This window comes from Bos grunniens, chromosome 9 (assembly GCF_055505025.1).
Source record: "Bos grunniens cultivar Pamir isolate PY7600 chromosome 9, Bosgru_T2T1.0, whole genome shotgun sequence".
Taxonomy (NCBI): Eukaryota; Metazoa; Chordata; class Mammalia; order Artiodactyla; family Bovidae; genus Bos; species Bos grunniens.
In genome coordinates this window covers 46,293,975-46,366,063 of record NC_141173.1, presented here as the reverse complement: position 1 = coordinate 46,366,063, position 72,089 = coordinate 46,293,975, and the positions used below count along the sequence as shown (strand labels likewise).

Genomic DNA, 72,089 nt, shown 5'->3' with positions numbered 1-72,089 from the left:
TTTCTGTGTTTCTCACAGATGGTATCACATTATATGTCAAATTAACCTCATGACCATGTTTTTATTTTTAATTATGTACATAAACTATATCTTAAGAAAAAAAATACTATTTACTTTAACAGTTATTAGGAGGATTCAGAAATCAAAAATTAATACATGTATACCAGCTAAAACAGTGTCTGCCACATTGGAAGAACTCAATAAAGTATAGCTATTATAGTTTTTGGTAATCATCACTATATGTTGCTGTTATCATTATGATTATTATTCAACTCCCCTTAAAACAGGTCCCTCTTACTTAAAGTTCAAAATTGTGGCAAGTATATCAAATCCAACATGATTGGTGCTATGAACAGAATTGTGTCCACCCAAAAATTTAAATGTTGAAGCCCTCACGCCCAATGTGATAAGGTTTGGAAATAGGCCTTCTAGGAAGTAATTAAGGGTAAATGAGGTCATAAGGATGAGATTCTAATCTGACAAGATCAGGGCCTTGTAAGAAGAGAAAGAGATCTCTCCCTCTCTCCATGTGCGTGAGGAAAGGCCACAAGAGGACATAGCCAACAGCCTGAGCTGACTAATGGAATTGGGTCATGAATGACTCAGTACACCCCACCCTCCTGATTTACAGAACCACCTAGAAATCTCTCTCTCACCTGCATGTCTGGGTGAGAACACCCTTTCCATTTTTCACTGGCTAATTCAAACTCATTCTTCAAGAACACCTTCAAGTGTTCCCTATTCCAGCAAGACTACCTGAGTTCCCACAGTCTAAGTTAGGGGCCCCATGCTCTGTGTGGCAAGTATGCTCTATGTTACAGTTCATCAGGGCACCGATGACCACTAGCACCAGGAGGCATACTGTAGATGCTCCTTAAATATAGACTTATTAAATATGTCATTCAGATGTCAACTTGTCAAGATGACATATTCTTGATCTTCTGCTGATACACTGACATCACAGCAATGCAAAAAGTTTAAATAGAATCTTAGATATACCTATTAGTGAAGTCAGTCTGGCCATCCTTTCACATTGCTTGGCTATTGGTTCCTTTTCATCTGTCTCCACCTTTTACTTGCCCATCCCCACCATCCATAGCTGCAGCATTCCCACCACCAAATTTCTTTCATTTCTAAGACAAAGCATCTTAGCTATCTCTTTCTTTCTCTGGATTTCTAATTCATGCCTTTATAATTTCATGTTCCACTCAAGTGGAATTTTCCCACTCAAATGGAATTTGCTCACTCAAATGGAATTTTCCCAGAGACAGATCTCTCACTATTATGAATTGTTATACATTCTGCCTAGAAAAATAATGATGTGAACCTCACTATAAAGGAATAATGGAGACTGGCAGCTAAATGCAACTTAGCAGGGCCAGCCAAAAGTGATGCTGGCTTTAGTGAAGGCAGAGCCTAGAGAGATTCGATCCTACTGGGTGTTGGAAAACAGAACAGGAACTTTCAAGACACTGGCAAATGTATTCTTCTAAAAGGAGAGTTAATGTGAAACAAACCGGAGAAGAAAGCATGTGAGCAAGAGAGGTGCAAGAGAATCCAACTCTACTGTTAGGGCAGCAGCAAAGGCAAAACCACACCAAACCATTTACCTCTTTCTCAATCAGCTCCTCCACTTGACCCAAAATGTGAAATGCATTGGACAATTTAATGTTACAAACACAACTATAAAATATTATGTTATAGATACAGCTGAAGTATGTTTTTAAATAAGATGAACTAGAGAAATTAACAAGCAATTGGGAGGGGGAGAGGAAGATACAGTTAAAGTGTTTCCATTACAAACTATATTTCTATACAATCAGATCAAGAACAACTGTGATGTCCATACTTTCCTTCCAGTTTTGTATTTTGTGAGCTCCTTTTAAGTATTCTTGTGTTTTTTATTCTTTTTATGGTCTCAGTCACAATATAAGAATAATAAGGGCTTAGTATAGTTATAAGAATAATGGAATGTTTTCAACATTTTAATATCATACACAGTGGTAATCCAATGCATTGTCTATTGTTCTATTTGGAATCAAACTTTCAAATACAGATATAGATACCATTGTGCAACCCATCTTTTGTTTCCCACTCATTTTCATAATAAACTGAGTATAATATTTTCCTTTTTTCCATTTTAAAATAAACATTTTTCCCTGGATAATCTTTTAAACATGTGAGTCAACATATTCTTACAGAAGGAATAACAGCTATGACTCAGGGCCATGGAAGAAGCTTCCCATAATAAATTACAATGATTACAGCTACCAGACGAAGAGCTTCAGCTTCTGTAGCAAATTCTTCCCAGCTCCTTTCATTAATCAGGCTGCTTACTTGGCTTTATCATTAGAGCCAGGCCTTTCAACTTGGTGCCTGAACCAATTAATACATAATTTAAATCAGAAGCATGTTTAAAATTCTATCAGAGTACCATGTAGCGACTGGAGTATATCATCCTGCATTAATTCCATGTTTGTTGTGAAGGTAATTGATTATTGCTGACAATGAGTTTTCTGAAGCAAAAGCTACTTTTTTTCTTATTCAACACTCTTTTCTGCATGCAACAGATAGTATTATCTACAAAGTTTAATGACAGGTATCTGTGGGATGAAAAATATCTTACTAAATTCACATCCACATTGCTTGAATGATTCTTCCTGAGTTTTTCAGTCTGTCACATCAAACTCTCAATGTTGGTAGTAACAGAGAATAAAGTTTGCAACAATTCCAAGACTTACAAAATAGTAAACTAAACCAGGTGGAACTATTACTAATCCCTATTCCCTGACTTCATGAAGAGGTAAAATCTCCTCCACTCATCATTTTTCCCCATGACCTGCAGGTGGATGTGTTCAAAAGATCATCCACATAGACTCCAATGACAAATTACTTGCCAGGAATGAAAGTGAAAACCAAGACTTTGTTCAAAATGTGTCAGGCACTCTCAACTCCTGATAACAGAATCTTTGATCATCCTTATTCTGGTTCTCATTGTAACCAAACTGCCACTAACAGCTACTTAGAACACTAAAGTCATAGTAACATGGTTGCCTCTAACTGGGTATTAGACTTCAGAACAGCATAGGCAAACATCACAATGCAAAGGTGAAGCTGCCAAGAAGATGGGATAGCAAGCAATAGCAAGAACCTTTGATTTTAAAATTCAAGGAATGTATTCATCCTGGACACAATCTAAGCTTGTGCTTCATTGCCCATGAAAAAGCAATGACTTGCTAACATGCATCACAAACATTTCAAACTATACTCTACCACTGAATATTTCCATAGATCTGGCCCCAACAGTCCTTTGCAAAGTAGTTGAAAACATATAAAAATATGTATATATTTTTATATATGCATATATACATATACACACATAAATTTATTCATAAGCCTGTCAAATCTTCAGGAACTTCCTATTTGTAGATAAATTCAATAATAACACTTGGCTATATTTATTTACCTTGAGACTCTGCTTATAAATATCCAAGCTTATAATTTCTTAGACTTTTTAAAGAAAATAACCAATGTACTGACTTTCTTTTATATGTGAAACAGATATAAATGCCTGCACTTTTGCAAACATTTCCAAGCATGTTTTAATTGTGAGAGCACTCAACATAATGAATAGGGGCCAAGAGCACTCCATGTTTTTCTTGGAGGGAATACCTCTGTCAAGAAGCCTCAACAGCAGCCACTATGGAAAACAGTACGGAGGTTTCTCAAAAAATTAAAAATACAGCTACCATATGACCAAGTAGTTCCATTCCTCAGTATTTATCCAGAAATAAACTATTAATTTGAAAAGATTAATATACCCCAATGTTCACAGCAGTATTATTTACAGTAGGAAAGATATGAAAGCGACATAAGTGTCCATCAACAGATGAATGGATAAAGAAGATGTAGCGTATATATACGTGTGTGTGTGTTATGTTAATCACTCAGTCGTGTCCGACTCTTTACGACCCCATGGACTGTAGCTTGCTAGGCTCCTCTTTCCATAGAATTCTCCAGGCTAGAATACTGGAGTGGGTTGCCATTCCCTTCTCCAGGGTATCTTCCCAACCAAGGGATCAAACCCAGGTCTCTCGCATTGCAGGCAGATTCTTTACTGTCTGAGCCACGAGGGAAGCCATATATATATATATATGTGTGTGTGTGTGTGTTAAATATACTGGTGGGCTGCCGTCTATGGAGTCGCACAGAGTCAGACACAACTGAAGCAACTTAGCAACAGTATATATATATATATATATATATATATATATATATATAATGGAATACTACTCAACCATTTGGTGGCTTAGTGGTAAAGAATCTGCCTGTCAATGCAGGAACCACAGGAGATGCGGGTTTGATTCCTGGGTCAGAGAGAGCCCCTGGGGGAGGAAATGGCAACCCACTGCATTATTCTTGCAGGAAGAATCCCATGGACAGAGGAGCCTGGTGGGCTGCAGTCCATGAGGTCACAAAGAATCGGAGACAACTGAGTGACTAAGCACACACGCATGCATTCAACTATTTAAAAAAGAAATTTTGCCAATTTTCAACAACATGGATGGACTTGGAGGGCATTATGTTAAGTGAAATAAGTCAGAGAAAGCTAAATACTGTATGATATCACTTATATGTTGAAGCCAAAAAATAAGGCTAACTGGTGAATACAACAAAAAAAGACTCACAGATGAAGGGAACACACTTGTGATTACCAGTGGGGAGAGGGAAAGGAGGAGAAGCAAAACACACGTAGAGGATTAAGAGGTACAAACTACTATGTGTAACATACTATATATGTATATATAGTAGTAAATAGCAAACTACTATGTATAACATAGTATACTATATATAACATAAATAAGCTACAAGCATTTATTATATAGCACAAGGAATATAGCTAATATTTTATAAAAACTATAAATGAAATGAAAGTAAAGTGTTAGTCACTCAGTCGTGTCCAGCTCTTTGCAAACTCATGAACTGTAGCCTGCCAGGCCCCTCTGTCCATGGGATTTTCTGGGAAAGAATACATTAGTAGGTAGCCATTCCCTTCTCCAGGTGATTTTCCTAACCCAGGAGTCAAACCCAGGCCTCCTGCATTGCAGGCATATTCTTTACTGCCTGAGCCACCAGGTAAAACCTTTAAAAATTGTGAATCACTATTCTGTATACTTGAATCTTATATAATATTGTACATCAACTATACTTCAATTTTAGAAGAGCCACCAAAAATAAAAAAGATTTTAAACAAAATAAAATACTCATATGATACAATAAGGAAAGTAATACAAAGGGGATAAGCTGGGAGACTTCTGGGAAATAATTTTCATACTGTAGAACAAAATATACTAGAGAAAACGATCCTTTCTGCATTTGGAGTTTGTAATGATGCTAGGAGCTGCTGCCTCCCTCTTGAAACAATGTTATCTGAGGACAAGTGCCAACACACAGGGTGACAGGACAGAAAGATGGAAAAACGTGGATTCCTGATGATGTTACTGAGCTTCTCGGTCATCCAACATTGGAATCACTTTACCTCGAAGCTTCCAATTATGTGTGACAATAAATATCTTTATTCTTTAAGCCATCTAGTTTTTTTTTAATCTACTTTATTTATTTTTTTAATTATTATTATTTTTTTTTACTTTACAATATTGTACTGGTTTTGCCATACATCAACATGCATCCGCCACGGGTGTACATGTGTTCCCCATCCTAAGCCATTTAGTTTTAACAAATGTATTTGTAGTTGAAAGTATCGCATCTGATACAACAGCCAAGATTCTTTTGCTCCAAAGACACCACATTTCCAGAGGAGGGGAGGAGGGAAACAACTATACAATATTATAAATGAATAAATAATCAACTAAAAGTACAAAATGAATCAGTCAGAACAATTTCACACTGTACTTTAGAGCTAAGTATCATAATCTAATTGTCTGTGTAATGTCATGGCAATACATTAAAATTCTCTCCTATACTTGCATTGTAACTATCAGAATTAATTCCCAGTACACAGTATTCAGGTTCATGGTGTGTGTTTGTGTGTGTGAGCTCAGTCATGTCTGACTCTGCAACTCTATGGACTGAAGCCTGCTAGGCTCCTCTGTTCATGGAATTCTCAAGACAAGAATACTGGAGTGGGTCACCATTTCCTCCTCCAGGGTATCTTTCTGACCAAGGGATCAAGCCAGCATGTCCTGCATTGCAGGTGGATTCTTTACCACTGAGCTACCAGAGAAGCCAGATTGACAGGGATTTGGTCCTAGATCTGCATCCCCTAGCTATGTAAATTGGACAACATAATCCCACTAAGCTTCAGTTCCTTCATTAGTAGAGTGGGAATAATGATAGCACATATTTCTCTACATTAATGTTGGCATGATGAGCTAATTCATGGACCTGCCTCAGCACTTAGCACATAATAATGACTTAATAGATGTTGACTACAAAAAAAACTGTAATAAGTGTGTAAATATCAATATTACAAAGAAAGATGAGTTTAGATTATTAGCATATTAAAAATATCAACCTGCAAAAGAGAGTGAAAGTGAAAGGCCATCAGCTGTGTCTGACTCTTTGTGACCCCATGAACTATACAGTCCAAGGCACTGTCCCTGCCGGAATACTGGAGTGGGTAGCCTTTCTCTTCTCCAGGGGATCTTCCCAACTAAGGGATCAAACCCAGGTCTCCCGCATTGCAGGCAGATTCTTTACTAGCTGAGCCACAAGGGAAGCCCAAGAATACTGGAGTATCTCTTCTCAAGCGGATCTTCCTGACCCAGTGGATAGAAGAAGCCTATCCCTTCTCCAGTGGATCTTCCCGACCCAGGAATCAAACCAGGGTCTCCTGCAATGGAGGTGGATTCTTTACCAACTGAGCTATGAGGGAAGCCCAGCACAGCTATATAATTTTATACTGCTGATGCTATTTAGAAGTAAGAAAAGTCAAAGAAATTCCAGCAGGATTTTGTGAAAGAAACTTAAATCCAGTTTTCTTCTCAAAAGAGCAAGATCTGACTTAGTTAAATGAGTATTATTCAGATACCAGTATTCCAGCTTTATTTACAGGTAACATGTTCCATTATTTTAAAAAACATATCTAAAACCTATTGTATAAGAAAATTTAGCACATGAGAAAAAGGCAAACTCTGAAGCTTTATTTGCATACATGAATCAAAAAGGTTACATATTAAAAATACTCAGACATTCAAAAGAGGTCTTTCTAGCTCAAGAGGTAACCTTTCACTGCTTATTAGAAACAAAGGTGAAAATCATAGGGACACAAAATTAATTTTAAAAACAAACAGAAGGAAAAAGAAATAAATTTCTAATAATGTAATATACTTGTCAAAATCTACTAAACTGTAGTGTTAGGGAAGGGAGGGAACTGTGGAATAGTCCTTTCAATTGTTAAAGACTTTGCACAGTGATTATAGGATGTTGGCAGTAAATATGTATGTGTCAGCTAATATCTGGGGCTTCCCTGGTAGCTCAGCTGGTAAAGAATCTACCTGCCATGCAGGAGACCTGGATTTCATCCCTGGGTTGGGAAGATACCCTGGAAGAGGGATAGGCTATCCACTCCAGTATTCATTCCCCGTTGGCTCAGATGTAAAGAATTTGCCTGCAATGTGGGAGACCTGGGTTTGATAACTGGGTTGGGAAGATCCCCTGGAGGATGGCATGGCAACCCACTCCAGTATTCTTGCTTGAAGAATCCCCAGGAGGAGCCTGGTGGGCTAGAGTCCATGGGTTCACAAAGAGTCAGACATGACTGAGCAACTAAGCACAGCACAGCACAGCTAATATCTAAGCAGTAAAAAGCAATTAACAAGTTTTAAATTTGGAATTTGATTTAGATTCATCTAAGACTATTTATTTGTTTATTTTTAAAGGGTGTGCACCAACAATACCTTAAATTATTTAAAAAAAAAGTTATTGAACAGCTAGCAGATATCAGGCTATGGACTAGATGTCTAGGCACAATGGATGAATGAAACATGATCCCACCTCAAGTACATCAGAGCCCACTCAGGAAGACATCTATGTTCTGTTCATGGACAAGCTCACAGTGCTATGAAACATATGCAGTGAAACTCAAAGATTTAAGATAATTCCAATTTCATCAATAACGACACCTACAATCAAGGCCAGAATAATTGCTCTACCTAATAGTTTATCAACAAACAGAAATGAGCACTAATGCATGAACTAAGCAATCAGTTCCTGGGCCATTATCTAGCATCCAGGTCTGCGTATATGTCTTCCTCACCAAAACCCTGGGGCCAGTTCCACACATCCATTTAATTTTCCTAGCACCCTTTTTCTAGTTTGTTCCTTGAATGAACATAACATTCTAAAAACTCCTTTGTTTTAGAAACAATAGCCCTGTCATCTTGGTATCCCTCTTCTTAAGTAGCAACCCTGTTATATAAGTTCATTGATTCTGAGTTTCTTCATTTTTAAAATAGGATGATTTCACCAATCTCCTAGGGTGCTCATGAAGATGAAATAAGATAACATATATGAATTTTTCTAACAAATAGGCACTAAATAAATGTTATTTCCATTTGTTTTCCTTCACTCCTCTCCCTTCCTCATTTTATATAAACAAACATGACAAGGATTTTTTCCATTAATATATACAATGAACAATTAACAAAAATGAAGTAACAGGTTGTCATAGTTGTCAGCACAAGAATGGATATATTTGCAAAGCATTTTAAAGATGTTTGTGGTATTTAAGTTACATATTTGAATTTTTTCCCAAAAAGAAAGAAAATCAAAGGGTAATCTTGTTATTTGCCATGCTTAAGATGAAGTTATTGAAAGAAAATAGAGTATAATTTAGAAATGAAATAAATATATTCATACACGATCCATACAAAATTAATCTTCCCCAAGAAATTCCTAGAACATTCCAGGTGATCATACCCAGCATTCCCAGCCACATCAGAGATACTGAACAAGGTCTCCTATACATTATCACATGGAGATATTAATAAAAAATATCATGCAACACATGCACCTTACAGTAAGAACATAGATCATAAAGAAAGGTCCAAAAATAATGAAAAAATATAACCTGAAAATTCATTCAAATTATGCACAAACACTCATGCTTTTATTCCTTCTTTCAAAAGGCTCACAGGATACAATTACCCTTGGCTTCGAAATCACCTCTCTACCTTTTCCAATCATACCATTTTTTCCTACTCTCTGCCCCCCAAAAAACTTTCTGTTGCTTCAGGATGGATTCATTTCTGCTTTCCAGGAAGCACTGACCTCCCCACAACTGTTGATACTTGAGTCTATTCTCCTGAGACAAATGATCCATTAAAGGATTGGCAAAGTCCTAATTCAGGGCTTCCCTGATGGCTCAGACAGTAAAAAATTTGCCTACAAAAAGGGAGAGCTGGGTTCAAATGCTGGGTTGGAAAGATACCCTGGAGAAAGGAATGTCAGCCCACCCCAGTATTCTTGCCTGGAGAATTCCATGGACAGGGGAACCTGGCGAGCTAAAGTCCATGAGGTCACAAAGGTCGTACACGACTAAGCGACTAACAGACACACATACAAGGTCCTAGTTCACATGGTTAAGAAGAAAGGACCCTAACGGTTTCCACAGTCAATTGCTGTCTTTTGTTTTTTCTTTACTGTCCAAGTCCATTTTCTGTCTTCTTCTGAATAGCCTCTGTTCTCCTCCACCTTTCAACATCTATACAGTCTATGCTGTATATCCCTCTTTTGTAATTTATTGCAAAACAAGAGAGACCATTTCAAGTGATAATAAACATTTCTGTTAATAAACAAAGATGTCAAAACATTTTTGACAATCTAAATACCTCTTTCACTATTAATTTAATTAAAAACTCAAATCCTCTTAAATAATGCTGAAATCAAAGACAGCTTGCATGCCCCACTAAAGTCTCAGAACATTGATTTGAACATACACAGTTACCTTCAGTTATACTAACCTGTGACTTTCTTGAAAAAAAAAAAAAATCACTAATCCCAAATCTCTATTAGCATCACCAGCTTCATGCTTGCTTTAGTTTCTTGTGCATAGGAAGAAAACACTTTTAATGATTTGACAGAGGTGCTGTAAGTCATGCATGTCACTGCAGATGGTGAAATGACAATGAGAAGACAATGGCCATACATTAGAAGACAATGGCCAACGAAAGAAGAATCCAATCACAATAAGAAATGGATATTGTGATTCATCTGGAATGCTTCTCAATAAAACAGCTCCCTACTTTTCTATGAGAAGGAATAATAAAATATAAATCACATTATTCACTTACTTGTTCTAATAAAGCTAAAAGGGACCTAATACATTTTTAGAACACTTTGGAGCACTTTTTCTGTTGTACCTTTCCTTCTAAAACATATTGGCAATTGCGATGCTAGCAATCTTGTCACTCAAATTAATAATTATAAGGAAGAAAATAACTTAAAACATAAATTGTCACTGCATTAGCCATTACATTTATATGTCTGTTCAAGCCAGTAATTGCCATAAAAGCCAATCTTATTTTTAAAGGCCAAAATGTAAAGTAATTAAATTGTTATTGTTAACTCTTTTGAATGAGTAGCTTTATTTTATTGCATATTTTTTAAACAGTCTTCAACATTCACTCTTGAATGACATCCTGTTGACAAGGTAGGGAAGGAACAGGTGAGTATTCAGTTGAAGATTTCTGTAACTGAAATGAGCATCTTGCCAGCCAGATTGGGCAACCATAAGGAATAGCATCTGAGAAAACAAGCCAGAGTTGCCCGGGTGTGATACAACTGCACTGGCTTACTTTGGTGAGGAAAAACTTCTGCTTTATTTCTCCTTAATTCAAAAATGAATTCCTTCCTTTAAAAAGTTTTTTGATTTATAAAGTAGGACAGACTAGTTTTACTGCAACAATAACTCTTCAAACTCGCCACAAATTCAAAGTGTATTTTGTTCACCTTAAATTCCATGAATTCCATAACGTTCTTTCTGACTGTCTTTGAAATAAAAGGAAAATAAACATCATAAAACTCATTCCCTTATAAATTCTAAAATTCAGTTCCTAGCTTGAGACTGAATACTGGTTTGCAGAATTATGCACTGGCCCAGCCAGCACATGAGGATACTACGTGGATAAGCAAACACTTCCTCAAGGTGACGTGGAGCTACACAGATGACTTGAGGAGTTACACAGAGGGGTGAGAATGTGTTCTGAAAGTCCTTCACCAGTGTTTCTTTCCACCACTGGGTCCATATTCGAAATATGTAAGAGGACCACATAAACAAGTTGAGACTCACATTGATGTCAAAGAGAATAGGCAAATGAATATCATATCAAGACTATGATAAAACAAGCCTGGGAGAAAATAATTGCAAAAGACACATCTGATAAAGGACTGTTACCCAAAATATACAAAGAACTCTTGACAATAAGAAAACAATACAAGTAAAAACTGCTCAATGACTGTAATATACACCTCATCAAAGAAAATATACTGACCATAAATAAGCATAGAAAAAGATGCTCCATATTATATGTCATCAGGGAAACAATGAAATACTACACACCCATTAGAATAGCCAAAATCCAGAACAGTGACAACACCAAAGGCCAATTAGTATGTGGAACAACAGAAATTTTCATTCACTGCTGGTGAGAATTCACAATGGTCCAGCCACTTTGGAAGACAGTTCGGCAGTTTTTAACAAAACCAAACATATTCTTGCCATATGATCCAAAAATCACGTTCCTTAGTATTTACTCAAATGAGTTGAAAACTCACATCCACACAAGAAACCTCCATATAGATGTTTATAGTAGCCTTATTTATAATTGCCAAAACTTGGAAACAACCCAAAATGTCCTTTGGTGGGTGATAGATAAACAAACTATGGTACATCCAGACAATGAAATGTTTTTCAGTGTTAAAAAAGAAATAAACTATCAAGCCATGAAAAGACATGGAGGAAACTTAAAAGCACGTTACTAAGCAAAGAAGCAAATCTGAAAATTGCTACACACTATATCATTCAAACAATATGACATTCTGGAAAAGACAAAACTATGACAGTCAAAAGAACACTGGTTGCCAGGGTTTGCAAGGGGGTCGGCGGGGGAGAAGGTATGAATAGAAGAAACAGAATTTTTAGGGTGACAAAAATACTCTGTATTATTCTCTAATGATGCATATGTCATTATCCATTTGTCCAAAACCATGAAATGTTCAACACCAAAAGTGAATCCTAATGTAAACTATGGACTTTGATTATGATGTATGGATTTAGGTTCATCAAGTATAATAAATATACCACTCTGATGGGGGATGTTGATAATGGGAGAGGCTATGTATCTGTAGTGGGGGAGGGGATACAGGAGAAATCTTTGTACTTCTTCTCAATTTAGCTGGGCATCTAAAATTCTTCCTAAAACATGAAGTCTTTTAAAAATCACACAGGAGTTAAGAAAATATGAAAATCTATTTTTGAGGTTATTATTACTGTGAGTAATTATAGCAAAGAAACATGTATCTAGCCCTCTGTTTGATCATTTTTCTCTCTGCATTAAATTATTTAAATGAACATTGTTTCTAGCATAATTTTTTAAACTTTGACTCAAAAATCAATGTATTTGACAGCTCTTAAACTTCATATGCCATCAGCACACTGAAACCTCAGATGGCCAAGACATCTTCTATTTACTTATTTTACTTACTGTGATCATACTGTATTCTGTAGAAAATTGTCACCCTCTATTGTATTAGCACAGTAACAACCTTTTCTTGCATTCCAAGGGCAGGTAAGTCACAATAAATAATGTCAACCTTAATTTTATGGCATTTTACACTAAAGCACAGGGAAACCAAGTGTCAAATGCTTTGCTTCACTTTCTTCTATTTTCATTAATAGGCACAGAGGTTCTTGAGAGCTAGAGAAAATTCTATACACCATCTACAGTCCACTCCTTTAGTTCACAGAAACAGAAACTGAGGCACAAAGAGAACAAATGACTTGTCCTAGGTTACTCTTGTCATTATGGCAGAAGCAAGCACAGACCCTAACTCCAAGCTACTAAGGTAGAATGTTTTATTTCCTATCACCCTTATTTATTTGGCTTTTGACATAATGGGATAAAGGTGATCTTATGGATGAGGAAAGCCTATATTTCAATTAGTAATTTTAGGGTCTTAGAACCTTCCCTGTTGAAAGAGATACTGTTAAAAAAAAAAAAGAAAGAAAAGAAAAAATCCATGTGAGAGGAAGCCAAAGTGTAGTTCATTCCAAAGACTGACACCTATTCTAATACAAGAAGACTCTAGTCATGTGTCTGTGTCACTCCAAGGGAACTTGTGGTAACTAACAGAAAAGCTATTCAAGATGGTTTGACAAATGAAAGGGGAATTTATGGCTTTTGTAACTGAAAAGCCCAAGCTTACTTTCAGGCATGGATGAGTCTGGTGGTTAAAACAATGTGATCAGGCACTTTTCTTTATTCCTCCTACTGCAGTTCAGGTAAAAAAAAAAAAAAAAAAATGGTTATTTTGTATGAAACAAAAATAAGAAGTTTCTAAAAGAAAGGAAGGAGAAGGTCGATTGGGACCCAATGACACAGTGGTGAGTCTCCTGTGTTTTTTCTTTTTGCCCTGTATATGCTAGACTAGGAGATGAATAAGCTAGAATATCAGAAACACCAATGGTCCCCACCAAAACTGTTCTCAGCCAAAAATCAAAAAAAGGGAGGCTTAGTAAGACAGGGAACAACCCTACTTCAGCATAGAGTATGGAAAAAATGGAAAAAAATGTCAACTCCACCCACAGCCCTATTAGCAAGACTGAGTGGGAACTTTTCTTCCAACCTTACCAGGCTTAACAATGTGTTCAACACCCTTATCAATGTGGTTTTAGAATGGATAGGGAGCTGGGACTTCTGTCTCCATTGGGCAATAACAAGGTCCCTCCTCCATGGTGTCATAGGAGGCCACATGGGGAGCCTGGACTTCCATCCCACCTGATGGTAAGAAGGTAATTCTCCAGCAGTACTGAGTCTCCACCTCACAATTTCAATAGAAGCCAAATGGAGAGAGCTATTGAGGCACACCTCATCCTCCCAGCTAAGGTGATGCCAATGTTGGTCTGTGTAGAATCTGAACTTCTATACCAACCAGATGGTCATGAAGAATCCTAATTCCTCCTCCTCTCCCAAAGTGTCAAGAAAAACCAAGTGGAGAGCCTACACTTTCACCTCACCTGGCAGTAATGAGGCAGTGACTCCTTTCCCCACTGGCATGTTGTCAGAGGAGGCCTTCTAAAATACAAGATTTAAACAGAGTCTCTAGAGTCTCAAAATATAATATCCAAAATGTCTAAGATACAATAAAAAAAGAAAATCACTCATCACACCATGAATCAGGAAAACCTCAATTTGAATGAGAAAAAGCAATCAATCAATGTCAACACTTGATGGAATTTAAGGATTATAAAATAGTCATCATAAAAATGTTTCAATGAGCAATTACACACACACTTGAAACAAATGATAAGATAGAAACTTTCAGCAAAGAAGTAAAAATTGTCAACAAAAAAAGAGTATATAATAAGGAAGAACCTAAAAGAAATTTTAGAACTGAAAAATACATCAACCAAAATTTGAAAATTCAATGGATAAGCTCCACAGCAGAATGGAGATTCTAAACAACAGAGAGAAAAGAAACTGACAAAGATGAGCAGAGCCCAGAAAACTATGAGACTATAACAAAAACAAGAAAAAATGGAGTACCAGGAAGAGAGGAGAATGATACTTCCAAGCACTGAGGATCTTCTGAACTTAATATACACTGATGTCATTAAAACAAAACACGAGGTTATAAACACATTTTTATGAAGAAATGGGCTCTTTATTCAACATCTCACTTAAAGCACAATAACAAAGTTCCATGCATATTCTGGGCCAGATTCCCTGGTAGTTCAGGTGTTAAAAGAGTCTGCCTGCAGTGCTGGAGAGCCAGACTCAATCCCTGGGTTGGGAAGATCCTCTGGAGAAGGAAATGGCAAACCACTCCACTATTCTCGCCTGGAAAATCCCATGGATGGAGGAACCTGACAGGCCACAGTCCATGGGGTCGCAAAGAGTTGGACACAACTGAGCAACTTCATTTCACTTCACTTCACTTCTGGATTTTTGGAGGCACATTAGAAAATCTATGAGGTAATTTCATGTTTATGCATGCAGAAACTATAATTCAAAGATATATATTATTTATTACATTTACTTTTTTAATTTGCTTTATTAACCACCTAGATCAAAGAACACTAAAAATTCCAGAATAGAACTAGGTTCAATGTGACCTGTTTTGAGGGAAAATATGAAGGAAGATCTACGAGGCTGATCTTCATCCCATGTTGGAAGGGGTCTACGTTAAGATTTAAGTGTAGGTTCGATGCACGATACTGGATGCTTGGGGCTGGTGCACTGGGACGACCCAGAGGGATGGTATGGGGAGGGAGGAGGGAAGAGGGCTCAGGATGGGGAACACATGTATACCTGTGGCAGATTCATTTCCATATTTGGCAAAACCAATACAATATTGTAAAGTTTAAAAATAAAATAAAATTTAAAAAAAAAGCATGCCACAACACACACACACACACAAAAAAGATTTAAGTGTACCTAAGAAAAGACCTGATGACCAGTCTCCTGAGAGGTCATAAGTTTTAGAAAATTTACTATGATTCTACTTCAGCTTTATCAGCTGTACAGAGGTGACAAGATTCATCCAAATGACTCATGCTTCTCAAACTTATAAGTAAATTATACCACCTACTTTCAGGCATACAGTGAAGACATTTCTTTCTATTGGCCAGAGTGCTTATGGCCTCTATCCATAATATTTCATTCCTGGTATCAGCAAATCTGGGGTGGGTGGGGTGAGGAGAACTGTTTTAAAAACTGACATGTGTGCACAGAATCATAACACTGTGACTCTGTTAAATACTTTTTATTTGCCCCTTTGCCCTCCTGATATAGAGTGACCTCTAAGAATTATCTCAATAAATGATGGAACTTCTGACTTCTAGCTGGGGAGCCCAAGAAGGAAATCAGAAGGAGGGAGGAGACTGAGGTTAGAGCATTTATTCCCTTGTTCCCTCTCCTGAGGTGGCCTCTCTCTAAATAGGGCCCTCAAATGAAAGTCACTGCATTTCTCAAGCAACTTGATACATAGAATTTCTCCTTCCAGGTTCTGACTACCTCTTACCCAGGGAGTGGTGAAAATTTTACTGCGAACTCTGGGCATTAGTACCATCTCTTGAAATTCCTGACATCCTACTCACACCTTTATAATAGTCTCTTAGAAAATGTACCCATGAATCATTCTTTTCCACTGGGACTCTGACTGACATACCACACAAGGAGATGGCTAATCTCCAAAGACATATGGCCCCTGTAAGACCACAACCCCTTAACAGAACACCCCTCTTGTATGCATGCTCACCTTGTTCTCTGTCCTTCTATCCCTGCCTATCCTTAGGATACTGTTGAGCAGACATGTCAACTTCTGGGTCTTCAGTTCAGTTCAGTTCAGTCACTCCATCCTATCCAACTCTTTGAGACCCCATAGACTGCAGCACACCAGGCTTCCCTGCTCCTCACCAACTCCCAGAGTTTACTCAAACTTATGTCAATTGAGTCAGTGATGCCATCCAACCATCTCATCCTCTGTTGTCCCCTTCTCTTCCCACCTTCAATCTTTCCCAGCATCTGGGTCTTTTGCAATGAGTCAGTTCTTCGCATCCGGTGGCCAAAGTACTGGAGTTTCAACTTCAGCATCAGTCCTTCCAATGAATATTTAGGACTGATTTCCTTTAGGATGGGCTGGTTGGATCTACTTGCAGTCCAAGGAACTCTCAAGAGTCTTCTCCAACACCCCAGTCCAAAAGCATCAATTCTTTGGTGATCGGCTTTCTTTACAGTCCAACTCTCACATCCATACATGACTACAGGAAAAACCATAGCTTTGACTAGATGGACCTTTGTGGGCAAAATAATGTCTCTGCTTTTTAATACACTGTCTAGGCTGGTCATAACTTTTATTCTGGGTCTTGGGATCTCCCTTTTCTATGAGCTTTGCTGACTTTGCTCTCCCAAACTGGATGTGTTCCCAGGGTCTTCCTCCAGACAGGGTGCAATGATTACTCTTCTTGTGATGCAAGTAGAGGATTTTTTTTTTTTAACCTTGCCCTGTGACATGCAGGATTTTAGTTCCCCAACAGGGGGTTGAACCCATGCCCCCATACATTAGGAACACAGAGTCTTAAACACAGAACGTTAGGAAAGTCCCAACAATTACCCTTCTAATAATGAATCATAGTCATTTTCTTTCAGGCTTCCCTCTCTGATATTTACCATTTCACTATGTGTGAGGTGCTTCTAAACTCTTCAGTCAAATAACTAAACCTCTTAGTTTACTATCATAGACAAAAAACTATTTTCATATTTTGTGTGAACTTTACCACTTCAACACTAAAATACTAATCTTAATTTTCTTATTTTAAAATTTAAAGGAAAGATATTGACTTCCTTGGTGGCTCAGATGGTAAAGAGTCCAGCTGCAATGCAGGAGACTGGAGTTCAATCCCTGGGTCAGGCAGATCCCCTGGAGAAGGAAATGGCAAAACACTCCAGTATTCTTGCCTGGAGAATTCCACAGACAGTGGAGCCTAGCGGGCTACAATCCAAAGAGTCGCCAAGAGTCGGACATGACTGAGCAAGTTTTAGTTACTGTTTCCTTATATACTAAAAACAACTTAAAACCTGAAAAATTCATATTCTAATTAAAATTAAATGTAATAAAATTTTCCCTACTGAGGAAAAAACAAGCCAAAAAAATATTGACAATTGAGATAGCTAAAGATTAGAAATATCTCTCATTTACAAGTACGGATTTTCACAAAGCTGTAAGGTCTAAGGTCTCCTATGTTACCAAAAGAAGAATTCCACCTAAGCCCATAATTTCAGTTGTCACTCAGTAAGTTACAATGTTCTTTTCAGAAAAGCTTAGACCCAATGCACAGAGCTTCTTCAGACATGTACACAGAGTACAACTGGAAATTTTAGAATGCATATAGTTGAGTTTTTCCTACAAAGACATAATTCTGTATTTTTTTAAAGTACACACATTTCTATGTGAAATATCAAATTCTAATCACAAGTCAAGAACCTAGCCCTTTAATAAAATCTGCTTATTCAACATTTGCTTTTTTTTATACAGTGAGAAGGACCACTTTTTCTCACCCCTAAGACATTTCTGAGTTATAGCTTTTCTTACAGAGCTTCAGAGGAAGCAGCCCCTTAATATCTTTCAGTAAACCATGACCTCAGGATGCTCCTCATTTTTCTCCATCCTTGACTTTCTTTCAGGAACATTCAGCCTTTTTCTGGTCTATGCCTTGCATCTGCTTGGTTCCAAACGTCCTCTTCAACATGCAGAAATGTAACAGCCAAACATTAATTAGCAATCTAGCACTTTAGCAGCAGCAGCAGCAATTAAGTGACCTAAATGTGTACAACTGATCTTATACATAGAGCCCAACTTGTTTATACACCATAATTGCAAAATAATTTACTACAAAAGCAAAAATAGGAAAGCTTCCATCCAGTTTTCAGTACTAGAAATATTTACCACTTCAACCACTTTTTCTTTTCTTTTTCTTATTTTTTTTAAGCCACAGCTAGATATTAGTGACATTTAGGGGAAAAAAAAAAACAATCCTTATTGAACAAGGCAGTTATGTTACCCTACAGTTTACAACATTAAGATTTATTTTTGCTTGAGGCGAAGTTAAGATTAAAGAGATGAAGTTGCTTACACCATGCAGGCTCATAAAACTCTAAGCCATTACTATGACCTTAATATGGAACTTAGGATTCAAGACATCAATATTGCTTTATAATAGTCTCATATTCATTTAAGATTCAGTTGTAGTTTGTCATAGTTCAACTTCCCATTTTCATCTAAACTACCTTGAACTTTGGTTGCACAAAATAATTTTTTATTTCTTTACTAACTGTATACTTGAAAAATTCACAGAATTGAAAGGTGAAAGACAATGAACTGTTTAAAATATCAAAAAAAAAAAAAAAGAAGTCCACCTCATTCCTAGTTTGTAATCTTGTTTGGTACCTTCGCAGTGAGTAAAGAGATTGCTGTGTGTACTTATGTCAGACAATATGATAACATAAAGATATCATGAAAAATTACTTGGTAACATTTTAAAACTATATCATTCTTTTCTCAAAGGTGTTTAATTTCAGATGTTCACCTATTTATTCAAAAATCACAGCTCTGCCATATAGCATGCAAAGTAAGGATAATTTCCTAACCACTTAAAGGTTCAGTTTTTTAATCTGTAAAATGGGTCTTTGTGATGACTAAATAAATGAAATAGTATATGTAAAGTGTTTAATATAGAGACTTCCCCCGTGGTCCAGTGGCTAAGGCTCTGCACTCCCAGTGCTAGGTGCCCACATGCCACAACTAAAGATCTCACATGCCCCAATTAAGACCCAGCACGGCCAAATAAGTAAATGTTTTTTAAAATAATAATAATAACTATTTAATGGTTGCTTAATTCAGAAGCAAGTGTTAAAGCCTCACTGGGGAGCAGTCCAGGAATTTAAAACACCACAGAACTATAATCCCTTGGGGCTTCCCAGGTGGCGCTAGTGGTAAAGAACCTGCTTGCCAATACAGGAGACAGAGACACAGATTTGATCCCTAGGTGGGCAAGATCCCCTAGAGGAGACCATGGCAACCCACTCCAGTATTCTTGCCTGGAGAATCCCATTGACAGAGGAGCCTGGCAGGCTACAGTCTATACGGTCACAAAGAGTGGGACATGACTGAAGCAACTTGGCACATTTGCATATAACCCTTTACCATATCATTAAAATTCAGTTAAAATATTGCACATATTTTCTGATTTTGAAGATTTCCTTGCACTTTCTGCCCTCTAGAGGTTGCTGCAGAGACCGTGCCCCAAAGCCTCTGGCTGTGTATTGAATCTATGCCTCTGTGATTGGAATGAGTCATGTTGATCTCCTTTAACAGTCTTCAGATAATGCTAGTTGATAGTAAGTTTTACACTGATTTATTTTTTTTGAGAAAAAAATGATAATCTTAAGCATTGCAAGCATTTTGCATCATTCCCAACCAAAAAGCAACAGTAAAACAGCGTAGAGACAGAAGGAATCAGGACAGGAAGTGAGGAAACCTCAGTTTCACGCAGAGAGCTGTCTCCAGGTGACATCTGGCCAGTCATTTAACCTCTCAAGACTGCTAGTTTTTCATCTATTACTTGAAGGACTCAGACTAGATGACTACTCAGCTATCATTGTATGATACCAGACAGAAAGAACCTTTAGAAAACAAATCAAGTGGAACAACAGCTATGATGGAAGGCAATCTATCCTAGTACTGAAAGAGCGAATCTGAAGTTGGAGAGGTTTCAGGACTCAGCTGGATGAACTTAAGAGAATCACTTATCTTCATCTCACAGGTTAGTAAGGCGGATTCAATAGATCATTTATATAAGCACTTAGCAGGATGCATGGTCCATGTAACTAAATCAATAACAGTTATTAATAGTTTGCATTTATAACATTCAGTTTAGAATCTGCACAGTATGCCAGATTCTTATATTTTAAGTGTTATAATAATTTAAGAGGTGACCTGATCCACAATTTATCCAAATCCTAGGGGAGGAAAGAAGAGAGTAAAGATCCAAAGACTGAGGCCTGAGATACTGCCTTAGGCAGCAGCTGAGAAGATTAGAAATGATGTATGCAAAGCCCTCATCTACAGACACTCATTAAATGCTGGCTCTTATTGCACTGATGGATATTGGAAAATGTTGAGTAATCAAAAGCCTGTTGTCTTGGTTCAATGTAAATAATTATATTTATAATGTATACACTATCACACTCGAAAATTTTCTTTCTGGGTTTAGATTTTATACTCAGTTACTTGGAGGAAATAGAAATTCAATGTAAAACACAGATAACACAAAACTATTAGAGGGCAAAATAGTACACTGCCAAAAAAAGAAAAGTTATATATTTGATTCTTTAAATCATCCCCCAGAGTAACTTAATTCAAATATTTTTGGACTTATACATGAATTGAAAACTTGCACAGGAAAGTATATGTGAAAAAAAAATACTGTAAAGAGGAGTTAGAGTAAAGATTTATTAAGCCTGAAAAAATAGCAAAGAAACAGTTACATTTTTCATTAGAAATATTGAAAGATAGCCAATTTCTGTTTCCTGGATTTAATACTTGTGGTTTCCCCAACACAGCTATTTCACATTTGTTGTGGAAGCAATTTTTTCAGCTTTTGGTAGTATACCAGGATTGAAATAATAAGCTAACTTTGCAATGCAGGTTAAGGTCCTCACATATAAGAAACATACTTTCTATGATGATAATCATACTCTCTGCTCTCACTTTTAAAAATCAGCTACAAATATTACCTACAAAGTAATCCCCTGCTGTAACACTTTTATGTTCCTTTGACTTCGTACTACCTTCAAAATCAAAATTGAATTTCATGTCTAGATGGTCAACATGATGTTTCTAGAAATTGCTTTTCCATTGTTTCCCACATGTAAGGTCCCACTAACATTCAGCCTTCCCCCATCCGCTTCCCTCTTTATTTTCCCCTCCCTAGAAATTTTTTCCTCTTTACATTCTTCCCTTTTGTCTATTCATCTCAAAAACTGCTTCCTTAAAAATCTTCTCACCTTTCACCTGCTATAAAAATTTCCAAGCTCTAAACTTTCCTTTTCCAAATATAATTCATGAAAAATAGTATTTTCTATAAACTTTCTTGAATGTGCTCCCATAGTTCACCATGATTTAAAAGAAAAAAAAAAAATGAGGGAAGTAGATGGTTTTAAGTTAACCCTCTATTTGTATCTGTGTTATGGGTAACGGCTACCTCACTTTAGCATTAAGTCAATATATGCAATTATGTAATAACCCCTAGTCGCAGCTTGTCAATAAATATTTACTGAGCCAGGCCCTGTTTTAGGCACTGGTGATCCAGCACTAGATAAGTCTCTACTCTCTCAGAATTCATATTCTAGTGAAGAGAAAGAGACAAACACAACATCATCAGAAAGAGCTAAAAGGATCATTTTAGGCAGTACTGTACATGCTTCAAAACATTTGTGAAAATTGTTCTGACAATCACCATTTCTCTAGGGTCCTTGATATATTCTAAAAGAATAACATCCGAAATGTGCAGATCATAGATACTTTATTTACACATAGTACATTCAGACTTCTCACCAAAGATCTTAACCAGCTGTAACATCATAGTCAATTATAGAATTTTGTAGCAGCATAAATCCTGTGAAGGATACGCTGTGTGATTTTTCCTTTTTTTTCTTTGCCCTTCACTCAACCCAAGATGCACTTTTCTCTTGCCTAAAACCTAAAAGTTAATGGGTGAAACCTTGGCCACTGTCACCAACTTTGAGTTGCAAACCAGGCAAGAGTAGCTACACATGCAGTTGAGATGACTTGGTAGGTTCTTTTAGGAGAACCTACCATCAACAGTCCTCAGAACTTTCTATAATTACCTTTGCTCCTTGGCTTTGATTTCTGTCAAACGATAACAAAAACCTAAGAGAAGGGTGCCACTTTGCATTTCAGTTTATTTTCTCAAAGTATCGTATTTCAGTGGAAAAAAATTGAGAACTATTTCAGGAATACTAACTATAGTACAAATAAAACAGGCATATTTTTTAAAAACTTAAATGCAAACAAGCTTTATACATCTTATGTAAAAAATTTTGTGTGAAGAGGTTTTACTACAGTCAACTCTATATTTCCATGGGCTCTGCATCTGCCAATTCAACCAACCATGGACCAGGTACAACGTTTATCATCCCTGGTTGGTTGAAACCGTGAATGCAAAACTGATGGATTTGGGGGGTCAACTATGGAACTTAAGCATCAGCAAATTCTGGTATCTGCAGTGATCTAATCCCCTTGAGGACAGAGGGGGACAACTGTTTATATAATAAAAAGCTCAATATCTAAAAGTAAACAGTTTTGTATTTTCTGCAGCATGAAATGAAATAAAGGATATGATAGATATTAAAAGGAAATTCAGTAGCTAAAAATTGCCAATTGTATAACTGAATAAAATTTTGCCTTATATAAATACGCAAACAGATAAACTAAATTCAATAAAAATAATCACTTTCTTCAAAGTTATACAATCCTAATGAAAACAAAAAGCATAAATATTTTTGATTAAATATTTAGAGCTTCTAGCTCCTCTTACACCTATCTTTATTTTTCCTAAAATTTCAGGAAGAAATTCATTTCTAAGAGACCTAAATTCCACCAGGGCCCTCTGGCAAAATTCAATTCTAATTATGGTTCATAATTTTTAAGAACATTATTTTTTAAGAGAACAGGTAGAGTCTTCTGATCTGAACAAAACCATTTGTACCTCTGAGATGTATAATTTATTTGCATTCAGCAGGATAATTAACCTCTAAGGGTGCCCGTATTTTCCTTAAAACTATAGGAAATTATCTTTTTTTTTTAATAGTAAATGGACCTTCCAGGTAAGGATTTTATACAGCATGTTTTGGTGTGAGATTCCATCTTACCCCTTTTTGGCTTTTATATTAGGTGTGTCATTATGCCCTACAGCAATCATATGAAGTAGTTGTTAAACCCAAGATAAGAAAACTGAAGACAGAGACCAGGTAAAGTACCGAAGATTACAGTTTTCAGATAGGGTCAAGACCTCAACTTCTTGTCTTAATCCCAAGTCTTTTCCACTCTGTCTCTGAGAAAATCTTAGGTGGTACCATGGGATGATCTGAAGACTGGGGCCATGGAAATGATATAAAGCAAATGACAGAAATACACAAGAAGAAGGAAGATGAATGAGGACTCTATGCAGAATCTCCCATAGGAATCCCTAGTGAAGAGCCAGAGTCACAATTAATAACTAAAATCCACATACAAGACTGTGGTCACAAGATAATAGCAGAGGTATTCATGGTCTATTTTCAGTTCAGAGGGCATGCTGTCCAAGTTTGGCACTCATAAAGACTAAATAATGAAAAATAATTACTTATGCACCAATGTCTTTTTTAATGAGCTGCTTCCCTCCAAAATAAAATGTATTGTTTTTAAAAAAAAAGTTTTAAAGTACCTATCTTAAGTCACACTGTACTAAAAATGAAATTAAGTACCTATTTTAAGTCATACTTTCAGGCTTATTACCATGGTGTAAAACAAAAATGTATTTTGATTTATATTTCAGAAACTAAAAAAATTAAATGTTGAGACCAAAAAAAAAAAGAGAAGAAGGGAGGTTGGAAGCAGTTGACCAAAGGCATTTACATCTGCCTCCTTGGGTAGAAAACGGGAAACCTAACCAGGGCAAGGTCTCCCCAACAGCAGATTTACATTCTTCTGCCTCTGTGAAGTACAACTTAGCAGGGTTTTTTGTTTGTTATATTTAAGATAAGAGGTGAGTTTAAGGTTCCAATAGTTTTCTTTTTTGATGCCCTTGAAGACATCAAAATAAGAAATATATAATTTTGTCAGCTCATTCAATTTGAAAAAAATATGTACAAGAATGATATCAAACATAGTGTCACTTTTGTAAAAACAAAAATTAATATTTGAAATGATGTTATTTTCCAGAAATATGATAGTCATAAGATTTTGTCAAAAGTATTGTTGAGAATCCTTAGGAATAATTACCACTAAATGGAAAGACCACTGAATTCTTTTAAATATATCTTTTTGCTTGTTTATTTCTCACTTGTTATTTCTATGTTTACTTTTTATTATGGGAAGTTTATAGAAAGCATACACCAAAGAAGAAAGAATGTAGGCATCAACTATTCTGTTGCACCAAATTATTAACTCCTGCTGCTGCTGCTACTAAGTCACCTCAGTCGTGTCCGACTCTGTGCGACCCCATAGACGGCAGCTCAGCAGGCTCCCCTGTCCCTGGGATTCTCCAGGCAAGAACACTGGAGTGGGTTGCCATTTTATCTATATCACAATCAGTGCTTCAAACTCCAGATTATTATAAGAAATCTCAGACATAATATCATATTATCTATAAATCTTGCAGTCTGTACTTTTAAAATTTTTTACCCAATGTCATTACACCTTAAAATTCATAATAATTATTTAATATCCTAAAACATTTGGTTACTTTTCAAATTTCTCCAATTGACTCATATTTTTTAAATGTGTTTTAATTAAGAGCCCAGTAAATTCTATACAGCGCTTCCCTGGTGACTCAGTGGTAAAGAATCTGCCTGCAAAGGCAGGAGATGCTAGAGATTTGGGTTCGACCCCTGGGTTGGGAAGATCCCCTAGAGTAGGAAATGGAAACTCACTCCAATATTCTTGCCTGGGAAACTCTATAGATAGAGGGGCCTGGTGGTCTACAGTTCATGGGGTCGCAAAGAGTTGGACACCATTTAGCACACATGCATGCCAAATGCTATACATGGAGATAAGTCAACAGGTCTCTTACATCTTTTAATCTAGGTTTCCACTCTTTTTCCTTCTCAAAATTTGTTTGTTAAACAAACCACAGAATTCTCTATAGTTTAGACCTTGCTGATTGCTTTTCCACAGTATTGTTTCTTATGTTCCTTGACCCCTATATTTCTTGCAAAATTGTAATTAAAAAGGACTTTGTTGTTGTTTCACATACTCCATATTTACTGCTAAGAAATTCTACCCTTTGTGTTTGCTTTCCCACTTGTCCATAGAAATGGTTCATCTTTCTCATTGGACTTGTTCATTCATTTATGGAGCAACACTTAGTATCTGCTGCACACACTCCAGAGACAAATGCTCAGTTGCAAAGATGACTATGCCACCAAAAAGAAGTGCTCATGATCTAGACCTATGCTTACAAAGAACACCACATGTTGACCAAAACCTCCTTTGATAAATACCAGGTAAAATAATTTAACTTTTTAGCAGTGGCTGAGTTGTCTCAACAAGTACTTTCTCTTAATAGGGCCTTACTTCAACCCTACAAGAGAGAAATATTCTATCCTCACCATCCTTCCACAGGTAAGGAAACTGAGATTTAGAGAAGTTCCAAAATTTTGCTCAGTTATATCACAAGTCAGTAGTGGGACAGACAACTGAACGTTGACTGCCTAGATTCTGTGTCCTTGAATACAACCAGGAGGTGATACTCTCCTGCAGGTCCATGCTAACTGCCCCAGACTCTAAATCAATAGAAAAACTGAGCAATCCTCTGGCTAACTAGTAAGGCTTCATAGGCAATTTCTTCTCATGCAATCATTGTCCTCGATTTAACTGTGATGAGTGGTGACCAACAATGTGTTTATACCTAGACCCTGAATAAAGGGTGCATCCATGTTGTGAGATGTAAGGAGCACAGACTTTGTAACCATCCCAGGAGAGTCTGACCTTGTGATTTGACAATATGATACATTTCACTGTAAGATTTTTGACTCCCAGTATTCCTTTTCATATTTCTATCTCCTCCTCTTCAGAAACCATATGCATTTAATTTGCATAAGCCAAGTATATGGAATTCAAATGCTAAGACCAAAGGAAGCCATGAATACTAGATTCTATCAAGAATGTGTGGAGAGCCAGGTTGCTGTTGCTAAGCTGCTAAGTCACTTCAGTCGTGTCTGACTCTGTGCAACCCCATAGATGGCAGCCCACCAGGCTCCCCCGTCCCTGGGATTCTCCAGGCAAGAACACTGGAGTGGGTTGCCATTTCCTTCTCCAGTGTGAAAGTGAAAAGTGAAAATGAAGTCACTCAGTTGTGTCCAACCCTCAGCGACCCCATGGACTGCAGCCCACCAGGCTCCTCCATCCATGGGATTTTCCAGGCAAGAGTACTGGAGTGGGGTGCCATTGGAGAGCCAGGTTGCTGTGCCTTAAAGGGCAAGGCTGTGCTTAAAGTGTACAGAGCTCCAGGAAAATATTTTTGGTGGTGCTTCTGCCTATATAAAAGTCTTGTTTAAAAAAATACATTACAAAATTCATAGGCCCATGTGAGGTATAATGATGTATCAATAAAGATTTATAAAAAGTATAGAAAAGAGGTACTTATGTATTTGTTTATTGCCTAATCAAATGAATTCAAAGATTTATCTTTACAATGTCAATCCTGGAGGAGAAGCTCTACTTCCCCCAACTCCCCACACACACCAAAGGCAACACTGGCAACGTGTCATCTAGTCTGAGTAAGAAAAGAAACAAATGAGGTTTGACCAGGGAATGAGGTCACTTGGGACCCAAGACTCTGCAGACTTCTATTCTAATTACCCACTTCACATGAGATGGTGGTTGACACTTTTACTTGAAGAGAACTGAAGAAAGTCAACCTAGGAACTTCTCCCAAAGTTGGATCAGTGCTGACACACACTCAATTGTATCTGCCATAAAACTTCAAGCAATTATTTAACTATTCTGAATTTCAATGTCCTCATTTCTAAAATGGGGCTAAAACATCTGTACCCAAGAACTGCATAAGGATTTAATAAGTTAATATAGGATACATGTCTTTATTATATGAGGCACTAAGTAAATGTTAAAAAATTATTATAAATATTTACTTTTGTTCTAGCTCTGTGAAAAATACCATTGGTAGCTTGATAGGGATTGCATTGAATCTATAGATTACTTTGGGTAGTATACTCATTTTCACTATATTGATTCTTCTAATCCATGAACATGGTATATTTCTCCATCTATTAGTTTCCTCTTTGATTTATTTCACCAGTGTTCTATAGTTTTCTATATATAGGTCTTTTGTTTCTTTAGGTATATATATTCCTAAGTATTTTATTCTTTTCATTGCAATGGTGAATGGAATTGTTTCCTTAATTTCTTTCTATTTTCTCATTATCAGTGTATAGGAATGCAAGTGATTTCTGTGTGTTGATTTTATATCCTGCAACTTTACTATATTCATTGATTAGCTCTAGTAATTTTCTTGTGGAGTCTTTAGGGTTTTCTATGTAGAGGATCATGTCATCTGTAAACAATGAGAGTTTTACTTCTTCTTTTCCAATCTGGATTCCTTTTGTTTCTTTTTCTGCTCTGATTGCTGTGGCCAAAACTTCCAAAACTATGTTGAAAAGTAGTGGTGAAAAGTGGGCACCCTTGTCTTGTTCCTAACTTTAGGGGAAATGCTTTCAATGTTTCACCATTGAAAATAATGTTTGCTGTGGGTTTGTCATATATAGCTTTTATTATGTTGGGGTATGTTCCTTCTATTCCTGCTTTCTGCAGAGTTTTTATCATAAATGGATGTTGAATTTTGTCAAAGGCTTTCTCTGCATCTATTGAGATAATCATATGGCTTTTATTTTTCAATTTGCTAATGTGGTGTATTACATTGATTGATTTGTGGATGTTGAAGAATCCTTGCATCCCTGGGATAAAGCCCACTTGAGCAATCTTGAGAAAGAAGAATGGAAATGGAGGAATCACCCTGCCTGACTTCAGGCTCTACTACAAAGCCACAGTCATCAAGACAGTATGATACTGGCACAAACACAGAAATATAGATCAATGGAACAAAATAGAAAGCCCAGAGATAAATCCACACACCTATGGACACCTTATCTTTGACAAAGGAGGCAAGAATATACAATGGATTAAAGACAATCTCTTTAACAAGTGGTGCTGGGAAAACTGGTCAACCACTTGTAAAAGAATGAAACTAGAACTCTTTCTAACACCATACACAAAAATAAACTCAAAATGAATTAAAGATCTAAACATAAGACCAGAAACTATAAAACTGGATGCTTGGGGCTGGTGCACTGGGACGACCCAGAGGGATGGTATGGGGAGGGAGGTGGGAGGAGGGTTCAGGATGGGGAACACATGTATACCTGTGGCAGATTCATTTCAATATTTGGCAAAACCAATACAATATTGTAAAGTTTAAAAATAAAATGAAATTTAAAAATAAATAAATTATTAAAAAAAAAAAAAACTCCTAGAGGAGAACATAGGCAAAACACTCTCTGACATAAATCACAGCAGGATCCTCTATGACCCACCTCCCAGAATATTGGAAATAAAAGCAAAAATAAACAAATGGGACCTAATTAAAATTAAAAGCTTCTGCACAACAAAGGAAACTCTAAGCAAGGTGAAAAGACAGCCTTCAGAATGGGAGAAAATAATAGCAAATGAAGCAACTGACAAACAACTAATCTCAAAAATATACAAGCAACTCCTACAGCTCAATTCCAGAAAAATAAATGACCCAATCAAAAAATAAGCCAAAGAACTAAACAGACATTTCTCCAAAGAAGACATACAGATGGCTAACAAACACATGAAAAGATGCTCAACATCACTCATTATCAGAGAAATGCAAATCAAAACCACAATGAGGTACCATTTCATGCCAGTCAGAATGGCTGTGATCCAAAAGTCTACAAGCAATAAATGCTGGAGAGGGTGTGGAGAAAAGGGAACCCTCTTACACTGTTGGTGGGAATGCAAACTAGTACAGCCACTATGGAGAACAGTGTGGAGATTTCTTAAAAAACTGGAAATAGAACTGCCTTATGACCCAGCAATCCCACTGCTGGGCATACACACTGAGGAAACCAGAATTGAAAGAGACACGTGTACCCCAGTGTTCATCGCAGCACTGTTTATAATAGCCAGGACATGGAAGCAACCTAGATGTCCATCAGCAGATGAATGGATAAGAAAGCTGTGGTACATATACACAATGGAGTATTACTCAGCCATTAAAAAGAATACATTTGAATCAGTTCTAATGAGGTGGATGAAACTGGTGCCTATTATACAGAGTGAAGCCAGCCAGAAAGAAAAACAGTATACTAACGCATATATATGGAATTTAGAAAGATGGTTAACCCTGTATGCAAGACAGCAAAAGAGATACAGATGTATAGAACAGTCTTTTGGACTCTGTGGGAGAGCGAGAGGGTGGGATGATTTGGGAGAATGGCATTGAAACATGTATAATATCATATATGAAACGAATTGCCAGTCCAGGTTTGATGCATGATACAGGATGCTTGGGGCTGATTTTCTGGGATGACCCAGAGGGATGGTACAGGAAGGGAGGTGGGGCGGGGTTCAGCACGGGGAACACGTGTACACCTGTGGTGAATTCATATTGATGTATGGCAAAACCAGTACAATATTGTAAAGTAATTAGCCTACAATTAAAATAAATAAATTTAGATTTAAAAAAAAGAAAAAAAATAAACATTTACTTTTAATTATTTAATAACCTCAGATAGGACATTAAGTATAAGAAGTAGCAAAGGAAATAGAAGAGGGACTTCCCTTGTGATCCAGTGGTTAAGATTCCATGCTTCCAATGCAGGAGGCACAGATTTGATCCCTGTTCAGGGAACTAATATTCCACATGCTGCAAGGTTTGGCCAAAAAAAAGAAAACCTATTATTAAAAAGAAGTAGAAGAAAAGCAATTTCTCTGATACCCAGAAATCTGTCATTTAACTGGATCAATAATAACATGTAGATATGAAAAATCCCTAAGAATCACTTAAGTATGCATCTATTGAGAAGCATGAATAGAGGTGAATTAAAGAGACAGAGAAAGGCATGAAGAAGTTATTGCACTTAATCAGAGAAGGCATCCTGGAACAAGAGACCTTTTGAGTCCAGGCATATTAACAAAGTGAGGAACAAGAAGAGTAGAGAGAAGGAAGAACCCTTGCAGAGAAAACCTATGACCCACAGAGACCAGTGGGCACGGCTTTCTTAACAAAAAATGAGATCCTCAACACTATCAACACAGGTTTGGTTGTCCTTTTCTACTTTAATGATTGTCAGAAGCAAACTCAGAGAACATGTCAACATGCTGAAGGCTATTTCATAAGTTATAAATAAAAACAACAAGGACCTTGGCTAACACTAATCGTTCAAAAACAAAGCCCTGCTGGCTTTCATACTTGAGGAAGAAAAGTGTGAATTTCCTAACTCGATCAGGATACAAATACGTCCATACTAAGTTTACAAAAGGTTGGAGTCCCAGGTGAAAATTATGCCCAAACAACCAACGCAGGTGTGAATATCAGCTAAATCGGTTACTTGGCACCATGAAAACTGTTCAGCAATTTCAGGCTGTAAAAATGGGGACATTTGGGCTCCTGTAAATGGGAAATCAGGGCTTTGAAGTAAGGAAGATAATGCCCAGGTAGCCAGCAGTTCTCTTTCCACATGGCTCACAGAAATTAGTCGGCCTCTAAGCACACAGTAGTAGTTCTGACAACTCAGCAGGAGGAATTCCTGAATTCATTCCTTCCCCAGGGGCATTGGTCCCTGGCTACCTAGGCGTGTCGCACAATGGTGCCCTGGTAAATGTTTTAACAATATGAAGAGCCTTGATCTGAAGTAAATATTCCCTCCAAATTCAATTTCAAGCCACCAATACACCATCAATGAGCACAGATGGGGAGAGATGAGCACTCTGGGCTGCTGCTGCTGCTGCTAAGTCACTTCAGTCGTGTCCAACTCTGTGCAACCCCATAGACAGCAGCCCACCAGGCTCCCCCGTCCCTGGGATTCTCCAGGCAAGAACACTGGAGTGGGTTGCCATTTCCTTCCCCAATGTATGAAAGTGAAAAGTGAAAGTGAAGTCGCTCAGTCGTGTCCGACTCTTAGCGACCCCATTGACTGCAGCCTTCCAGCCTCCTCCATCCGTGGGATTTTCCAGGCAAGAGTGCTGGAGTGGGGTGCCATTGCTATGGGGGAACAATTGCCAGTGACTCAAAAACTCTGACTTAGTCTCTCAACTCTCCCACTCAGTGGACTGACTTCTTGCTGCTGCACTCTCCTCTCTCCACCCATGCTTTCTTCTTACTCCTTTATTTTTGTGAACTTTTCTGCTAGTAGCTATATGTCTCCTTCTTCAAGCTCTCTAAGATAGAGAAGGGGTCTGATGAAATCAGCCATTCCCTAACTAGCAGGGAATGTTCCACACAAGTTATCTTTAACCCAGTCAGCTATCATTGTGTCAGTGGCTGATGCCTCTTCCAAATCAGGAGTTTGTCCTGGAGTGTGCAAGATCTTTTTAGAAGGGAGTGGTCTAATCTGGTAGGCACCATGAATGGACTATCCAGTACTTTACAGCATAAGCAATTAAGCACCTGATTTGTGTTTGTGTTGGACCAAGCATTTTGGTATCCTTTGGAAATGTCATCTTGACTCCATTTCTGATGGCTTGCCCAATTTAACACTGATCAATGTCACTCCAGAGGTGGAAGCCCAGTGGTGAACTGCCAACAAATCTGAATGGGAGATCCAAGACCTAGGTCCAGTCAATAATTACTGGGTGTTCTTCTGTGACCTTGGACAATCTCATTTAAACATTCTGACTCTAAATGTCCGCATTTGTAAATGAGAAAACTCTTCCTACCACAGCAAATCCTAGAGGATGTTTTACTGGACTGAAGAGGAGAAGAATTTTTCCTCTTGTGTCAACTTGGAACAAAAAAAAAGTGTTTCCCTACAAAAAAATTTGGTAATTCTTGAAACAAACAGACAAGAAAAAGTATCTTTGGTAAATTGTACAGTCATAAAAATTAATTAAGAATTATTTTAAGAAGTGTTGAAGCTACTGGAATCATATTTGTTTAATCTGCTACTGGGAGCTAAGTCATGAATGGCTCTTACTACTATAAAAGATACAATAAAATATGTAGCATCATTGCTGCTGAAGAGAAGAATAGAGAAATAATTTCATCCTAACCTGCTCTCCTATTTTTCCTCCTATTTTTTTATTTACTGTAACTCACACATATATGATCTGAATTAGAATAAGCAGGAAAACGTCATATGAAGAAGTGTTTGTATTAGTAGCACTATTATTAATTATATTAAATATAATTAATTAAATGCTATTAATCAATATATTATTAAATATGATTAATATTTAAACATATTAAATGTTCTTATATAATTATTATTAAATATTATTAACTATTGTTTAATATTTAATTATTAAATATTAAGTAGATTGTTAAATATATTATATATTACAATATATGGTTGGTGTATATTATATTAATATATTATATATTATTATTATACTATTATTAAATAGATTATATTATTATTATATTAACCTCCAAAGCTATTTTCTTGTCCTTATGAATGTTTTGGATATAATTGAGTAGATAATAAAGGAGTCTTTAAATATTTAAAGGTATTTGAGATGTTGGTTTTCAGTACAAAAAAGTATTAATTTCAAATCTTTCTATTCCTATGTTGGTTTTCAATACAAAAAAGTGTTAATTTCAAATCTTTCTATTCCTATTGAAGGTATAAATCTAATTGAAATGAGGGCTGGATAGGGAGACAAATACAACAATGTTGTAGAATGTAATCAAACTTAAAAACTTTTATGTGGCAAAGGGAACCATAAACAAAATGAAAAGACAACCTATGGATTAGATAAAATATTTGCAAATGATGCCACCAATAAGGAGTTAATCTCCAAAATATACAAACAGTTTATACAACCCCTTAATACAAAACATAACTCAATCCAAAAGTGGATAGAAGACCTAGACATTTCTCCAAAGAAGGCATATAGGTGGCCAATATGTACATGAAAAATGCTCAACATCACTAAATATTAGAGAAAAAATCAAAACCACAATGAGGTATTCACCTCACACCAGTCAAAATGAGCATAATCAAAAAGTCTACAAATAATAATGCTGTAGAGGGTATAGAGAAAAGGGAACCCCTCCCACACTGTTGGTGGGAATGTAAATTGGTATAGCAACAATGGAGAACAGAATGAAGGTTCCTTGAAAAAGCAAAAGTAGAGCTACCACTTGATCTAGCAATCCCATCCCTCAGTATGTATCTGGAGAAGACAAAACCACTAATTCAAAAAGATACATACACCTCAATGTTCACAGCAGTATTATCTATGAGAGCCAAGACATGGAAACACCCCAGGTAATCATTAACAGATGTTGGACTTAGGAAGATGTGGTATATGTATACAATGGAGTATTACTCAGCTATAAAAAAGAATGAAATATTGCTCTTTTCAGCTACACAGATGGACCTAGAAAATATCATGCTTAGCAAAATAAGTCAGACAGAGAAAGATAAATACTATATGATATCACTTATACAGGAATATCAGAGAAGGCAATGGCACCCCACTCCAGTACTCTTGCCTGGAAAATCCCATGGACGGAGGAGCCTGGTGGGCTGCAGTCCATGGGACCGCTAGGAGTCAGACACGACTGAGCGACTTCACTTTCACTTTTCACTTTCAAGCATTGGAGAAGGAAATGGCAACCCACTCCAGTATTCTTGCCTGGAGAATCCCAGGGACCGGGGAGCCTGTTGGGCTGCTGTCTATGGGGTCTCACAGAGTCGGACACGACTGAAGTGACTTAGCAGCAGCAGCAGCATACAGGAATATAAAACAATACAAATGAATCTATATACAAAACAGGCTCACAGACATAGAAAATAAACTTAGGGTTCTCTGGTGGCTCAGATGGTAAAGAATCCACCTGCAGTGCAGGAGACCTGGGTTCGATCCCTGGGTTGGGAAGATCCCCTGGAGAAGGGAACAGCTACCCACTCTAGTATTCGGACCTGGAGAATTCCGTGGACTGAATAGTCCATGGGGTTGCAAAGATTCAGACACAACTGCGTGACTTTCACTTTCACTTTTCAAAAGAGAAAAGGAGTGGGGGAAGGACAAATCAGGAGTATAAGATTAACAGATACAAACTACCGTACATAAAATAGATATGCAACAAGGATTTACTGTTTGGTACAGGGAATTATATTCACTATCTTCTAATAACCTGTAATGGAATATAATCTGTGAAAATAAATGAATCACAAAATATGATAAATGAATCACAAAATATTATAAATCAACTATACTTCAATTTAAAAGAACAATAAGAGAGAGACCACATCTCTCTAAAAGAAGTTTAGCTGCTATTTGTCATTGTTGTTGTAGAATTAGAAGCAAGTTTGACCAGAGACTCCAGAAAAGGCATGCAGATGAGAAAGAAGGAAAGCTGTGATGATGATGAAGAAAAAGCACTTTGGAGTCAGAGGATTCTGCTTCCCACCAGACATGTGATTGTGGAAAATCTATTTCAGCTTTCTGTAACTCCATTTTCTGATCTGTAGCATAGGGATTAAAATGTAGGGAGTAAATCATACGATGAGCACAGATGCCATGACTACACTGCCTAGTTTATAGTATGAACTCAGCCAATGTCAATTTTCTTCCATTTTGCCCCTCTTATCAAAGAAGAGAAAAGCTTTCTCATCTACAAAGAAGTAAAACAAGGGTCAGCATATATAATTAGGAGTCTAAAGGATCCCACCACCAGTTTTTATAAATAAATTTTGTTGGAACACAAATATGTATAAATATTTATGTTTGTGTATATATATATATATATATATACACACACACACACACACATACATACATACACACACACACACATACACACACACATATATCTTGTTGTTGTTCAGTCACTAAGTCACGTCTGACTCTTTGTGACCCCATAGACTGCAGCACACCAGGCTCCTCTTTCCTCCACTATGTCCTGGACTTTGCTCAAATTCGTGTCCACTGTATCAGTGATGCTATCTAACCATCTCATCCTCTGTCATATCTTTTTCCTTTTGCCCTCAACCATTCCCAGCATCAGGGTCTTTTCCTATGCTGCTAAGTCACTTCAGTCGTGTCCCACCAGGCTCCCCCATCCCTGGGATTCTCCAGGCAAGAACACTGGAGCAGGTTGCCATTTCCTTCTCCAATGCATGAAAGTGAAAAGTAAAAGTGAAGTCGCTCAGTCGTGCCCTACTCTTAGCGACCCCATGGACTGCAGCCTACCAGGCTCCTCCATCCATGGGATTTTCCAGGCAAGAGTACTGGAGTGGGGTGCCATTGCCTTCTCCAATACACACAAATATATATATATATATAAAACAGTGTTAATAATAAAAGTGCTTTCATGTTATAATTACTTGTAGTCACTTTAAGTCAGATCAGATCAGATCAGTCGCTCAGTCGCATCCGACTCTTTGCGACCCCATGAATTGCAGCACGCCAGGCCTCCCTGTCCATCACCAACTCCCAGAGTTCACTGAGACTCACGTCCATCGAGTCAGTGATGCCATCCAGCCATCTCATCCTCTGTCAGATGAGAGTAAATCAACAATGTTCTGATACCAACAACAGCTATAGTCAAAGGTGGAAGTCATAGTTAACTTGATCATCTAACAGTCTGTGTCAGATAGCCACTGACTGAGTCAGGGACACAACAGGAAATGGAATGTTGGGGAAAAAAATCAGGAAGATTATTTATTAAAATATTAACATTAAAATTTGTAACTGGGTAGGAAATGAGAGAACCACCAGAGATAACACAGAAACCCAGAACAGCAGAAGAGTTGTCACTACACCTGGGCCTGAAGAGATTAGGGAAAAATGAAATTGCAAGCACCCAGGAAGAGGAAGAATTGCCCAGGACAGTGCTGTTAACAGAAAGAGAATTAGTTGTTGTTGTTGTTTTTATTGGAGTATAGTTGCATTACAATGTTGTGTTCATTTCTGCTGTACAGCAAAGTGAATCAGTCCATTTCAGTTCAGTCACTCAGTCATGTCCAACTCTCTGCTACCCCATGAACTGCAGCACGCCAGGCCTCCCTGTCCATCACCAACTCCAGGACATTGCCCAAATTCATGTCCATCAAGTCGGTGATGCCATCCAACCATCTCATCCACTTTCATCCCCCTCTCCTCCTGCCTTCAATCTTTTCCAGCATCAGGGTCTTTTCCAATAAGTCAGTTCTTCGCATCAGTTGGCCAAAGGATTGGAGTTTCAGCTTCAGCATCAGTCCTTCCAATCAGCATCAGTCCTTCCAATGAACACCCAGGACTGATCTCCTTTAGGATGGACTGGTTGGATCTCCTTGCAGTCCAAGGGACTCTCAAGAGTCTTCTCCAACACCACAGTTCAAAAGCATGAATTCTTTGGTGCTCAGCTTTCTTTATGGTCCAAATCTCACGTCCATACATGACTACTGGAAAAACCATAGCTTTGTCTAGACAGACATTTGTCAGCAAAATAATGTCTCTGCTTTTTAATATGCTGTCTAGGTTGGTCATAGCTTTTCTTCCAAGTAGCAAGCGTCTTTTAATTTCATGGCTGTAGTCACCATCTGCAGTGATTTTGGAGCCCAAGAAAATAAAGTCTGTCACTGTTTCCATTGTTTCCCCATCTATTTGCCATGAACTGATTGAACTGGATGCCAAGATTTTTGTTTTTCAAATGTTAAGTTTTAAGCCAGCTTTTTCACTTTCCTCTTTCACTTTCATCAAGAGGTTCTTCAGTTTCTCTTTGCTTTCTACCGTAAAAGTGGTGTCATCTACATATCTGAGGTTATTGATATTTCTCCCAGAAATCTTGATTCTAGCTTGTGCTTCATCCAGCCCGGCATTTCTTAGGATGTACTCTGCATAGAAGGTAAATAAGCAGGGTGATAAGTTGCAGCCTTAACGTACTCCTTTCCCAATTTGGAACCAGTCTGTTGTTTCAAGTCCAGTTCTAACTGTTGCTTCTTGACCTGCATACAGATGTCTCAGGAAGCAGGTCAGGTGGTCTGGTATTCCCATCACTTTAAAAATTTTCCACAGTTTCTTCTGGTCCATACAGTCAAAGGCTTTGGCATAGTCAATGGAGCAGAAGTAATGTTTTTCTGGAACTCTCTTGCTTTTTCTATGATCCAACGGACGTTGGTAATTTGATCTCTGGTTCCTCTGCCTTTGCTAAATACAGCCTGAACATCTAGAAGTTCTTGGTTCACAAACTGTTGAAGCCTGGCTTGGAGAATTTTGAGCATTACTTTGCTAGCATGTGCTGCTGCTGCTGCTAAGTCGCTTCAGTCATGTCCAACTCTGTGCGAACCCATAGACAGCAGCCCACCAGGCTACACTGTCCCTGGGATTCTCTAGGCAAGAACACTGGAGTGGGTTGCCATTTCCTTCTCCAATGCATGAAAGTGAAAAGTGAAAGTAAAGTCGCTCAGTTGTATCCGACTCTTCATGACTCCATGGACAGCAGCCTACCAGGCTCCTCTGTCCATGGTATTCTTCAGGCAAGAGTACTGGAGTGGGTTGCCATTGCCTTCTCCATTGCTAGCATGCGAGATGAGTGCCAATTGTGCAGTAATTTGAACATTTTTGACATTGCCTTTCTTTGGGATTGGAATGAAAACTGACCTTTTCCTGTCCTGTGGCTGAGTTTTCCAAATTTGCTGGCATACAGAGTGCAGCACTTTCACAGCATCATCATCTTTTAGGACTTGAAATAGCTCAACTGGAATTCCATCACATCCACTAGCTTGGTTCATAGTGATGCTTCCTAAGGCCCACCTGACTTCAGACTCCAGGATGTCTGGCTCTAGGTGAATGATCACACTCTCGTGGTTATCTGGGTCATTGAGATCTTTTTTGCATAGTTTTTCTTTGTATTCTTACCACCTTTTCTTAATATCTTCTGCTTCTCTTAGGTCTATACCTTTTCTGTCCTTTTTGTGCCCATCTTTGCATGAAATGTTCCCTTGCTATCTCTAATTTTCTTGAGGATCTCTAGTCTTTCCCATTCTATTGTTTTCCTCTATTTCTTTGCATTGATCACTGAGGAAGGCTTTCTTATCTCTCTTTACTATTCTTTGGAACCCTGCATTCAGATGGACATATCTGTCCTTTCCTCCTTTGCCTTTAGCGTCTCAGCTATTTGTAAGGCCTCCTCAGACAACCACTTTGTCTTTTTGCATTTCTTTTTCTTGGGGATGGTTTTGATCACACCCTCCTGTACAATGTCATGAACCTCTATCCATAGTTCTTCAGGCACTCTTTCTATCAGCTCTAATCCCTTGAATCTATTTGTTACTTCCACTGTATAATCATAAGGGATTTGATTTAGGTCATATCTGAATGGTCTAGTGGTTTTCCCTACTTTGTTCAATTTAAGTCTGAATTTTGCAGTTGAGTTCATGATCTGAGCTACAGTCAGCTCCCGGTCTTGCTTTTGTTGACTGTATAGAGCTTCTACATCTTCAACTGCAAAGAATATAATCAATCTGATTTCAGTATTGACCATCTGGTAATGTCCAAGTGTAGAGTTATTTCTTGTGTTGAATCAACTATCAGTTCAGTCACTCAGTCGTGTCCGACTCTTTGTGACCCCATGAATTGCAGCACGCCAGGCCTCCCTGTCCATCACCAATTCCTGGAGTTCACGCAAACTCACGTCCATCGAGTCAGTGATGCCATCCAGCCATCTCATCTTCTGTCATCCCCTTCTCCTCCTGCCCCCAATCCCCCCCAGCATCAGAGTCTTTTCCAATGAGTCAACTCTTTGCATGAGGTGGCCTAAGTACTGGAGTTTCAGCTTTAGCATCAGTCCTTCCAAAGAACACCCAGGACTGATCTCCTTTAGAATGGACTGGTTGGATCTCCTTGCAGTCCATGGGACTCTCAAGAATCTTCTCCAACACCACAGTTCAAAAGCATCCATTCTTTGGCACTCAGCTTTCTTCACAGTCCAACTCTCACATCCATACATGACTACTGGAAAAACCATAGCCTTGACTAGACGGACCTTTGTTGCCAAAGTAATGTCTCTGCTTTTGAATATGCTATCTAGGTTGGTCATAACTTTCCTTCCAAGGAGTAAGTGTCTTTTAATTTCATAGCTGCAGTCACCATCTGCAGTGATTTTGGAGCCCAGAAAAATGAAGTCTGACACTGTTTCCACTGTTTCCCCATGTATTTCCCATGAAGTGATGGGACCAGATGCCATGATCTTCGTTTTTTGAATGCTGAGCTTTAAGCCAACTTTTTCACTCTCCTCTTTCACTTTCATCAAGAGGCTTTTTAGTTCCTCTTCACTTTCTGCCATAAGGGTGGTATCATCTGCATATATGAGGTTACTGATATTTCTCTCGGCAATCTTGATTCCAGCTTGTGCTTCTTCTAGCCCAGCGTTTTTCATGATGTACTCTGCATATAAGTTAAATTAGCAGGGTGACAATATACAGCCTTGATGTACTCCTTTTCCTATTTGGAACCAGTCTGTTGTTCCATGTCCAATTCTAACTGTTGCTTCCTGACCTGCATATGGGTTTCTCAAGAGGCAGGTCAGGTGGTCTGGTATTCCCATCTCTTTCAGAATTTTCCACAGTTTATTGTGATCCACACACTCAAAGGCTTTGGCATAGTCAATAAAGCAGAAATAGATGCTTTTCTGGAACTCTCTTGCTTTTTCAGTGATCCAGCGGATGTTGACAATTTGATCTCTGGTTCCTCTGCCTTTTCTAAAACCAGCTTGAACATCAGGAAGTTCATGGTTCACATATTGCTGAAGCCTGGCTTGGAGAATTTTGAGCATTACTTTACTAGCATGTGAGATGAGTGCAATTGTGCGGTAGTTTGAGCATTCTTTGGCATTGCCTTTCTTTGGGATTGGAATGAAAACTGATCTTTTCCAGTCCTGTGGCCACTGCTGAGTTTTCCAAATTTGCTGGCATATTGAGTGCAGCACTTTCACAGCATCATCTTTCAGGATTTGAAATAGCTCAACTGGAATTCCATCACCTCCACTAGCAGATATACATATATCTCCTCTGTTGTGGACATTTTTCCCATTTAGGTCACCACAGAGCATTGAGTAGTTTCCTGTGCTATATAGTCCATTCTCATTAGTTAGCTATTTTATACATGGAAAGAAAAAAGCAAAAGTGAAAATGGGCTTCCCTGGTGACTCAGACAGTAAATAATCTGCCTGCAATGTGGGAGACCTTGGTTTGACCCCTGCATCAGGAAGATCCCCTGGAGAAAGAAATCCTAACCCACTTCAGTATTCTTGCCTGGAGAATTCCATGGAGAGAAGAGCTTGGCGGGCTACGGTCCATGGGGTCGCAAAGAGTAGGACATGACTGAGCAAGTAATACTTTCTTTTCTTTCATAGTTATGTATATAGGTGCATAGTCAGTCACTCAGTCACGTCCAGCTCCTTGCAACTCTTTGTGGACTGTAGCCTGCCAGGCTCTTCTGTCCATAGGATTTCCCAGGGAAGAATACTGGAGTGGTTTCTTTCTCCAAGGGATCTTCCTGACCCAGGGATTGAAACCACATCTTCTGTGTCTCCTGCAATGAAGGCTAATTCTTCATCCATCAGGGATTCTGTAGTGTATATATGTCAAATCCAATCTCTCAATCAATTCCACCCCTCTGTTTCCCCCTTGGTATCTGAATATTTGTTCTGTAAGTCTGTGCCTCTACATGAAGAGGCAAAGAAATGTATTTGAAAATCAGACAATGTATGGCAATACCACTACAATATTGTAAAATAATTAGCCTCCAATTAAAATAAATAACTTTATATTAAAAAAAGAAAATCAAGACAAAAAATAGATAATGGAAGCAAATTTGCAGATAATCTAACTATTGGCTTCAGCAGACAAGGATGTGGAAATGACTAAACAGGTTAATCTTTTTAGGGTTTGTCGAGCCTTTTTGCATCTCTTAATCTTTCTGGAATTTTTTTCAGCCATCATCATTTTGAATAGTACCTCTGCTCCATTGTTGCCTCTGGATCTCTGTTAAGATAATAGATCATAATACTATTGTTCTACCCAATCTATCTAGCATAATCTGAATTTGATTTTTTAATTTTGTTTGTATTTATTTCTATTCCATTAGAATGCATACTTCTTTTGAGAGGGTAACAGGCAGGAAGGCCAGGGGTCTCCAAATAGAGGAAATAGCCTGCAAGTGTCAGACATTTTTATCTCTCTTAAGCGGCAGGAGGAAACAAACTAGCAATATTTTTTCCTTCTCTATACAAATTTAAAGGGAGGTTTCTCTTAAAATACTGTGTTGCCATAATGACACCCGGTTTCGCCTGAAGTTAGCTATTCTCGAGTCTAGAGATAACCAATGCCTTTTTCTTATGGAAATGTTTGTCTTAAGCTATGCTAATGTACTATGCCTTTACCCCAAACTCTGTCTCCAAGTCAGTTCCACCTCTTGGCCCAGAACCTACTTGACAAACCAGTATGGATATTGTTCCCCTAATCTATGTAAATGAAACTATTTGTATGGTGGTCTGCCCTTCTTCAAGATTCAAGTTAATCATTTTATGGCCCAAGATAAACCATTTGGTGCCGAGATTATCCCAAAATGCATCTTATGGGTGAGGGGCCTGGTGCCATTCTGAATTTTAAGACATTCCTTTCTTTCATTAACAGACTGCTAGTGACTATATAACATCCAGCTAAAGACTAGCAGGGGGGTACTCTTTCTGCCCCCTTCTGATGCCTATGTCAGAAGCTTTCTCTATCTCCTTTATACTTTAATAAAACTTTATTACACAAAAGCTCTGAGCGATCAAGCCTCGTCTCTGGCCCCGGATTGAATTCTTCTCCTCCGGGGGCCAAGAATCCTGGTGTATTCGCGTGATTCAACAACAACCTTTCACTTTTAAGACACGGAAAAAAAGAAAGAGAAAAGACACACAAATATAATTAATTTTTTTTCTAATAGCCACATTCTTAAAAATTAGACAAGTGAAATAAATTTCAATAATATTAATATTTTATTTAATCCAATATGTCATTTCAACATTAATCAATAAAGATATTATTAATGTGGTATTTTACATTCTTATATTCAGAAGTCTTCAAAGTCTTCAAAGAAGATGTATTTTACATCCACCACATTTGGACTTCCACATTTCAAGTTCTTAATAACCATAGGAGGTTAGTGACTTTTGTACTGAACAGCACAGGGCTGGAGCATAAACTGCCTTGACTGCTTGGGGAGGGGTGGAAGTAACGGGGACATTGGCCAAACCTAACCAGAAGCAGGCAAGCACAAGTCCATGCAGCTCAGGAAGTCTGAATGGAATCACTTTTATTATCTTTAGCCATCATGTTGACTGACAGATATTCCCAAGATCAGAAATGCAGAGGCATGGATGTAGCAAAGTTTGTTAATTGAATATATCAACTATTAATGTTATCTTATCCTAACTGTACCTATCTGTGTGACAAGCATTCCTGGAAGTGCCAGGAATGAGGAGATAGGGGTAAGAATATGCCAAGGAGGCAATATTCCATGAAACCAATTACTTGGGATGATCTGGGCAAGAATATGTTGATACCGGTATTCACTCAACATATTAAGTATCCTCCATGGATACACCAGGCAACATACCTAGTTAGTGACATTCATCAACATTAAATGAAAAGGAAAATACTTTAGCCTACTAAAATATGTTGTCAAAAGAGGATGTAAAAGAAAAGGAGAAAGCCCACGAAGGTTGTTCCCTAAGCAAATTTCTTATTTTGTTTTAAGTCAGATCAGTGCTGTGATTATACGAAATATTTATTAACCTCTGTAATTTACAAGTAAGCTATCATGTTAGCATCAAAGGTAGTACATAGATATATGGAAAGGATGGACTTGGATTCAAAATATCTGAATCTCCTCTAATAATAACAGACTATGTAAAGTTGAACATAGTCTATCAAAGTCTCAGTCACCTCATCTATAAATTGAAAATATCAGAATATATAGCTTCATATATAGTATGTATCCAATAATTTAATGTATTTAACAATTTAATAAGTATCTATTATATACAAGATACTGTACTAGGTGCTATGTGTACTCAAATGAGCAAGATCTGATTCTTTTCCTGAGTTTAGCAGGATATACAGACATATTAACCTAAGTCTGCTCAAATGGGTCACTTATTAATTTCATTTGTCTATAGAGTACATTAAATTTCTTCCCTTTAATCTATTTTTCTTTTTAATCTTTATACCTCTGACTGTTTTATTTTGTCTTACTTCATTGTCTAAGATCTCCAGTATAAGCTAAATAGAAGTAAAAATAGTAATTTCTTTGTCTTGATCTCAACCTAAACAGAACTCATTCTAAAATCTCACCATTAAGTAAACATACTGTAGGTATTTGATATATAAGCTTTAGCAGGTTAAGGTAGTTCCTTCTGATTCTTAGTTAGTCAAAAATTTTTTCCATAGATGAATTTTAAATTTTGCCAACTGCTATTTCTGCAGCTATTGTCAAGAACTGTAAAGAGTGTGAGATTTCACTTTCTTGTGTTCTGTCGCTCAGTCGTTTCCAACTCTTTGCGACTCTATGGACTGTAGCCTACCAGGCTCCTCTGTCCATGGAATTTTCTAGGCAAGAATACAGGATCAGGTTGCCATTTCCTTCTTTAGGGGATTCTTCCCAACCCAGGGATTAAACCCACGTCTCTTGCATCTCTTGGATTGGCAGGAGGATTCTTTATCATTGTGCCACCTGAGAGCCTTAGTTGTAGATCAACAAGTTAGCCTGCCACAATTTCACAGATGCTGGCAGAAGACATGAGACTCAGGTCAGGGTCAAAAGACCGTTTTAGCCATGGCACAGCAGCAGCATGAATATCAGCATATTTGTGTCAGGTTCTCTTGGCTCCAGACCTCCAGATCTGTTGTTGGGAAAACCACAAATGGGTCCAATTAGATACCTGTACAGGTAGTAGGTTGCATTCCAAGGAAGGAACCCTGAGCTCAGGGAACCCAAATCTGAAGAGGCTTTCTCTCTGCTCTGAAGGGAGACATTATTGCCATCATACTGGAAAATAAGTATGCCTGCTTTTTGCTCCAGAAAGAAACATGGTCTCTATTCTCCAAGATTGTTCACTTTACAAACATGTTTAAAAGCCCCAAACAAAAGTCAGTCATTGTCTGTTTGCAAGATGCACAGAAACAGGAGGATTGTGTTCTAGCAATTTTTAAAATATGGTGCATAATTATATCAATTCATATTTTAGAGTTGAAAAACCTCACCTTCCTTGGATAAATCCTACTTTATCATGGTACAATTATTATACACTTCTGGATTAGTGATTTTTTTTAATTTTGTGTGTGTGTTTCATCTATGATTAAAAAACAATTGTATCTATAATTTATATTTCTTTTATTGTCTTTGTTCAGTTTTGGCTTCAAAGATATGTTGTTGTTTAGTCACTAAGTCATGTCTGACTCTTTTGCGATTCCATGGACTTCAGCCTGACAGGCTCTTTTGTCCATGGAATTTCTCAGGCAAGAATATTAGAGTGGGCTGCCATTTCCTTCTCCAGAGTATTTTCCCAACCCAGGGATCCAATCTTGTCTTTTGTGTTCGCAGGTGGATTCTTTACCACTGGGCCACCAGGGAGCTCCATCAAAGACATACAAGTCTTATAAAAATGAGTTAGGTGCTTCCCCCAGAGCAAATGATTACAGAGACAGGGAAAGCGTGAGAGCAATTGAGACAAAAGTTTGGTATCTAATAACCTAATCTCAGAAGTGACCAATCATCACTTTAACAATATCCAGTTGGTTAGAGATCAATTCTGATACAATGTGTGGGGGGAATTGGAAAAAAAAAAAAAAAAGAGTTAGGTAAATTTTTCTCTTCCTATAGTCACTGAATAAGTATATACAAAAAAGTTTCCATTACTTGAAGATTAGAATTAAAATTAGCTCAGAAAACCATCTGGACTTCCTGTCTTCAGGGGAAAAGAAATTGGATTATTAATTACACTACTTTGGTAGTTATCCATTTAATTCTCCTTATGTTGATTTTGGCAATTTTCTTCTCAAAAATGAACTATTTCCTTTAATTTTTCAAACATATATGCATAAAGCCATTCATAGTATTCATTTATGATTTTTAAATCCATACTATTTGTGCATATATAGTCTCTTTACTATATCCATATATCATCTATTGATATATGTTTCTTCTATATTCTATCTAAAAAAATCCCAAATATTTCTTTGCTTCTTTTTTCTTTATTATTGATCAGTCTTTCTAGGAGTTTGTTATAGAATTATTTCAAATTACTAGTTTTGAATTATGTCAATCTTCTCTGTGGTTGGAGTTTTTTTACTTCACTTATTTTTCTCTCAATCTTTATTATTTCTTTAAATAGTTTTTATGTTCATTTATTGTATTTTTATTTTTCTAATTTCTGGGATGGAACATGAATCATACATTTTCAGAATTTCTTCTTTTTAATAAATTTATCTGTAAAGACTGCTTTTTAGCTGCATCCCACACATTTTTATATATCACAGTTTTATTCTTATGCAACTTTTATATTATTTTCTTCTTTTTTACCCTAAAGTTATTTAAGTTCATTACTGGAAATGATGGATATATAGATACATAGAGGTATATACAATGCATATAGAGAGTTAGAGATATATATAATGAGATTATTAATTTTACTTTTCATTGCTTCCATAACCTTACTTGTTTTTATATTTTTATATTCTTGTTCTATCAGCTTCACTATGATTGAGGATTTATTGGTTATTTCCTTTAGTTCTTGCTTTATAATTTGAGAGTGCTTTCTCATATACAAACATATACATTGATTTTTGTAATGGTAAATTATTTCTTTTTAAGATTATTTGATAGTATTTCTCTTTACATATATACATATATTTTTTTTTCTTACTTTAAACTGTACCTCATTTGAGGACCTCAGCTTATTTTAATTTATATTTGCACATTAGATCTTTTTGACATCCCTGCAATTTCACCCTTTCAGTTTTATTTTGCTTTTGCTATTTCTCTTGCAGGGTAAAGCTGATTGCATTTCATAACCAACCTGATAATCCAACTTCTAAACAGATGAGTTTAATCAATGAACATGTTTTGTGATTATGGCATTACTGGTGTATTGGATTTACTTCCATGATCTGATTTTCTTTTCTTTTTTATTTTCTTTTCATTGTATTGTTTCATGGTCGTTTCTTCACTGACTTGCTTCCTGTTAAATTTTTATACCTGTGTTTTTTCCTTCTGTTCAGTTAAAAGCTGTAGATTGCATTGCTATTATTTTGGTGATTCACTTTAGAATATTGAGATTCAAACAACTAAAAATTTTCTAACAAGATCTTGAATTATGTAGCATTTCTATCCAACTCATAATTAAAACAATGAGTACAGCACCCTAGGAACACTTGAACAGCTCCACATCTTATTATTTTTATATAGAGCTTCACTTTTATCTTTTTTAAGCAAAGGCAGAATTTTTTGTAATTAATAATTAATTAAATTTGCTGACATTTTTCATTAATTTCAATGTTCATTCTCATTTTCCATGCTCCACATCTTTTCTCCATGTTCATTTTTTCTTGCCAAAGAAAACATTCAGTGGATGTGAATAAGAAATTCTCTTACTTTCTGTGTCTCAAATGCTCTTTATTTTCCATCACTTCTGCATGATTTTTGTGTATACAATCCTAAATTTACTTAGATTTCTCTGCATTTTAAAGGCAAAATCCATTCTCTCTGGCATAAATTGTTGCAGAGCAAAATGTTGCTGTCTGTCATTGTTGTTAATCTGAAGTTAATTTATTTGCCCTAATAACTTTAAGGATTTTCCTTTATTCTTAATGACTTAGTTCCATTATATGTCTAAAAGTGAATTTATCTTGATTCACACATTTTATACTTGGAGTGTGTGAGTGATAATCTTACATTCTAGAAATTTTATTAACAATTATCTTTCACATATTTATTCTTCAATATTTCCTTCATTCTCTCTCTTTTTTTTTCTTGTAACTCAGATAAATATTAGAGCTTCTCAATTAATCATTCACATTTCTTAACTGCTCTTCCATATTTGTTCTGTGTACTGAATGATGGATCAGCACTGCAGTTCTACCTTTAAATTTATTATTCTGTCTTTGTGTCCCTTCTAGAGTCTGTCCAATATATTGCACTTTTATTTCATGAACTCATGAACTTCCAAATGTTCAAGCTGTATTTAGAAAAGGCAGAGGAACCAGAGATCAAATTGCCAACATCTGCTGGATCATTGAAAAAGCAAGAGAGTTCCAGAAAAACATCTATTTCTGCTTTATTGACTATGTCAAAGCCTTTGACTGTGTGGATCACAATAAACTGTGGAATATTCTGAAAGAGATGGGAATACCAGACCACCTGACCTGCCTCTTGAGAAACCCATATGTAGGTCAGGAAGCAACAGTTAGAACTGGACATGGAACAACAGACTGGTTCCAAATAGGAAAAGGAGTACATCAAGGCTGTATATTGTCACCCTGCTAATTTAACTTATATGCAGAGTACATCATGAAAAACGCTGGGCTAGAAGAAGCACAAGCTGGAATCAAGATTGCCAAGAGAAATATCAGTAACCTCATATATGCAGATGATACCACCCTTATGGCAGAAAGTGAAGAGGAACTAAAAAGCCTCTTGATGAAAGTGAAAGAGGAGAGTGAAAAAGTTGGCTTAAAGCTCAGCATTCAAAAAACGAAGATCATGGCATCTGGTCCCATCACTTCATGGGAAATACATGGGGAAACAGTGGAAACAGTGTCAGACTTCATTTTTCTGGGCTCCAAAATCACTGCAGATGGTGACTGCAGCCATGAAATTAAAAGACACTTACTCCTTGGAAGGAAAGTTACGACCAACCTAGATAGCATATTCAAAAGCAGAGACATTACTTTGGCAACAAAGGTCCGTCTAGTCAAGGCTATGGTTTTTCCTGTGGTCATGTATGGATGTGAGAGTTGGACTGTGAAGAAAGCTGAGCGCCAAAGAATTGATGCTTTTGAACTGTGGTGTTGGAGAAGATTCTTGAGAGTCCCATGGACTGCAAGGAGATCCAACCAGTCCATTCTAAAGGAGATCAGTCCTGGGTGTTCTTTGGAAGGACTGATGCTAAAGCTGAAACTCCAGTACTTTGGCTACCTCATGCGAAGAGTTGACTCATTGGAAAAGACTCTGATGCTGGGAGGGGTTGGGGGCAGGAGGAGAAGGGGATGACAGAGGATGAGATGGCTGGATGGCATCACTGACTTGATGGACGTGAGTCTGAGTGAATTCCAGGAATTGGTGATGGACAGGGAGGCCTGGCGTGCTGCAGTTCATGGGGTCGCAAAGAATCGGACACGACTGAGCGACTGAACTGAACTGACTGATATTTTTATTTCCAAGACATTTGATTGGATCTACCAGGACATTATTTTATTGCACTCTAGTTTTGTCTCACACTGTTCTGTTAATAATCATTTCAAAGTCTTTATCAAGCTTTTCTAAAATTAATCAGAACATGAGTTTATACTCTGTTCATTTGTTTCTTGCTCATTTTTATTTAGGCTCTCTTTCTTACATTTTTTTTTCATGATTTTGGGTATTTTGGTTCATTGTCTAATTTCTAGTAGAAGATCATTTTTATTTTACTTCCCTTTCTTCCTTCCATATTTCTGAATGCCTAATAGATTTAACTGCAATAGCATACTCCCAGCCATATAGAGCTAGTCCTTCCGATGACAGTGATGTGATGCTAATACATAGTTTACTTCCTTCAGAACACCTTTTGTGAGATCCAAAGCTAGATTAGGTGCCACTTCAATGCTCTTCCTCTTGGATACTATAATACAATTGCTATTTACTCTTTTTTAACTCTATATTTTATTCAGGGTAATGTTGTTTAACATTGTGATAGTTTCAGATTAATAGCAAAATAATTCAGTTATATATATACACACACACATATATCTATTCTATTTCCAATTCTTTTCCCACTTAGGCTGTTACATAATATTGAGCAAAGTTCCCTGTGCTGTACGGTAGATCCTTGTTGGCTATCCATTTTATTTTATTTATTTTTTTTTCTAATTTTATTTTATTTTCAAACTTTACACAATTGTATTAGTTCCGCCAAACATCAAAATGAATCCGCCACAGGTACACATGTGCTCCCCATCCTGAACCCTCCTCCCTCCTCCCTCCCCATACCATCCCTCTGGGTCGTCCCAGTGCACTAGCCCCAAGCATCCAGCAGTGTGTATATGTCAATGCTATTCACTCTTGATTTCTCCCACAGAAGACTATATACTCTGTAAGGACAAGGACCCTGGCCATAAGGATCACTGTTATATAACTCAACATCAAAAACCATGCCGGAAAGTAACACTTATTAAATAACTGCTGAATTAAATGTTTGAATCACTGTGTAACATGTCTGATGGTATTGCCATTGTACCATTTTCTCAAGACCCATGGGTTAATTTTGGAACTCGATGTGATTAGGACTTTCCTAGATGGTAGATGCTTGCCTCTGAACAGTAATTTAGTAAGCACTTGGCTTCCAGTTTAATCATTACTTTTTCTTTCTGAGTTATTTTCACACTGAATGGACCTGATGGGCCAGGAGCTATGAAACCTGGCAGGAGAAGAGGATAATACCTTCTACTCTGCATGTTGTTCCCTGATCCTAGTCATTACAATTCCCTCTTTGGAACCCAAAGATGAGGGGTTTCATTCCACAAAGATCTTTTCACTTATTTCTGAACAGAAACTAACCAAAATTAGCTCCAAGTCATTACTGGGCTGTCAAAATGGAAGTGCCTCCAGCATACTTCCTGTCAATACTACCTGAAAATCCTATTAATAGAATCATTTAAGCCTGCTGCAAGTAGCTGCTGCTGCTAAGTCGCTTCAGTCGTGTCCGACTCTGTGCGACCCCGTAGATGGCAGCCCACCAGGCTCCCCCATCCCTGGGAGGAAGCATATTATTTCATTGTATCTCTCTGGCTTATTGAGGATCTTATTGAAATCCTTTGTTAAAACATGTGACACTGTCTCTTGATGTTTACAAAATAATTTAATTTTATTTGCATCTATTGTTTTGTTTATAAGACCTCTGGTATTTATGACAAATAAACATATAGATGTTTCCTTTTTACTCATTTGTTGTTGTTCAGTCATGTCTGACTCTTCGCAACCCTGTGGACTGCAGCACGCCAGTCTTCACTGTTCTTCACTTATCTTCGAGTTTGCTCAAACTCATGTCCATTGAGTCAATGATGCCATCCAACCATCTCATCCTCTGTTGACCCCTTCTCCTCATAGAAAAGTTGTTTTTGTTCTGTTTTTGCTTTCTGTCAGTTTTAGTATTATTTTTATCAATATTTATGCTAACATTGTTTTTTTTTTAAAAAAAAAAAAAAGCTTAATTTTTATCAAATATGTTTCTTTGGTAAAGACAAGTCATAATTTAAATTTTTTTTAATTTTATTTTATTTTTAAACTTTACATAATTGTATTAGTTTTGCCAAATATCAAAATGAATCCACAGAATACTCAGTGAAACACAATTAGCAAGCCCCAAAGTCTATATGCTTCTAAGAAAACACTGGAAAAAAAATTGACCTGTTTCTGCTTTTCTTTATACAATGGGGAAAATATAATTTTTTGTCTCTGAGGCATTTGATTATTTTCCTAAATCTATCATGTTTCTGCATAGAAAGTTCATAGAAATTATTTCTTCCAAATATTACAGTCATCTTTACTGTACATATTTCCTTCCATGTAGAAACTAGCTTAGTATATAATTTATGTTCTTATACTTTAATATAGGTATATATATTCTGTGGTTCCAATTTCTCACTGATGGGTTTTTTCTAGTTACATATTTTCATAATAAAATCTAGTCATGGTCTATACTGATTTGCTACATATTAGATTGATGAGAGAAAAATATGATCAGAGAAAGAAGGTAAATATATTTTTATTAATTTCTCTTAAAAGATGCTCCTTTATGCAGTTGCACTCAGGGAGTTACTGAGATGGTAAAGAATATGCCTTTAATGCAGGAGACCCAGGTTTCATTCCTGGGTTGGGAAGATCCCCTGGAGAAGGGAATGGCTACCTACTTCAGTATTCTTGCCTGGAGAATCCCCACAGACAGAGGAGCCTGGCAGGCTACAGTCCTTTGGGTTGTAGAGTCGGACATGACTGAGTGACCATCACTTTCACTTTTTCATTTTATGCAATTGCACTCAGGGAGTCAGTAAAGTTCATATTTTTAATAAAATCATGTTAAAAACTTATAATGACAACATGAATGTTTGTTGCATCCATGAAGCATTCAAAATCAGAAGTTATAAATTTAGATCTGAAGACTGTAAGAAATAATGTATATTAAACTAAAGTATATCATTGATTAAAGTATAGCTAATGTTTAAATGTTGAAGGATATAAAAAAGGAAGAGTTAGATATGAAAAAAGCATGAATTCGTATCTCATATTATTACCCAACTACCTAGGTAATAATAGATTGACTAGAAACCAAGGAAATAATTTAAATATCAATTCTTAGATTTCTAAGTGTGATTCTATGATGATAAACACATTATTATTATCACTTAAAGTAATTTGTTTCTACACAAATAATGAATGCCTACTATGTGTATAGTGAAAAAGGCACTATTTTTTGCCTCAAAGCATTCAGAGTAATGCAAAGATAAATTCCAATAATAGATACATTTTATGAATAAATTCTTAATTCTGCACACTAAAAGCTGTGAGTGCTTCCATAATTTATAATTACAAACAAGTGAGCATTTATGTTAATAAACAAAAACCTCCAATCCAATTAGACATTAATGTAAAACCTGCCATCCCATTTACCAATGTGTACTGCTGCTCCTGCTGCTGCTAAGTCGCTTCAGTCATGTACGACTCTGTGTGACCCCATAGATGGCAGCCCACCAGGCTCCGCCATCCCTGGGATTCTCCAGGCAAGAACACTAGAGTGGGTTGCCATTTCCTTCTCCAATGCATGAAAGTGGAAAGTGAAAGTGAAGTCGCTTAGTCGTGTCCAACTCTTTGTGACCGCAAGGACTGCAGCCCACCAGGTTCCTCTGTCCATGGGATTTTCCAGGCAAGAGTACTGGAGTGGGTTGCCACTGCCTTCTCTGCTGATGTATACTAGAAGACTACAATTAACTGTTGAGTGCCACAAACACACCTTCATAGGAAGAGTACAACTAACTTAAGTGCCACAACATAAATACTCTGTAAAATAAGTGTTATGAAATGCTTATAAAAATTTAGTGAGAAGAAATGAACAAATTATGAGCCTTTGTTTATTCCACATTAATATAATTTACTGGCTTCATAACTAATAAAATATAGAAAATCTTCTGGGTCTGATATCTCCCCATTCCAAGCAGGTCTCCTAAATTATGTCTCTCATATTTCAAAATTTTAAATACTGAATCATCACCCACTCCAAAGAAGTTCAAGTAGGATAGTAATATTAATGACTACCATGATCCTCTTATGCAGGCAAAACATTAGCTGACAACTTCATAAGTAGAATGGATGTGCACCATGGTCTTCCCTCAAAAGAAGTCTATACCAATGACAAGAATGGAAAATGGAATAGGAAGCATCACCAGATGCCCACTTCCATGCAAGCAAAAGATGGGACAAAACTTGCAGCATGGCTGTTTCTGCCCTCATTATAGCCAAATTCCCTCATGGACTCTCTAGTTCATTGAAAATGGCTTGATATTCTTTGTGTTGCATACAAAATATTCCTAGCACAAGGAACCTTCATCTTACATCTAAAGTTTAAGAGTCCTCCTCTCTAGTATAATCCAACCACCAGATGCATAATCTCAAATATTTCTCAACAAGAGAGAAATATGTTTCTCTCTTGCTAATGTCAAGTTTAGCAACTACATCCTAAGATATATTTGCTGCTGCTGCTGCTAAGTCGCTTCAGTCGTGTCCGACTCTGTGCGACCTCATAGACGGCAGCCCATCAGGCTCCTCCATCCCTGGGATTCTCCGGGCAAGAACACTGGAGTGGGTTGCCATTAGGTCACTTAAAAACCACCCACCAATCTTAGAAACCTCAGTTTCTAGGTGATAGCCTTTACCCTCTACCTCTCTTGTGGAATAATCCACACCTAGTTGCTATCATTCTGTAAATTATAGACTAAATGATCACCTAACCACAATCACAAGGTGGTACAAGGCTGTCTATTGTCATTCTGTTTATTCAACTTATACACTGAGCACATCATGCAAAATGCCAGGCTGGATGAGTTACAAACTGGAATGAAGATGGCTAGAAGAAATATCAACAACCTAAGATATGCAGATGATACCACTCTAATGGTAGAAAGCAAAGAGAAACTGAAGAGCCTCCAGATGCGGGTGAAGGATAAGAGTGAAAAAGCCAGCTTTTTCAATTTAAAACTAAATATTAAAAAAACTAAGATCATGGCATCCAGTCCCATCACTTCATGGCAAGTAGAAGGGGGAAAGGTGGAAAAAGTGACAGATTTCCTCTTCCTGGGCTCTAAAATCACTGTGGATAGTGACTGCAGCCATGAAATTAGAAAGCAATTGCTCTTTGGCAGGAAAGCTATGACAAACCTAGACAGGGTGTTAAAAATCAGACATCACTTATAGTCAAGGCTATGGTCTTTCCAATCATCATGTACAGATGTGAGAACTGGACATAAAGTAGGCAAAGTGCTGAAAACTTGATGCTTTCAAACTGTGGTACTGGAGAAGACTATTGAGAGTCCCATGGACAGCAAGGAGATCAAATCAGTCAATCTTAAAGGAAATCAACCTGAATATTCTTTGGAAGGACTGATGCTGAAGCTGAAGCTCCAATACTTTGGCCACCTGATACAAAGAGCTGACTCGTTAGAAAAGACCCTGATGCTGGGAAAGATTTAAGGCAGAAAGAGAAGGAGGCAACATAGGATAAGAAGAATGGATGGCATCACCAATTCAATGGACATGATCTTGGACAAACTCTGGGAGATGGTGAGGGACAGGGATAGCATGCTGCAGTCCATGGGGTTGCAAAGAGTTGGACATGACTTGGTGACTGAAAAACAACAAAACCACCATCACCACAATGAATACACAATTGTGAAAGAATACTAATGAGCTGGCCACAGAATCTTTTATTAAAAAGGGGGAAAGGAAAGAAAAGAAAGAGGCAGAATGGGCAGGAGTGGGGTGTGATAATTGTTTAATTTCCAAATACCCATGCAATGAAAAAGGAAAAGATGCCAAGGGTAAAGGAAGCTATCTCTTTCATCACTCCAACTGAACATGAGGTTGGGGAGAGAACTTAGATTTTCCTCTTCTGCAATCAGCTCTATGTTCCTCCCACCTTCTGCCAGTGTCTCACCAGACCTAGGTTTGTGGGATAAGCCAACTTTCCTTCTCAATGGAACTGAGCGCTCAGTGGCTCATCCAAGACTGCAGTATTTTTTGTTTGTTTTGGGCAAAAAACAGGAAGCATTGTTTTTCCTTATCAAGATTAAATAAACTCGCCAACAACACAGTCCTTGTCTCCATGCAGTTCCATAATAGCATAAGAAGCCCACAGATGCCCAGGTAACTACCTCTGGTTCAAGTTTAGTGGGATCATTATAAAATTTGTTGATAATGTGCACCATGAGTTGGCTGGTCCTGGATGCCCAAGAGGAGAAGTTTCCCATCCTCTGGTCTAGATTCATACAACTAACTAATCACTTGTCTGCACACAAGTCCTGCCAGTGTTACCTCTTCATTCTCTTTCAAACCAATGCCCTCTGGCCCCTCCAATGCTATAGCTCTAGTTCAGCTCTTCACCACTTCTCCCCAGGGTTATTCATGACAGCCCTGACCACGCCCTTATCACACAGCCCTGTGAGTGACATTTTATGAAAACTAAGATCATGGCATCTGGTCCCATCACTTCATAGGAAATAGATGGGGAAACAGTGGAAACCAAGTCAGACTTTATTTTGAGGGGCTCCAAAATCAGTGTCAGACTTTATTTTTGGTTTGAAAGAGAATTAAGAGGTAACACTGGCAGGACTTGTATGCAGACAAGTGATTAATTAGTTGTATGAATCTAGACCAGAGGATGGGAAACTTCTTCTCTTGGGCATCCAGGACCAGCCAACTCATGGTGCACATTATCAACAAATTTTATAATGATCCCACTAAACTTGAACCAGGTAGTTACCTGGGCATTTTTTGGGGGGCTCCAAAATCACTGAAGATGGTGACTGCAGATGGTGGCTTACTCCTTGGAAGGAAGGTTAAGACCAACATAGATAGCATATTCAAAAGCAGAGACATTACTTTGCCAACAAAGGTCCGTCTAGTCAAGGCTATGGTTTTTCCTGTGGTCATGTATGGATGTGAGAGTCGGACTGTGAAGAAAGCTGAGCGCCATAGAATTGATGCTTTTGAACTGTGGTGTTGGAGAAGACTTTTGAGAGTCCCATGGACTGCAAGGAGATCCAATCAGTCCATTCTAAAGGAGATCAGTCCTGGGTGTTCATTGCAAGGAATGATGCTAAAGCTGAAACTCCAATACTTTGGCTACCTCATGCAAAGAGTTGACTCATTGGAAAAGACTCTGATGTTGGGAGGGGTTGGGGGCAGGAGGAGAAGGGAACGACAGAGGATGAGATGGCTGGATGGCATCACTGACTCGATGGACGTGAGTCTGAGTGAACTCCGGTGATGGACAGGGAGGCCTGGCGTGCTGTGATTCATGGGGTCGCAAAGAGTTGGACACAACTGAGCTACTGAACTAAACAGTATTTTATAAGTTCCCTGGAGGTAGGCATTGAGTCTTATATGACTTTTTCTAGCTGCATATTATAAACTGTTAGACACATATTAATCAAAAATGTTTGTAGAATGAATGCATCTCTCAGCTTTTCTCCCGCTTACCAGTCTCATCTTTCTACTCTAGCTTCTCCAATGCTACCACAATAATCTTCCTAAAACATAAACCTGATCACTCATGCATCTGATGAAAACCCCTTTATGATACCTAAAAGCATTCAGAATAACAATTAGGTGTTCATATCTACCACTAGTCCTGTCTCTGTCTTCTTGCCCTGGGGGAAATCTCATTATGCTCCATCCCTACCAAAGCATTTCCCCACATACCACACTCTCTCAGACCTACCTCCAAGACTTCACTCATTCAGACAGTCTCTTCTGCCTTATATGGCCTTGCTATCTTGATTCCCTGAACTAATAGTGTCTTTACCCTTCAGCATTCAGGTCAAGTGTCAGTCTCTCCAGGAATCATGCCCTAACTCTTCAATCTGGATTAGATGCCTCTCTAGGCTTTCAAAACATTCCAGGCATACTTTTAGACAAACATTTATCATGCTAAATGGTAACTCTCTCTTGATTTATGTATCACCCCACTTAGACTGAAAACTCCTTAAAGGTCTGAGTGTATCTTATTCATGTTTGAATGCAACTGCCTAGCACAGTATTTGGGTATATCAGTTGTTCCATAAATTGACAAATGAATAACAAGAATGATCTGTCATTTCCAAACCCACTGTTACATTTGATTAATACTTTAGTCCCATGAAATTAAATATACAGATTTCAAAATCCCTGTTATACAGATAAGAAAATAGAAAGGGCGTCTTCCACATGATTATACCATTAGTAAATCAAGGATCTATATTTCAAATCTAGGCCCCTCTGGCTTCAAATGCAATCCTCATAATGTCAATATTTAAGGATGCCTTAGCATCTCATTGCCACAGAAATTCAGCAACCTCATGGACCAAATTGCCTGCAACTCATTCCACACTCCATGAAGTACTTGGCTATTAACCTTAATATACCTGAATCATTCTGAACTTTTTCTTCACTCATCCCTGGTCAGCACTACATTGGCTCTTGTCTGTGTAAGTGGTTAACTCAGAGGGTTACAGCACAGTGCCAAGGACAGCAGGAGTAAAAGGTTAGGACTTGTCTATGAAGCTAGGTTGGATTAATTCATCCAACACTTCACACACTTTCTTAACTCACACCAACTTCCTAGCAAACAATGTATCCTTTGCCAACAGAGACTGGTTGAGATAATGTGAATTGATCCTGACAGATCCAGAAATTGATTCACTAAGTCATGCATTCTAAAGCAAATAAGAACCTGAAGCAATTCTAGAAGCCAATTACTCTGCTCTTCTAAGAGTGCCTTACCAAGCAAAAGAGAGAGAGAGAATTTCCTCCAGATTTTGAAAATATTTACCTATTGGACTTCTTACATCAGTGCATTACTACTGCAAAGATGGTTAACATCACCACACTTTTAAGTCCTCAATATTGCCTATCCACACCATTTTTTTCCTCTTTGCTTATGTTTTTTGTAAATTGGAGGGAGTCTATACACTGCCTTTACTTACTGATTCAAAGAAAATTTCAGAACATTTTCCAAAAGAAACTATAGTAACAATAGCTCCTACTCATAAAGTATGTACTCATTATCTAGCACTGTGATGGGAGCTAAATATGTGTTGACATTTACAAACTCAAACTAAAGAAGTATTATTTATCTACTTTTACAGACAGAACAACTGATGTGATGAGAACATATAAAGCTTTCCAAATATCTCAAGTGTGCTAAATAAAAGATCTTAGACTTTGAGTAGGTATATCTGATTCCAAAGACTGTGCTTTATGCCACTGTACCATGATGACACATAGTAGATACTCAATAAATATTTTTGTGTAAATGAACCAGCTGTGACTGAACCTGTTATTACCTTAAGATGTTGACACTATTCCTAAAAATGAAGCCACTGACATTGTACCAGACATGACTGTCCAAAATACTTTGTTAAGGAACATACGTCAGGCTTTCATCATATTACTTTCACCTCAGTGGCCAGTACAACCCTGAATGTTCAGTTATGCTATTAGTTTTATACCTAATCAATCTTTTTTATTAAAATCCAGTGAAGCAGACAACTGAGATAATTACTGCAGAATCATCTTAATTAAAAATTTTCGCTTCTAATTAAGAGTCGTTGTTTATCTCATCAGAAAACAGTTAGGATTCATGACAGGGTTACTCTTTCATTAATGTTTTAGCCTTTTCTGAGGCTGGACATAGCACAAGACACTACCATCCATGTAAACATTTGTGTTTACACATGCACATATGCTGAGTGTTAATTATATCAGAGGAAAAAAATAATAAAAAGCATGAAACCCAACAGAAACTCTTAGTAGAACCCTTTCCCAGTATTTATGTCTCAGCTAATTACAAAATGTTCAAAAGTGAATTATTTATACCTCAGTTACTAGTCAGATACATAATTATAATCACAACTGAACAAAAGCTGCCTTAAAACTTTTCTCACAAGTTATGCATTTAAACTAAGATTGCTGAAGAATATCCATTCAAGTCTAGGCAGCATAAAGAAATAATTATTATTTCCCTAGACTCCCATTTCTAGAAAATTTCTTTTCACCACAAGATCATGCATATATGGCTTCAAAAGTATGTCAGAGTCTCCTTGGAATACAGAAAACTCCATCCATTCAGATGTTAAATACAACCATGATACATGGTCTCTTGGGGATCCCAGTTTCATCACTCACTGCAGCTGCACTGCAGTCTCGAAGTGTACGTGTGTTGCTGTGTAATTCATAACAAAACACAGGCAAGTGCTTTAACTCACTATCCTTTGCCTCACAATAGCAGACCATTCTTTCAATCTCACAATAAATCATGAATTATCTAACTCCAAAGACCTATGCTTTATGATCTATTAAACTTGGATAAAATTAATTATTGGAATTGGTTTAAGGATAATTTCAACATTATACATAGTACGACACTAAACATTTCCTATGTGGAAATACTTGGCTTCTATTAGCAGTGACAATGACCAGCATGGCCTCTCACAAAACCACAGCTGATGATGTTTTAAATATTTAAGCTGAGGTAGAAAAATCTCATTCCAATTTTCGAAACTAGCAGTTACCTGACATAAAATATACAGGACAAGGAAGGGAAAATAGAGGCAACAAATAAAGTTCAGTTCATATCTGCAACAGAGGTTTTAACACTGTCCTCTGAAGAGGGAAGATGCAGGAATCTGGGGAAGTTACATTGTGCCCCCACCAACAAAATGTTTCCTTTTTCCCTCTACAGTTTCCACTGCCCTCCCACCCCAAGAATAGCAGACACTACAGCTTTCTAACAAACTTAAAGAAATACTTGCTTTGCACTTACTCTTGGACAGTGGGCAAAGGATGATCTTTAAGTGTTCAGTATCTTCCTAAAGGACTTCAAACATCATTTTAAATTGGAAACAGGACCAAGGTCAAGGGATAAAAATTAAACCTTTCCTTCAGAAACTCTTAAAAGCAATCACTGCTCTCAGTATGAAAACAAGATGGAAGTAGAAGAGACATAATCTAGGATGGAACTTTTTTCCTCCAAAACTAGTAAGCACACCTGATTATACATACCAGGCTTCCTTTCTATGAAGCATCATTCCTAAGACATAAACAATACAAAAGCATAGGTTTAAATATGCAGACGAGCCAGACTTCCAAACGAAAATTCAGATCTCTACACAAATTCAGAAATGCATTTTCTTCTAGAAACAATTTGTACATAGTTCCAGATGTTTCCCCTTTCAGAAAATAGTAAACTCTGCTTAGTACCCATTTTGCCAGTGTAAGCAATGGCTATATAAATCCAGTCTGCAGCACCACAGCCCACTGTTATTACAGCCATTGCCTCACCTGAACTTTAACTGTACACTGATGCTGAAAGAATCTGTTCAGATAAATTACTGACTGGCAGCAGATGAGCTGATAAGGAGAGCATCATTATTTTGCAAAATGGTCAATGCAGGGTGCTATAAAATAAAAATATAACCAAGGGATGCTTCACAGACATAGCACATTTATGGCAAAGTTGCTGATGAATAATATGCCTCCGGAGGCCATGCACTCTTCTTTCCTGCACTGAAAGTGACATGCAGGACAATGTTATGCTGCTGGAAGTGTCCAGCTACCTGAGTTAACTGGCTTATAAATTCTTTTGGCAGCAGAATACTGATGGCTTGATAGACAGATTATTAAAGTAAAGGAGGACAAAGGGGATAAATGAGAAAGATTCTCAGATAAGTGTTGAGGCTTCTCTTGTCTAACTCCACTGTTAGGACAGATGAGGATAACTATCATCACATCCACCATTTCTTGACTACTTACTACGTTCCAAGCACTGGGTGTACACACTACAATGGTTAATTATATGTGTCAACTTGACTAAACCACTAGGTGCCCAGATATTTCACTAAACATTATTTCTGGATATGTCTGTGAGTGTGTTTCAAGGTAAAAGTAGCATTTGAATAACTGGGTTCAGTAAAGTGGACAGGCCTCACCAACGTGGGTGGGCATCATTCAAACCATTGAGGTCCTGGACAGAAAACAAAGGCAGGACAAGAAAGAATTTAGCTGAGCTGGAATTTAGCCGATTGGTTGAGCTGGAACATGATCTCCGGCGTGGAGAATCCTGATTCTCAGGTCTTTGTAATAGTCCTGATTCTTAGGTCTTGGACTAAATAATGCCACTGGTTTCTGGGGTCTCCAGCTTGCAGATGGCAGATGGTGGGAACTTTCAGGCCTCTGTGATTACATGAGCCAATTCATTATAATAAATCCCTTCTTAGATATTTCCTGCTTGTTCTGTTTTTCCATAAAGCCTTGATTAATACATCTATATTTCTTTACTTAATCTATAATGAATAATCCTGTAAGGAAGCTATTGTTATTCTCATTTTATAGACAAGGAAACTAAGTCTTAGAGAAGAGCAGTAACTTGCCCAAATTAGTACATGGCCAAAATAAAGAATCAGAAGTAGTACTGCTTGATTCCAAAACCTATACTCTTACCTACTTTGTTCTACTGAGTCTGATATTCAATATGTCTTAGAATATAAAATTTACAATTTTCTTAGAAGGCAAGGAATTGCCAATACAGAGGCATAAGATAGATATATAGATAGATAGATAGATAGATACATAGATATAGATATATATATATATATGTATATGTATATATAGAAAAACAGGAGGCACTTAATTCCATGTTTTAAAATCACCCAGTAGCAAAAAAGCAAAAAAATCAATCCATAGACTAAATCTTACTAGTTTAAGCTGAAATGCAAAACAAAATAATTCTTGTGAATTTTACTTTATAATTTTAACATCATTAATGTTGGCAAGCATGAGTTGATCAGGTATCTATCAAAGCAGTTCCCCACACATATACAGATAGTATAAAAATGCCACAAAGCGTATCTAACGGAAACATAAAATAAACCATTGAAATTTCTCCCTGTTTGTAAATATATTTATCTACCTGCATCCCAATTGTGGAATGGAATAATTTATTTAAAAGTGAGTGAAGATCTTCAACCAACATGGTATAAGTTTCATGTTCAGAATGTGGTAAGACTACCTTACAGAAGTGGACAATTTTTAACAATTATACAGCCTATTTTTATTTGCCAGATATAAAATGGATGGATGGATGGATAGATAGATAGGCAGGCAGACAGATAGATAGGTAGAAGAACAACTGAAGATAATTTTCACTTTTAAGAAAATATAAGTATTTTAGATCCTTAATAGTTTTATTGCTGTAACAAATTACCACAACAGCATAAATTTATTATCTTACATTTCTGGAGATCAGTCGTCCCAAATGGGTTTTTATGGATAAATTCGAGTTGTTGGCAGAACTGCATTCCTTCTGGAAGCTCTCGGGGAAAACCTGTTTCCTTGCCTTTGCAGCTGAGAGAGGCTGCCTGCATCCCTGGTCTGTAGCCCCTTCCTCCATCTTCAGAGTGCATTACTTTAATTAACCTCTGCTTCCATGATCACATCTCCTTCTCTGACTCTGACTGCCTTGCCTTCTTTTTATAAGAACTCTTATGATTACATTTAGGCCCACCTAGATAATCTGGGGTAATCTTCCAATCTCAAGATCTTTTACTTAATCACATGCACAAAGCTCCTTTTGCCATATTCACAGAGTCTAGGAATTAGGATGTAGACTTCATTGGGAAGCTATTATTCTGTTTCCCACAGACTCTCAGTGAACAACCATTACTGGTTGCTGGGGAAAGGAGAAGAGCCCAGGATCTTCTTTTTCCAAGGCGACTAACTTATTATACTACCACAATGGTGGCCAAAAAGTGTTAGACCTCAGGGATCAGCCTCAGTACGTCCCTTATATATGCACTGCATTTGCTGATCTCATCCAGTTTCACAGTATTAAATACCATGCACAAGCAGAGGACTCCAAAACTACCTCTCCTGATTAAACTTTGTATCCAACTGCCTCCTCAGCACACCCACTTGGCTGTCTAGTAGGCACCTCTGACTCAACACATCTAAAATTGAGCTCCTGACTCCCCCTTACCCATGCCACTTCTCTCACAATTTTCCCCACCACCCCCCTTTATTAGCAAATCTCTCCTTCCAGTTGTTCCAACCAGAAACCTTGGACTTATCCTTGACTCCTTTCTTACTTTCACAGCCTACGTCCAATCCATCTGCCAATCCTGTCAGCATTCCATTAAAACTGTATCCAGGAGCCTATATCTTTTCATTTCCTCCACTGCTCTCACCCTGATCTAAGCCACCAGCATCCCTCTCTTGGGTTTTTGCAATAGTCTACTAATTGGTCATCCTCCTTTCACCCATTCTCCCTATGGCATATGCTGCACAGAGCAGCCAGCAGGGACTTAATGAAATCTAAGTGCAATGAGGGCTGCAGAGCACAACCCAGATTCCACCTTCCGGGCTGAGGAATTCGCTATCCCAGCAGCCGGGAACATCAGATGCCAACTGTCTTCCCTCTTGGAACTGCCCTCATCCAACAGGAGTTGCCTCAGTGAAGTTTATGCTTTTCCTTAAGGTAGAAACAAGGACTAATTAACGTGGGAATAAAAAAGTCCCACTCCTTTTCCTTAACTGTGGATGACACTAGGGGGCTATGCCAGCTCCAAGACTCCCTGTGGATCATCTAAGGCCTCCATCTCAATTATACTGTATTTCAGCTTCTTCCTCTGCCCATTCCTGCTCCATAGCTTCCTCAGAGACTTTGTTTCTAAGAACATTTCCAAAATAAATCTACTGCTTGCTGCTGCTGCTGCTGCTAAGTCGCTTCAGTCGTGTCCAACTCTGTGCAACCCCATAGACGGCAGCCCGCCAGGCTCCCCCGTCCCTGGGATTCTCCAGGCAAGAACACTGGAGTGGGTTGCCATTTCCTTCTCCAATACATGAAAGTGAAAAGTGAAAGTGAAGTCGCTCAGTCATGTCCGACTCTTCGCGACCCCATGGACTGTAGCCTACCAGGCTCCTCCATCCATGGGATTTTCCAGGCAAGAGTACTACAATCATACAACTCAGAGACTGTTGCCAGAAGAATTCACCTTATGATACTAAATCAGATTACATCACTCCTCTGAACAAAACCCTTCAATTATTCTCCCTTTTTATATAAAAGCAATGTCCTCACAGGGCTTCCCAGGTGGCACTAGTGCTATGGAACTCGCCTGCCAATGCCGGAGATGTAAGAACCACAGGTTCAATCCCTGCGTTGGGAAGATCCCCTGGAGGAGGGCATGGCAACCCACTCCAGTGTTCTTGCCTGGAGAATCCCCTGGATAAAAGAGTCTGGCGGGCTACAGTCCATAGTGTCATGAAGAGTCGGACACAACTGAAGTGACTTAACACACACATATGCACAATGTCCTCACAATGACCTACAAGTACTAAGGGAAATGGACTCTCCTGCCTCATCCCTTACTACTCCTGACTCCACTACACTGGCCAAGCACTCCTTCCACTTCTCTTCTGGATGGCTTCCCCAGAACATATTCACATGAATTACTCACTCACCTATTCCAAGTCCTGGCTCAAATGCCATTTTCCCAGAGAAGACTTTCCTGACCATCCTACATACTGGAATTGCCCAGCAATGCTATACTCCAACAGAGAAGGCAATGGCAACCCACTCCAGTACTCTTGCCTGGAAAATCCCAGAGACGGGGGAGCCTGGTGGGCTGCCGTCTATGGGGTCGCACAGAGTCGGACACAACTGAAGCGACTTAGCAGCAGCAGCAGCAGCAGCTATACTCCATACCTTACTTTGTTTTTCTCCATAGCATTTAACTCTGTCTAACACCCACTATAATACACAATTTACTGTGTGTGTTATCCTTCTTATCTCACTATAAACATTTTGTGTGTCTCTCTCTTTCATTTACTACTGAATCTTCCACACTTCAAACAGCGCCTGGTACATAAACACATTCTCAGAATACTCGCTGAATGAATGATTGAGTGCTGGCTGTATGCCAGCTACCTCTCTGGGCATACGTACATATATTATCTCATTTAACATTACAGCAATTCCAGAGAGAAACATTATGATATCCACTTTTCAACTAAGAAAACAGAGGCTCAGATAATCACATTATCATATATCATATATGCAAGAAGTAATAGAGCCCAGATGTGACTTCCTGTTGGTCCAAATTCAAAGTCACGTTCCTTCAACTGGACCAGATTCAGGATCAGGCACTGAGCACACAGAGTAACTAACTGACCTGCTCAGAGAGCCTGTCTTACTGCACCTGCATTACTCTCCCCCAAACAAATCTAATCTCAACTGAAAAGACAATTCTAAAAAAGGAGTGGAGAGATTGAACAAGACAGAAATCATGATTATCCATTTTATAAAATGCCATGTGTTTACTGTTACTGTAGATAATCTGTACAATGTTTAAATTTCTAGCTTTATAGTAATGCCTGATGTATATGACCAGGAGGGACTAATCAACATGCGGGTAATTAGCTATTTTACAAACACCAATCTTATCAAAAGCTACTTACACTGCTAGCTATATTTGAACCAGTAGGGGGCGGGCAAGGGGTGCATGTGTAGAAAGAAAAAAAAAGTCTGGGTTTTATATCTGAGTTAATGGAAAAAAATAACTCACTGTCTTCCACTTAGCAAAAGAAAGCTTTATAAAGGAAGTGGAATTACAAGAGCTTTCTGAACTCCAGAGAGGAGGAAGTTTGGCAAGTTGACACCATGGTCTTATTCAGAGCTCAACACCCATTAACTTCAGAGAAAGCTTCTAGCCTGGATCAGCAGGGCAGGATGCAATGCAAATGGGAAATGAGTCTGACCCCACCACAAAAACCTTTACTTCCACACACATGTGGGTCTGATGGAATCCACTGACATAAAAGGAAGGTGAGAAAGCTCTAAATTGGCTTTTACCATCTAAGGATGTTCACACACAAAGCATGCATTGTACCCACTAATGAAAGACATGTGCTAGAGTGGTTACACATTGCAACTGAATGAAAACTAATGACATGAAACTGCCATGGTGCCTCTAGACTGACCCCTGTAAAACCTCAGGCCTGACTTGTAACAGGCAGAGCTAAACCAATTTATCACTGAATTATGCATCATTTAATAAAAAGTGGTGTGACTCAAACTGCCACGAATGCTAAAAGCTTGAGGACATGTCCTCCAAACTCCCGTTATTTTCCCAAGCTCATCTTTAACCCTTCAGTGTCAGATGGACCAAGTGAAGTAAAAGTCTAAAGTTTATGGACTATACTAAATAACCTTAGGGTGGTCAGACTTTGTGATTTCTGGAGTGGTTTACTTGAGAATTACTGCTGTAGCAGAGCTAACTCCTGTTTCTATAACTCAATGAAGTGTGAATCATTGAACCACCACTGGCATCTCAAAACTCTACTTCAAATTATGTTTCCATATGACAACAACAAGTGTTGATTTTACAGAGTGTCATTTACAGAGTCATTATCAAAATATATTTAATTTAAATAAAAATGAATCCTATAGACTTTTATGCTCTGCCTGTCATTTTACGTATTTGGGGTTAAAAAAAAAAACCTCCAAACTCCATCATTGTCATAGAAATGGAAAAATCAACGCATTACAGGAAGATGTTTCAATAGGAATGAATCATGCAGAGCTGAGAATAGGGACATCCACATCAATTTATAGACCATTGGAGATAAATGATTTAGCAAAAATTCAGCTGAAGTCAAGGAAATTGTAGCAATTTCCACCATCGGTCTCATACAAAAGCTTTTTAGAGATAGCCAAACAGCATAGTTAGATATGCTCTAGAAAGTTAAACTTCCCCAAATCTTTCTTTATTTATCTTTTCAGGATACAATATTTTTTATGAGAAATTTGTACCACTGTGGAAATGTTCAGGTCCCTTGAAATTTCATAAAGCTTTTTTTTCCTTGACAATGCACTAAGGATCATGTTTCTCTTTAACTGAGCCAAAAAGCTGGATAAAGCCAAAACACATTATTATTAAGTTCAGCAACCATCGATTATGTTGAAGACTGAAGCACTTGTAATGCTCCTTCATCTGGGAAGGCACGCTATTAAAATCTGCTCATTGTGCTTTTGCATTTCATTTCTTCTTTTTCTTCCAACCAGGCAATAAAAGCATCAAGAGTCTGCAATATTGGATAAAGAAAATCAAAAGCAGTATTCACAGCTGGAAAACTGTTACTAATCATTAAGGGCTTTCCACCATCTTTTTCTTGACCTTTATTTTTCTTGAATTTCTTCATTATATTTTTTTAATTTTATTTTATTTTTAAACTTTACAATATTGTATTAGTTTTGAACCCTCCTCCCTCCTCCCTGAATTTCTTCATTATATTTTAGATGAGGAAAAAACATCTGGGATGAGATATAGAGGCTGTTCTAAGCACTTTACGTGTATTAACTCAATTTGTACTCACAACAACTTTATGAGAAAGGTCCTATTATTATCATTATCCTACAGGTAAAGAAACCAAGGCACAGAGAGGTGAAGTAATTCACCTAAGATCAACCATGATAAGTGGTAGAGACCAGATGCAAATCAAGGCAGTCCTACTCCAGAACCAATGCACTTATTCATGCCACACTGTCTCCAGAAAGGCAGTAAAGAAAACTCAAGACTTTAATTTTAATACTTAAACTAAAAATAAATTTTTCAGTCTCTGTGCATTCTATCAAGGTCCTAAGGTGATATTACACATTTCAGCACATTTCTGTCAAGTAAAATAATGTGGATCCTAAGTTCATTATAGAATTTTGTACAAATTACAAAGATTCTTTTTATAGGGTAAAGGTGGCTTATTTCTGTTAAGAAAACAAAAACATCTTAACAAAGACCCAAGATGAGCTCTACAGTCTTTCAGCTTCATTATTTTCAGGGCTTAGTATCATGTTTCAAAATTACCACATCAGAAAGTCTCAAAGCAGATGGCCCCAAAGCAGGTTTTGAGTATCTCCATACCAATCGTATTTGGGAGGAAGTAAGATACAAATTAGAAAGCAACCAAAAAGAAAAACAACGCATGTACTTATGCAAAAATTGAGTGAATCCCAAGCTAATCATTTTAAAATTCAAATGTCTACCTTCAAAAAACAGCAAAAAGGAAACAGAAAATAAAATTTGGCAACAATAAGAATCCTTTCTCAACATTTCACTCTCCTCTGTCTGATTTATCCCAACCTTCCTCCTCCCATTTCTGGATGCTTAACCATCTAGCAGCTTTGATTTCCATATGCCATATTTGAAAGAACTTTGCACATCTTTTAAGCATTTTGATTGTTTAAATGGAAAGCTCAAAATCAGTATCTCCAGGGACTCTTGAGAAATCTGAAGGGGAAAAAAAAGTCTAGAATAGACTTCAAAAAATGAATGTTTATAGGAAACTCTAGAGTTGAAAGAGTAACTTAAGTTCATCAAACAGATAGAGACTCGATTATCTTCTGTAGTAGATATTATTTTCTTTGAACATTTTGCCTTAATGAAAACAAATATGTACGAACATGTTTGCACACTTTCTCCCTTTGTAAGAATAGGCACTTGGCAGAAAAGAACAAGAATCCTAATGATGGCCTTGGGTCCTAGAGAAAGTAGGTAAGTGACCACTCTCTCAACTTCTGTTTGGTGTCTCCAGTTGACCCAGGAATGACACCGAGAGAATAATCTCTCTCCAAGGTGCTGGACGCCTGCAGCAGTCTGTTCTTTATTTTACCTTCTTCTGATCAAGTATGTGCTTTGCCCTTTGCAGGAGATTGATTACTGTTGACTGGTTTATACTGTCTGTCAGAGGTAGAGGAAAATTTGAAAGTTAATGAACAATTTATTTCTCCAGAGGATGTCTGAATCATCCTCTGGAGAAATCATCATGAATGTGGTAGTGTAGATATAACACCCTTTGAATACAACTGTGACAAAAGTAATTTCAAATAGCATTAGGGATAGCTTAGAGCCATTTCTTATCACCCAAATCACTTTAGAACAAATCTTGACAATGATCAGCAATGATACATTATGGGTGGCATGCCAATAGAAGCCCAGATGTGACCCATCAACCATGAGCTAATGTTTCTCTGATAGGTGTGATTTCAAGATAGACTATTATGGCCTTCAACTACCCATAAAGGCCCATTTTATAAAGTATTATTATTATTTAATTATGAGGGTGGCAGTAGGCTCCAGGCTTTTATACATGTCCAAAAGCTATCACTAAAATATTTCAGATAATGTAAAATCATGTACCTGTGTAAACGCTAATACTAATAATACCACGGCAGAGTAGAAAGTTAAAAAACAATAGATAAAGCTGAACTGTGCATGGGGGCTCTAGTAATTGGAAGAGTCAATGGCTATATGATTCAAGAAAACAGTCTCCCTCGAGAAGGAGACTGATTGTCCCGCATTTACACAGCAGCTAACCAACACTAAGCAGACTTTCCTTTGCATATTATTGGTGCCAGCCCGATGAGGCAGAAAATTGCATCGTGTCATTTAATTTCCCAATCTTTGTTTTCATTGTATTAATCTTTTGGCTTTGCTTCACTTTATAATTTGAAGGCTCAGCAAGAAGCAAACCAAATGGAAATTCAGCTTACTTTCATGTCTAGCTGAATGTGTTTGGTGCAGTTTCCAAAAGTTTAATTCTATGTAATACTGTCCATGAATAATAATAGGCTGCTTCTGCATGCAGACTTATTAGTGTTTATTAAGGGTTACCTTAAAGTTTCTGGGAAATGTGCCCAAAAGTCAGTCACCAAAACATGATTAACAAATTGGTTACAGAAGGAGAACAGATAATTTTTTAAAACAGAAGTATACTATATAGTTGAGAAATAGGAACTAAAATCCTCAAAAACTGATTTAACCTAGGTGAGGTTGTCTTTCTTTCTCTTTCACTCTCCTTTTCATCTTTCCTTCCTTCCTTCTTTCCCTTATTTCCCTTCTGTTATTCCAATAAAGAAAAAAAAGTAAATTAATATGAAAGAACCAGATGATTCAGATTCCAGTGAATCATACCAGAAGTTAGTATCTTGGAGCATAAATGAAAGATATTCACAATTTGGGGGGTTGAAAGTACAGTCTAGAGATCTGAACTGTGTGGACTCTCGAGTCAGATCCACCAGGTTTCATATCCTGCCATCTCTACTTGCCAACCATGTGTCTTTTGGTGAGTTATTTAACCTTTTTAAGCTCACTCCATCATCCATAAAACAGGGGATCTGTCAGGAGTATGTGACAGGGCTATTAGGAGGAGAAAATGTGAAATGCATGTAAACATCCAGTGTCCTGCCTGTTGCCTAAGACACCTTCAACAAAGAGCATGTGGCATTGCTGCAGGGGCTGCTGGCTATTGCTACTCTCCCATCAATACATGCTCAACAATAAGTAAAGGAAGAGGTGGAACAATCAGCTGAGTCCCTTACCTCTATCATAATAAGTCTGGTGTCACAAAGATTGCATTTGAGAATGTTGGGATTTGGGTTTTCTTTTCCTTGTGGCTTGTGTTATTGGTAATGACTACAAGCTTGTAAAACATAATTGGCCTCAAAAATAGAATATACCTACTATATAACTTTTTCATTGCCTCAAGAGTTCTATCAATTTATCCATTTCACCAAAGATACTGAACTATGGATTCTTCTAGGTTCATAGATCCATCCAAAACACAGTTTATAATGAGATATAAAGAACCATGCAGGAATGCATGAAATCACATCTAGAATAGACCTAGAATGGCAAGGTCACTTTAGCATCTAAGGTGTCATGATCCCTAAGTCCTCTCCATGGCAGCCTTTTAAGTTTAGTGGGTCTTACAAGTATGGTTAAGAAGAAAAGAAATATAGAGAGAAATTCACTGCACTTCCTCAAATAAAAATAAAGTTCAGCTGGAACTCCCTCTCTGGTTAAAACTGTCTAGTTCTTTACTGATCATCAATTTCTTTGATAGATCCTGAGGCAGCTGCCCTATGGATAAGCAGTGAAAGTGAAAGTCACTCAGTCGCATCCAACTCTTTGCGACCCTATGGACTATACAGTCTATGGAGCTCTCCAGGTAAGAATACTAGAGTGGGTAGCCTTTCCCTTCTCCAGGGGATAATCCCGACCCAGGGACTGAACCCAGGTCTTCCTCATTGCAGGCAGATTTTTTACCAACTGAGCCATCAGGGAAGCCCCATGGGATAAGTAAGACAGGTATTACTGACTCCATTTTTAAAAACAAGAAAAATTAAGGATAGTGAAGGTTATGTGACATGTGACACATCCAAAGATATATAACTACTAAATAGAAGATTTGGGGTTTGAATCAAGGTCCTCTAATTCCAAGTCAGTGTCCCTCACACTTTCATGTTGGTGCTGGACACTTAAAACTCCAGCCATCTCTATTTAGAGAAAAATACCCTATTCAAAGTGGTTCAAGTCTCAGTAGCCACAGATATGGACCAGTAAAGATTACTTTTTAAAGAACATTAACCTTAACTTAATTGTTTGAGTTTAAAGAATAAATCCTTCTGAGAAGAGATATGGGTGGAATTTTGCTGTTTACTTTTGTTAACTTTACCTTAAAAAAAAAAAAAAAAAAAACTGCAGCATCATACTTTTTAGTTCAAAGAATGGGAAACTTTTTTCTCATTTTCCTCAGATTCCTATCATGCTGTTTGTGCCAACCAACCCATTACAAATTGTAGAAATGACATTCCTGCCTCATCTGAGTTCCCCAGGTATCCATAAACAGTGACTAGAAGTCCCTAGGCTTCCTGTGACTTAGCCTTCACTTTTCCAAGAGTCCCTGGAAACAATGTCAAATTACAAGAATCTGCACTCCAA

General features: G+C 37.6%; 1 long non-coding RNA gene across 1 annotated transcript; it reads left to right on the top strand.

Annotated features, from left to right (window-relative positions):
• The first annotated feature begins 20,244 nt into the window (after positions 1-20,244).
• LOC147365922 (uncharacterized) lies at positions 20,245-24,312 on the top strand. The gene is made up of 3 exons (XR_015133025.1): positions 20,245-20,563; positions 23,716-23,792; positions 23,891-24,312. It is a non-coding gene; the product is annotated as an uncharacterized LOC147365922 (long non-coding RNA).
• The last annotated feature ends 47,777 nt before the right edge of the window (positions 24,313-72,089 follow it).